Source organism: Liolophura sinensis, chromosome 11 (assembly GCF_032854445.1).
Source record: "Liolophura sinensis isolate JHLJ2023 chromosome 11, CUHK_Ljap_v2, whole genome shotgun sequence".
Lineage (NCBI taxonomy): Eukaryota > Metazoa > Mollusca > Polyplacophora > Chitonida > Chitonidae > Liolophura > Liolophura sinensis.
In genome coordinates, this window is record NC_088305.1 from 22,850,544 (window position 1) to 22,922,632 (window position 72,089).

The following is a 72,089-nucleotide window of genomic DNA, read 5'->3' on the forward strand; positions in this document are numbered from 1 at the left end:
TAAGCATATTCTTAACTTTTCTGTGTGGAATCCTTGTAAAAAGGTGCACATTCATCATCTCCACTGCACTGCCATCCGCGCCCAAGGACGGATAAAGTTAAATGTTAGAGGGAGATGTGGCACTGCAAAGTTTACGGACAAAATTTATTTCCCCTGAGCCAGTGTCACTGAAAGTAACAGTAAACAGACTTTACTTGAAGGTGATTGTCATGAAGATTATGCCACAACCGTTTTACTGTGTACACTGTAGTATTTAGGCACTGTGACATTGTGCACGTTTTGGAATGAACACTTGGGCTATTAGTGTTATTAGTATAACAGATATAGTCGATGGATGTAATACACGAACTATAATACGTGTAGACGGTCATATCGGCGATCATAATACTGTATCACATTGCGCCACTTAAAGTAATAAGATGCTTTTTTTTAAAATACAAAATTATCTATTTATATTTTCTTTAAACAAGACCTAATGGAAAAAATGGGTACTTTATCATTACATACAAAGCAGTTTTCATCTATCTGTAGGAATTTATTTTAACAATATAATGGCGATAATCCACTTAAGATACTCCTAAAATACTTCTGGTACATAATTATATGTAGAAATATATGGTATATTTGATTTATTTGTTTGATTGATGTTTCACGCCGTACTCAAGATTATTATACGCTGTAATATATTTGTGTGATCATGTATAGAACTACTCCATATGTACACCCGTACATCTAAAAGTGGATTATTTGTGTACTCTTGTAAATATAATAATTGTGCTGAACAAACTAATCATAATATGACTGTACGATTTATATACGGCATGACATCTGCTGTGAGTGATATTTGTTTGTTCATATATTTACTTATATGAGAATTAACGTATTATATAAGTGCACATGAGTCTGAGCTCGTGTGTAGTCTTGGGAAAAAACCGATCTCTCCAATTTCGCAGCGGCAATGTATATATACATGTGTGTTATATTTGTATTCTGTAATACATTGTACTATACACTTTTTTGTGTATTTATGCAGTACTTATTTGTTGCATTAAAAATCTTTTTGTGCCTGTATACACCATATGATAATATATAAACTGGCTGACATAAGACCCCTGTATAGCATTGCCTGGTTTATATCCTCAGACGAATAGAGCTAATACTGTTGAGTCCCGTGTCAGTACACTGGGACTCTTGAGTTGGCCGTTGTCTAATGGCTACAGGTGCTCGTTTTTCAACCGCTAGGGTACACGAGCTCCTTCAAATACACCTTTGGAAGGACTAGTGTCAACATATTCATCGTGTTGAGTTGGGTCGCCACATTGTATACTATGAACGGTTGTAATCAAAGTGCAACTTAGATACACAGATATTATCGACAACTGATATACTTGCATGGTTTAGGATTTGAATACTGATTTCACTCTTTAGCCTAGAACCTATCGTGCGCTTTTCTAACATCACTGAAAACTGTTGACTGCTTCTCTTTGCATGATAACGTCTTAATTCTCTACTTTACAAACTTCCATAAATCTTTGGTAGTTCGTGTTAAACGTCGTCTTTGGAACTGGGGTTGAGAATATTGACCTGGGACGTTCATACTGATTGACTGCAGATACACGAATGTCTGGCTTGACGCATATGTTTGTAGATTTCCTCGCTCACGCTGGGATTTTGGAAACATAGACTAACGACGACGCAACATGTAGTTTGGCTGATTACACAGTCAAACACTGCATTTTCTCTACTCTTGAAAAAAAACCTGCTCACTTAAGTGCAAATGTTTTGAGTACACATGTAGCATCAAAAAAGCTTCGTATAAATAAATTAATTAAGTAATTTTCTGTAACTGGATTGGACGCAGTGTCTGGTGCCATCTACATGGAGTTCCTGTGAGGCAGAACATTAAGGCCTTTCTCCAAGGAGGTAGCAAGTTCGAATCCATTTCTATTAAAGACTTGTCAGGTTCTTCGAACAAAATGGTGATTCATTCCGTCTCATCAATAAAGTTTAAGTCATGAAAGGAATATATCCTACAGTGTTGAAGGTTAAGAATTCAAATCGTCGCATTTAGAAAAAAATACAAGAGATATATATTTGGGTATTTTCGATGTATTTTATATTTCAAGAAGAGTGAGTGAGTGCTTGGGGTTTAACGTCGTACTCAACAATTTTTCAGTCATATGACCACGAAGGAATCATTAAGGTGCATGTATGTGTAATGTGCCTCCTTGTTGCAGGACGGATTTCCACCGCTTTATTTAGTGCTGCTTCACTGAGACGACTTACCGAAGGCAAGTAAGCCGCCCCATCCGAGCCATTATACTGATACGGGTCAACCAGTCGTTGCACTATCCCCTTTATGCTGAACGCCAAGCGAGGAAGTTACAATTTCCTCTTTTAAAGTCTTAGGTGTGACTCGATCAAGGATTGATCCTGGATCTACCGGTCCCGAAGCGGACGCTCTACCAACTGTGCTTTCCGTTCCGGTATTTCAAGAAGAAGTTTGTGATTTCTGTTAACAGAAAACGTAACACAGTAATGGCAACAAACAACGGAAGTGGTCCGGTATGCAGTACTTCTTTTTCGTTGAATAAGCTAGTCAATGAAAGTTCAGCTGACAAATCAAAAGTTCGAGTTATATATATATATATATATATATATATATATATATATATATATATATATATATATATATATTCCAACTCGTGGAATATTGAAAAGTTAGGTCGCTGTTGTTATATCACTGACACGGGCAAATTATGGGGCAGATATAACGTCACTTAATACATGTTCTAAATCGTGTACGTGTATTGTAATTTAGAAAGGAATATGTAGTGTTTTGGGTACGTTTGATAATTAACAGACATGCACACGCCCACAAACGTTCAGCTATAGTCGATGCATCACAAGATAAGGCACAGTTTAGACAGTTTCAACTACACTGTGTACTTCTTAACTACAAAGCAGAGTACGACTCCAGCCTACACTGTGTACTTCTTAACATTGCAAAGTGGAGTACGGCTCCCGCCTACACTGTGCACTTATTACACCACAAAGTAAAGTACAACTTCAGCCTAACTGTGTACTTCTCAACACTGGAAAGTAGAGTACGGCTCCCGCCTAACTGTGTACTTCTCAACATTGCAAAGTAGAGTACGGCTCCCGCCTACACAGTGTACTTCTTTACTCTACAAACTGGAGTACGGTTTCCGCCTACACTGTGCACTTATTACACCACAAAGTAAAGTACGACTGCCACCTACACTGTGTACTTCTCAACACTGGAAAGTAGAGTACGGCTCCCGCCTAACTGTGTACTTCTCAACATTGCAAAGTAGAGTACGGCTCCCGCCTACACTGTGCACTTATTGCACCACAAAGTAAAGTACGACTGCTGCCTACATTGTGTACTTCTCAGCATTGCAAAGTAGAGTACGGCTCCCGCCTACACAGTGTACTTCCTTACTCTACAAACTGGAGTACAGTTTCCCCCTACACTGTGCACTTATTACACCACAAAGTAAAGTACGACTCCCTCCCCGCCCCCCCCCCCCCCCCCCCACACACACACAGTGTATTTCTCTACACTATCAAGTAGAATACGACTGCCCCTTACAGACAGTACTTCTCTACACTATAAAGTAGAGTATGACTGCCGCCTACACTGTGTACTTCTCTACAATACAAAGTAGAGTACGGCTGCCGCCTACATTGTGTACTTCTCTACATCACACAGTAATTTACGACTGCCGCGCACTGTGTGCTTCTCTGCACTACAAAGTGCAGTACGGCTGCCGCCTACACTGTCCACTTCTCTGCACTACAAAGTAGAGTACGACTGCCGTCTACACTGCGTACTTCTCTACACCACAAAGTAGAGTGCCACTGCCGTCTACACTGTGCACTTCTCTGCACTGCAAAGTAGAGTACAACTGCCGCCTACACTTCATACTTCTCTACACTACAACGTAGAGTACGACTGTCTCCTACGCTGCGCACTTCTCTACAATACAAAGTAGAGTACGACTGCCGCCTACACTGTGCACTTCTCTACACTGCAAAGTGGACTACAACTGCCGCTTACACTGTGTACTTCTCTACACTACATGTTAGAGTACGACTGCCGCCTACCCTGTGTACTTCTCTACACTACAAAGTACAGTACGGCTGCTGAGTACACTGTGTACTTTTCTACACTACAAAGTAGAGTAGCCTACACTGTGTACTTCTCTCATTACATTTTAGTGTAAGTCTTACATTATTTTATCAGCTGTGAGGATGTCGCATAATATACAGTTGTTTTTAGTTCTGTCCACCCTTCGGTTATTTAACTATTTCACCACTGTGATCAAAAACACTGGACCCCGCAGCAAAATTTCCAGCTCGACAAAGTACGTATTAAGTTTGCTGAGTTTAAAAATAATATAGGATGACACCCAATAGACAAAATGTAGACAAAACATGCAATCGGGAGGTAAAATAATCGCGTTTATCGACGTTTTATAAACCCTATAAAAGGCATTTTACTAGGAATTAAAAATAAAAGTTGGTAAAACATGGTGGGAAGAATCTCAATGCATTTATTTATTTTTTTGAAAAGTATATTTACATGTACGGTCTTCTTCAATGATTACGACTATGGGTTGCACCAGGCACACGGTATATTTGCATGTACAGTCGACATCCATGACTACGACAATGAGTTGTACCAAGCACACGGTATATTTACATGTACAGTCGACATCCATGACTACGACTATGGGTTGTACCAAGCACATGGTACATTTACATGTACAGTCGACGTCCATGATTACGACTATGGGTTGTACCAAGCACACGGTATATTTACATGTACAGTCGACGTCCATGATTACGACTATGGGTTGTACCAAGCACACGGTATATTTACATGTACAGTCGACGTCCATGACTACGAAAATGGGTTGTACCAAGCCCACGATATATTGTTACGACCCAAACTGTCTGTATTATAAAGAGATGGCTTGTTCGAAATACACGACAGTTTAGCGGAAACAAAAAAGTAACCAAAATCAGCAGATTTTATTTTACAACAGTTTATTAGCTTAACAAGAACAGATAATAAAACTTATACAAATACTAAAGTACTTAAGTTTAACAAGAAAGGATAGCAGTATCTATACAAATACTAAAGTACTTACGGTGTCAAGTCCAAACAGACGCATATATTCCACAATATATATACCACACAGGCATAAATGCTCAGAGGCAAATTCACAAGAGGGAAAATCCACAGTATAACTGAGTGTATGACGAAATATACACAAAATTCTACACAGAGGGTCCGTGTACTAATAAGGACTGTGTACACAAGAGCACGAATCAAATATACAAGTTCAGACTGAACAAGTGCTCGGTGGTGATGTAACAAAGCCAGAGGCTATAAAGACGCCAAAATTCAGCACAAAAGGCCCACTAAAGTAATACACAGCGAAAGCATCCAAAACTCTCAATATTTCTCCGTTCTCTTTTCTCTGTTCTCTCCGTTTAACCTGCTTTCATAGGTCTTCTATAGCCTGGTAGAATTGTCTAGAATAAGAAAATTCCTGAACACTTGATGTAAATAAACAGGCATCGAACTGAGCACATTCTGGAATATTCTAAGGTAGAGGTAGACAGCAGGCGCTGAACTCAGCGTATGTAAACAGTGGCAAGCTAAATTTAGAAACTGACGGCAGTCGTGCACATAACAATATTTACATGTACAGTCGACGTCCGTGACTACGACTATGGGTTGTTCCAAGCACACAGTATATTTACATGTACAGTCGACGTCCATGATGACGACTATGGGTTGTTCCAAGCACACGGTATATTTACATGTACAGTCGACGTCCATGATGACGACTATGGGTTGTACCAAGCACACTTTATATTTATATGTACAGTCGACGTCCATGATGACGACTATGGGTTGTTCCAAGCACACAGTATATTTACATGTACAGTCGACGTCCATGATGACGACTATGGGTTGTTCCAAGCACACGGTATATTTACATGTACAGTCGACGTCCATGATGACGACTATGGGTTGTACCAAGCACACTTTATATTTATATGTACAGTCGACGTCCATGATGACGACTATGGGTTGTACCAAGCACACTTTATATTTATATGTACAGTCGACATCCATGATGACGACTATGGGTTGTACCAAGAACACGGTATATTTACATGTACAATCGACGTCCATAGCTACGACTATGGATTGTATAAAGCACACGGTATATTTGCATTTTAAAGCGACGTCTGTGACTACGACTATGGGTTGTACCAAACACATGGTATATTTACATGTTCAATGGACGTCCATGATCACGACTAAGGGTTGTACCAAGCACACTGTATATTTACATGTACTGGCGACCTCTATGGCCACGACTATGGGTTGTACCAAGCACATGGTATATTTACATATACAGTCGACGTCCATGATTACTACCATGGGTTGTACCAAGAACACGGTATATATACATGTACAGTCGACGTCCATGACTACGACTATGGGTTGTACCAAGCACACGGTATATTTACATGTACAGTCGACGTCCATGACTACGACTATGGGTTGTACCAAGCACACGGTATATTTACATGTACAGTCGACGTCCATGACTACGACTATGGGTTGTACCAAGCACACGGTATATTTACATGTACAGTCGACGTCCATGACTACAACTATGGGTTGTGCAAAGCGCACGGTATATTTACGTGTACAGTCGACTTCCATGAACACGACTACGGGTTGTTCCAAGCACACAGTATATTTAGCACTTGTTTTTGTATCTCATTAATTCATGTTGCCTTCTTTCTGTTGTTTCTACAACACATGGGGATGTGGTACGAAGTGCCATTTATACCCCGCAAACCTCTTCCCAAGGATTACGTTTACAACGATTTTATCCACACCTACTCTGACATGCCTAACATCACAGTGTCCATTCGTTTAGTTGGGAGGTGAGTTGTTAAATTATTTATAAATTTAATCAAATTTACAAAACATTAGTCAATTATGTCGTTGTTTTCGTTGAACCTTGAAAATGTGACGGCACTGTCGATGTCAGCGCGCTCTAATCGGATAGGACGTCACACATGGAGTCTACTACATGATGATTCAGTGAGGAAGCACAATAACTATGGTCGTCTTGACAATGTCGTTACTTAACACGAATGGTGTTTAAAATACTGAATAAAGCTATGGACACGATTAGGTGTCGAAATATGATACATTTGCTTGATATAGTACATGCATCTCCATATGAACACAATCTTCGGCTGAATTTATCACTTGAAAAAAGTGCTCTAGTCTCTTTACATAAACACATGGAGTAGATCTGTACAAATTCAAGTACGTGTTGTAAACTTTTACGGAATTGATTCACCATCGATTTGTGCACACTTATTTTAGCTGTAACTCTGCGTCATGTTGATGTATATTTGATGGGAATGTTTACCTTTACAGTAGTTTAGCTGCTACACTAATAAAAAGAATGTCTGTTGTCTGCGTGATGCTAGAGTGTATTGTTATTATAACAGAATATTCAGTCATATTCAGCATAACATCCTGTTGTTCTAATAGAATCTTTATGTTCAAGCAGTAGGATATGTATGCTATATTTAACAGAATAATGTGCTGCAATAACAGAACACATTCTAGCTTCACCGAGACAGCAGACTTTCTGGTAAACTTAACAGATTAACTTTTTGAGTGTGTAAAGCATTAAGCGATGCTGTTGTACTTTCATAGCGCCTTGTTTATGTAACTACGAAACTGGCTGGGAATTTACAGCCTCAAGAAGGGTTTATCTACAGCAAAGTGTACTGTTTAACATTATGGATTAGGAAAAAGTGTTCATTTCCTGTGCAAGATTATGATCTTCCAACATATCCACGTGTAGAGCTTGTGTTATGTGTCAAGTGCTGACAAAAGGCAATTTTGGTAGCGAGTATGATCGATTTTACAGATAGCTGAATATAGGCTGCTGGTTAAAGGAAATATAGAAGAATGATAACACGTGAACAAAGCTGTTTCCGCTGTCATCATGGGGACATGGTTATGCCTTTTAGCCATGTGATCGTGGTCTATGGGTGAAGCCACATCGTGTTTCCGGTTTCTGAAAATTCCAGATTATAAGTTGATTTATATAGTTCCCAAGCACGTCAGAAAACAGTCTGTATCCAGACCTCCTCCAAAAAAACTCAGGCTGTATTATATGCTGATTTTTGCTGTTAAATCTGTACATGTACATGTATGTCATGACATCAGTTCAGTGTTTCATTTCTACCTGTTGCAGTTGAATGGGCCTCCATGGCTCAGTTGGTTAACGCGCTAGCGCAACGTAATGACCAAGGAGCCTCTCACCATGCGGCCGCTGTGAGTTCAACTTAAGCTCATGCTGTCTTTCTCTCCGGCCGTACGTGGGAATGTCTGTCAGCACCCTGGGGATGGCAAATTTTACCAAAATTTTGCTTTCTGTTTAACAGTTCTAGCATACGACGGTCTCTATTTAACAAGTTTAAGCACCCAACGTTCTCTAAAAGTTTTTAGCACGCGATGCATTCTATTTAACAAGTTTTATCACACGACACTCTCTGTTTGACAGTTTCCTTAGCACCTTTGTTTGTTTTTGACTGTCAGGTATGCGTGAAGTACAACAAGGAAGATGTTTCTGCTACCAACTGGGGAACTATATGAGAATACCATGCAAGAACATAAACAAGGGAAGAAACTTTTATAACATAACTCGTAATCACCTCCCTTTATCCCTTTACCCTCGGAAATTTCACATAAAAAATTACAATATGAACTATTTTATTGAAAAATAAAACTGCTTTTGTTTTCCATAATATGCACATTTGTCTTTTCTTTTTTAACAGCAAACTTTAAATGTAACAATTTTATTGTTCCACATGGAAATAGAGTGTGTATAGTATTGTGTTTATGATTTTAATTCAAAGGATAGTACTTACAGGTGCTTGAGTACATACTTGCGACTAAAAAATGATATCTAGAAAACTTCGGTGTCAAATACCAGTAGGCAACCAAATGGACGTTCTGGATCAACAATCGCAAGACGAATGTCCAAAACACCATTCAAAAGGACTAAAGTATATAAAGTACGAAATTTGAACGGATTAGAGACTGTCAGCATTTTCCCGTTAATAGTGGACGGTACTGAGAACAAGTTATCCACAAACTGGTATATGTGCTTGCCTTTAATTGGTCGGTCACACGAGGCGCGGGTTTACACCTGGCCTTTAATAGAAAATTGACATATTCACTAGAACTTGGTGCCGAAAAGCAGCTGCTGGCATACGTTCGGACGATTGTGCAATCTCTTTGTTTTTGAAAACACAAATATTGTGTACATAACTCTACATAAACCGCGCGAAAGCTCGTCAGTTACTTGTCAAAGGCCGGTCGCTTTAAGCAACAATCAAGCGAAATCAAATAAATGAAGTATAGCCTTTGGTTTTCTGATTGGTACGTGTACAACTGTGATCTCCCTCAAAGTCAAAGAGTAGCTAACTGGTATGGGAACGGAAAGAAATGGGATAAAAGTTAGGAGAATGGGGTTACACCTGAATATTTACAGAGGTATGTCGAGAAGTGGCCAGCAATGCCCTTCTGAACAATTCAGGGGTATACTGCTATGACATTAAGGTTACCTGCGAGTCTGTGTTTGACTCCATTCTTCCTTTGTCCCTATTTGACACGGCTTAACAATCAATCCGTCACAATAATCCCCAGAACACATTGAATATACTAAACATATCGTGCCTAAACACTATTGGAATCATGTGTAACTGTGTTGTATTTTCCTGTAAGACAATTTATTTATTTATTTGATTGGTGTTTTACTCCGTACTCAAGAATATTTCACTTATACTACGGAGCTCAGCACTATGGTGGGAGGAAACCGGACAGAGCCCCTTCGGATGACACGGCTTGAAGTACTCATTGTATGCCTCGTTTGCATATGTAGCCCTTTTGGAAATGATTCTAGTCACATGTCAGCTGATTTAAAATAATGCCATGCATAAAACATAGATCATTCTATCTGCAAATTCTTCAGTTTATGGTATTCACCTTCGATTGTTCATATGTATAGTGCTGACTAGTTGTTACAAGTGTGTAGATGCGTTTGACAAAGTCGCATTCTCCTGTTTTATGAACAGCAGCCTCAGCAAATAATTGGCTGCTGGCTTTCCGTCCTTTTTTGCTGATCTCTGATTTATTTATTTATTTTATTGGCGTTTTACGCCGTACTCGAGAATACTTCACTTATACGACGGTGGTCAGCATTATGGTGGAAACCGAGCAGGGCCCGGGGGAAACCCCCGACCATCCGCAGGTTACTGGCAGAAATTCCCACGTACGACCCGAGAGGAAGCCAGTATAACCTGGACTTGAACTTACGGGGATCGCATGGTGGGAGCTCCCTGCGTCATTGCACCGCGCGGCGTGCTAACTGTTCACTTGGAAGGACTTTTTAAAATTTTGTTTCCTACCCCACACAGAGCAATAATCAACATTTTCTCATAGAGAAAAATGCCTCTGCCTGGTGTAAGTGCTTCATCAAACACACGAACACCCATGTTATATTTCAAATCTAAATGTGACTTTTACTTTCATTTACTTTTTCTTTCGTTGTACTTTCAAGATGTTCTGCTAAAAAGCTTCACTGCGTTTACGTCAACTATATTTCTAACCAAACAAATACTTAGTTGATTGTCAGGGTGAGAAAAGCTAAACAGTTTTTTTATGTATTTACCTAGCATCGAAATTCATTGCAGATAACGGCTCAGCTCCGTCTCATGAATGTAGTAGTGCCAGTGCAGATAACGGCTCATATCAGTCTCATGAATGTAGTGATGCCAGTGTAGATAACGGCTCAGATCAGTCTCATGAATGTAGTGGTGCCAGTGTAGATAACGGCTCACATCAGTCTCATGAATGCGGTAGTGCAGTGGGATGATCATGGCAGTGTATAGGCCTAAGACTGGGTGATTGGAGAAAGAGTCGCCAAGTATCAACTAAGGATTTATAACGTGTAATTAAGAAATCTCATCATCAAAATGGAATAAACACTAAAAGGTTTTACCGATAATGCATCAAACTTGTTCTGACATTTATTGGACAGTCTCAGTTAAAATTGTTGTAAATTTCACTCTCCACCAAAGTGTCTTCAAAAACAGAATAAGAGTTGTAGGACAGGTTTCTTCTTCTGCTACATAGTAATTTCCAAATCATCTTCACTGTGTGATGGACAAGAATCGGGAGGTCCAGACAAGGCTTTGGTTCAAAAACTGGTGTCAATCTGTGCCTCCACAGTTGAACTTTCGGTCTGTGCTCTGGTCGTGGTTTCAGTTTTCTGCAAAAGACTGTTTAAGTCCTGTATTGCCTCCTTTATGTTATCCGGTTTCGTTTCCTGGCGTCTGACCATTTCATGGCTCGCCTTTTCAAGGGGTTTCTTCTTCGCTTCAGCAGCTAAGTGTTGAGGTATAGCTACTGCGACTTTGACAAGATTTTCCCTTTGTTTTTACTATGAGACAGAACAATAAATCGATGATCCACGTCTTTTTAATGTTTGCATCGAACAGTAAAAAACAATTGTATAATAATAATAATAATAATAATAATAATAATACACGTCATAATTCATTATAATGAAGTACGTGGGAAGGTCTCCCAGCAACCTGCGGATGATCGTGGGTTTCCCCCGGGCTGCTGGCGCTGGCTGGCCGCTGTCATATAAGTAAAATATTCTTGTGTACGGCCTAAAACAACAATCAAATAAATAAATAAATCATTATAATGAAATTATTTCATTGGGGAAGTCTACTATTTATCTACATTATTAACCTTTTCAGACTGTTCGAACAGCAGGTGTACAAATTAAGAAGAGAGCATGGAGAGAAAAGTTATTGGGAATTTTAAAGATGAGGTTACTGCAGCGTGGAGGAGTGAGGTAAACTGAGTTTTCAGCACGAAACATATGTTGGAAATGGCGCAACAAGTGCACTGAACAACAAGAAAATAATGCGCTGGCACCTCAAACAAACACTATGTCATATATACGCCTTTACAGACATCATGATATTATCAAAATGGAAAGTATATATACTGGTAGAGCATATAACACAGCAAAGGCTGGATACCGTTAATATTGTTCTTGTGAATGTGGAAATGACAACCCGTGCAATACTGCATGTGTAATGGGCTATCTTTTTCTGCTCTTATTTAAGCAGTATTTATTGTATTCAACTATCACCATGCAATTTTTTCATGTCATAACAGTAATAAACACATGTAGAATACTACAAAAGATGGTTGAATACCATCAATATTGGTATTATGAAAAGCAGAAATAATCCACTGAGTCCGCTCAATGCTTTGCATCTTATATCATCTTACACCTCACAGGATAAAGCCGGGAACACACTAGGCGCTCTTTTTTTCGCTCGTACAGGCCTATTTTATAAATTTCTAAAATAATCCGCCAAGTGTGTCCGCGCCGATCTTGTCTACTCGAAATTCGCTTGTTTCAAACATATCAAATACCAACGAAGAAATACGCCGGCGATTCACTCCGCGAGGTGTGTCCGCTCCAGCGAATTTTAGCGATCGAGCTGGCCAATCAAACAAAACGGAATTGTGCTGAGGTATGACATGGTTTACTAGGTCACATGACATTACCTAATGACCACGATCAACGGAAAAATCCGCCTAGATTGTTAGCCTATTCATGTTCGCCCCAACAAGCGAAAGTCCGCCTAGTGTGTTCATGGCTTTAAAGGCATTCAGAATTCAAAGGTATTTATTCTCTGTGTAGTTATTAATTATAATAAAATACATGTATGGAATGAAAATGTACGAACATGTGTCAGTCGTAAAACGTTAATAATTATTGAAATACTCATTTATGGACAATATAGGTTATTAATTGTACCATACCCAAAGTAACGTACACTCTTTACGCACAGTTTATGTGTCATTATAAATTTAGGCGTTGGATCAATAAAGCTAAGACTCTGCGTGGCTATTGCAGACCCTAGCCAGACAATTTTAGAAAAAGGTTGGGTCATAAGGGATTTATATGTACATGAAAACCAACTTATGGAGTAGGGGTAACTAGCACGATCTATGCGTTTTATATATTTTTAAAATGAATATTAAATGCATTTTGCGACAGACAAAAAAGAAATTACTACCGGGTAAGTAGTGATGCTGTTTTTTTTTTGTATGTATGTGTGTACCGCTATACATCACATAGGACATCTCGCTGCCTCGCTACCTCGACCTTTCTAACACAGGACGAGGCATATGTCACCTCGCTTCGCTATCTGGTCACCTCCCTGTCTCACCATGTATTAGAAAGTTCGAGGCAGCGAGATGTCTTCTAGCGACTTCCATACATATATGTAGGTTACATGAAGTGTTTTCGGGTTAAACCTTAGCTAGAGTGCCTTGTTGACTAGAAATACGAAACACAGTGAAATGAGGTAATATGGGCTGGGCCGGGCCAGATCTGTGTATAAATGCGAAAATGCCGCTAGCTGTGATTTGCCATAGACATTCACATATGGCCGTTTGCCATGTTTAAAATGAAATGAGTTGATGTGGCTGTTTCAAATGATCGATAGTCGAATAGCCGAGACAGAGTTTAATCGGTGAAAAATCTTTGTATTTACTCAGATATACAAAGCTTTTGGACAAGTGTCAATAGCTGTATGGCGAGGGATATGGTTGTCTATACTGCGCATGTGCGAGAAGTTGCAGACGAGGTCACAATGAGGCCTTTCATTTTTATACAGAATAACTGGAGCTACATGTTTGTCATGACCAGAATGATGGCTGGTTTTAGTGAATTAGGAAGTGGCCAGAGGAAAAGATGGATCCCAAGGCTTCAGATATTGACGGTAGGCCTATGTTTATATCTCTAACCCTATCCACTTGCCGAATCGGATGTTCGGATCTTTAACAAACTGTTTAACTTTAACGAAAACAATTGTGTACGAGTGCTGTACACAATGTTGTGGCAAAAATGCATATTCACACAATTTATGTATCAGTGGAAGGCAATCTGTGTATTTTTAATGATGAAGGTACACAAATTATGTACCACTGATACACATATCATTCAATCTACACAGTCTTTTCAGTAGATAATGCTCAAAAAGGTCACGTAAGCCGCTTTCGTTCAACAGCCTGACCAGTGTGCACTGTAACCATATTCGCTTCTCAGAGGACGCGTGGCCAGTAAAGGTGGGCCATATTTACATTGTGTAATTGTTATTGTTTAGTTCAAATGCGCGAAGACTACAATTACATTCAATTTAATGCAGTCAAATTTGCTTCAATGCAAGGGTCGGATCTGACATTCATATACCACGAGGAAGCCATAAATGAGTGTCTTAAATCGGTGATTTCCAAATCTATGTCCAAAACAACCTAAAACACCAGTCCCCGAATGAACTTGTGAGAAATAATATATGAAGAATCAATAAAGCAGGTACACTGTTAGAAGTATCTGGTCAATTCGACAACACAGATTTTGGTACAGACGCGTCCGACCAAATAACGGAGCGACCAAACATTAACAATTCTGAGTTAAGAAATCGCGCAAGATAAAACCATAATTACTTCTGAGCAGGGGTGGAAATAGACGTATTTGTTGACAGACAATTTTTTTTGACATCCTTGGTGGGACTAACTCCGTAAATCAACATTTAATCAGGGATTCTTACGTGGTCGTAAGATACGTCATGTTAAAGCAATCTGAAACAGGATATCTCTTCAATCCTCCGTTGTTCAATGAAATTTTGGTCTAGAGAATTTTTTCATGTATTGTAAATCAGTAACGAGCCAAGGGCCGGTGGTTTACCCAGGAAAATGTCGCCATCGTATAAGTGGAAAATTCTTGAGTATGGTCTTAAATAGTAATTAAATTAACAAATAGAAGTTTTTAGTTTTGTTGTTGATTCTAAACACGTATGCCAATGATCACCACTGAAGTCAGATTTGGTACCAGAACTGTAGTCTACATGTGGTATAGAATGAATCCACAAACATATTTATAAAATACTTATCTTGTGGGTTTATTTAATACCTGAGATATATCAAATGCAGGTATAGTACATATATTAGGTCTAGGTTACCACCACCTGGAAAGATTGGTGGCCCCAACAATAGTTGGTATACATAGTTAGTACCCCCCCACGGCCGTTAGTTTTACAAATACTGAGGATTTATGGACATATGCTTTCTTTTAATAATATGTTTCCGTTTCACCTTCACTGAAAGGAATTTGTATTAATGAATTTTCGCTGTACAACAAACAATCTCACCTGTCTAACGTGTGTCATGCGTAACAATGGTAGCCCGCATTTCAAGTTGTTATCACAGAAACCACCAAAAGTAAACTACACTGAGAGAAAATTTTGGGTTAACTGACTCAAACATCTGAGGTAACAATTGAGCTAATTCAACTCAGAAAACTCAGTCAAATGTCCAGGTCAGCTGAACCTTGAAACTCATCTGGTTATATTGTTGACTCATTCGGAGAACCCACAGAAACCTTTCATGACTCAGTTTCTCAGTTGATTTAGCTCAATTCTTCGACAGTTGACCCAAATTTTTATCTCAGTGTAGACGCAGTCTCCAATCATTATGATGATTATTATTATTAAAATGATAATAATCTTAATAAAATCTTTGGCTCACTCTTAAATAACTTAGCTGAATTGAGGGGTTCTATTTAATGCCTTTTCTCTCATACACTGGAGCTACTAAAGAAGCTACATGAACATGGAATTGTAGTTCTAAACAAGTTACACACTCATCCTTACTGATTGTCATTCAGACAATTTTGTAGACGAATTGGGAATACAAGGTTTAAATTTCATGTTCAAAGAAATTTGCATGGAAAAAAAAAAGATGTACAGTCAAACCTTCCTTTCAACTGATGTGACATCTTACAAGCATGTAACAGCTAATCATTTTACGAAATTTTTGCAGATGTATAAATCAACAGTCCCTAGAAAAACTAAATGATATGACTTCTCAGTGGTATTTTAGATCCACGTCACATGCTCGTATTCAAGCACTTGAGCAAATAAAGTCAGTACCTGTGCCTTTTTTGTTCAAGAAAGGAAAATGTAGGCCAAAACTGAGTATAATTCAGCCGCCACTTAAGGTGCTCATGTCCAGTTATGATAAGAAGGATTACTTTGCTTTATGTAATGGTTTGTCTGATAAGAATTATTTGCTTCATCTTAAAATAACATACCCTTGTACTGTGGCGTGCACAAAATGTTTATGAGTGCTTGTATTTTGAACACTGATTTGAATATTTCCCTGTATATTTCCAAATGAGTTTCAAGTGTTGAACATTCTTAATTTATTAAATGAATAATGTGGCAAAATAGTGTAGAAGTAATTATAACTCATTTTAAGGAATGATTAAAACTGTTTTCATGTAATATAACTTTGAAATAATTTTAGTTGCCAAGCTAAGGCAAAATTTAATATTTATATTCATATACAAAGTGATAATTTCATTCATATATTTTCCAGATTTTTTGTCTGCTTGTATTGTACCAAACTAAACAGATGTAGAAAGACCCGTCTCCAAGCTTTCTAGACATACTATATTTGTGTCATTAACCATCGGTTATAGTGCTTTAAAGAAGAACCCAGAAGAGGGTCGACTATACTGAAATGCGATCACGGTCACCCAAGCTGGTTTAGGCAGGGAAGATAGCTGGTGTGACGATAACCAGTGTATGTCTCATATATTCAGCATACCCAGTCATGAGGGCCGTCCAAAATTTCTAAAATCGTAGTGTGTTTAAAATAAATGCCCAGCATGCTGTTGTCCGGGCTTACAAAAAGCCTTATGATCGAAAATATCTGTTGAACCAAAATACAATTAAATTTCGAAATAATACTTTTGCTATAAATAGTAAATTTTCTTAGCGGTATGTATTTAAAAATCTAAAAGACATACTAAATGATTCTCATAAACTATTTTCAGCAATTTTAGTTAATTGACTTAATGTTTTAATAAATTAAGCAAAACATTGCCATGAATGTTTTTCCAATACTTTATTGTACTATTACTGAATACAAGCTATTATATTTCATGACATTCAAAGGTATTACCATTTATTGGTAATTCACCTCGTGTAAAATATCTCTATTTCTATTTTAATCATGTACATCACGTATGAATACTATTAGATATCAATTATCTATAAGATTACCAGCATTAAACTGTAATGATTTTCTGACATGCGCAATGGTCGTTCCATTGGTGGTAACGTGTTATATCCTGGTTTACATTCTAAGCAACCCATTGTAAAGTGCCTTGCATGAAAAATCTAAGTGACATGTGCAAATATAAATTAAATTTACAGATCAAATTATTGCTATCAATAGTTAAAAAGAGGATCCAAATGTAATTAGATGAAGTACTTATTTGTTTTACAAAAAAATCGGTGAAATATCTTAAGTAATTTTCATAACCTATCTGGTAACAGATTTAAATCTATTTGTATTGAATTAAATTATATATATATATATATATATATATATATATATATATATATATATATATATATATATATATATATATATATATATAATATATATATATATATATATGATAAAAATATAATACAATTGATATATATATATATATATATTTTTTTTTTTTTCTCATGATTAATTTTGTGTAAATTGTATTATATTTTCATCATATGTATCTTTCACCACAGTAAGAAAGGACGACTGCACCAAAGCCATTGTCAAAGTCCCTACTTACAACCACGTACCGGTATGGAGGTTTCTGCATGATTAAGGGAACTGTAGAGTTCTAATACATGTATGTGGAAAGAGGAAGTTGTCGAGGGATTAAAGGATTCCACATTTTAAACATTTCAAAAACTTGCCTACATCTCAGTATACAGAAATAAATGCTCCTGAATACATGCCAATGAAAATGACAAGAAAAACTTATAACCATATGCCTCCCAACTTACTCATATTTGAAGTTTTGTATGGTTGGTTGTTCATTTTTAAATGCGGTCATGCATGATTTATTTTATTCATTTCTTTGTGTGTTCATGGCTTTTTGTCTTCAGGAATTAACCACTGCCAGTGTAAACGTTACAACTAAGTATGGAAGTCTCAACTGCTTTCATTATAAAATAGATCTATACTAAAGCAAAAGCCCAAAAATCGGATGTGGAAACCCCATAAAAGCTGTAAAACTGAACATAATTCTACGCCATATTATATCTGCTCTGATATACATGCAATCTCACCAGGATTCCGATATGCAGTGTTATGTGTTAGGATTTAGACTTGTACCCAAAGGCAGGAGAATTTCGTATTTCTAGTTAAACTATGTCATGTTTAAAATTATTACATTAATAACATCTTCACTTGTTAATATCACTGTAGAATGAAAATCCGTTTTTGACAGTTATGTTTGGGGATCTAGACAGAGTTGGCCTGTTTTTGAAGGGTGGGTGGAGGGGGGCGAATTTGTATTATTTCCCCTTGCTTATAGTGCATTTAAGTTAAGATTAAAAAATGCAAGATACAAAGCACATTGTGTTGGCCTGGAGAAAGTGTGAAATGTGTCATGTTCCGTTGTTTTAAAACCAATCAAAACAAAACATTGGTTGGCTGGCTTACCTCAACTCACAGTGCAAAAGAATCCCACCACCTGTGTTGTTGCCTCAGACTAAATTAGTACTTTCCACATAACTAACACCAAAGTGTGACACTGGCATCTACAAGAGATAAGTATAGGGGAGAAATATGAATTTGCCACTTACAAAAATAAAGCCACACAGTACATGCACATTGGTCATTCAGACAGTCAGCAAGGCAACCCTCCCAAGACATGTTGAAGGGACCCAAGAAGAGGGGAAAAGCTATACTTTTTAACCTGTAACAACACAGAAATCCTTAAATAATCAGTGAGAAATTACATCCGTATTCAGGTTCCACACTGGGTGTTCCTGGGTGGGCATGAGGAATGGACATTCAAACTGTCCGTACATATATGAGAAACCTGTGACGTTTCCCCGGTTGAGGGGGGGAGGGGTATGTGTCATGGTGTAGTACCGGACCAATGACGGGGATTCTAGGTCGGCCAAGGGAGTGGAAGACTGCATCCGAATGGTCAGGCCTTTGAGGAAGCTGAACGGCTAGCAGACCCCACTCACCTAGGTAGATCCCAGTTCAATATATGCATAAACCAGGCAAAGTTCACTGACGCCATGTTTGGGAGACAAGATCTAAAGAGGGAAACCAAGACAAAAGCTCAATAGGTATTAAACTAGGATGTGAAAGCCATATGTAGCTGTCTAATTTCTGACTTGTGTGTGAGGACATTGGAAACATAAAAAAAATCCCAGTTGCCCAGGGAGGTGGATGCCACACTGGGCCAGATACTAAAACAAAAACTCCTTGAGATGTCGCAGGAACAGCATACTATGTTCTGGTGGAAAAACAGACACCTGGTGGGGCAGAGACTCATTTTCACAAGGGCAATATTCCAACAGATCACACTCACATGTATGCTAGAAACTTGAAATTGATCATTTTTGTTCCAACGCCACACATACTGTGTGAGTGCACATGTAACTTGTCAGAGGAATGAATATACACATGCAATGAAAACTACATGCCTACAGTGGTTTATTTTTAAGTTTAAAGAGGAAAATTTACCTTGTCCACTTCAAGTCTATGCCCAAAACAGCAGACAGTGTTCCAGCAGAGATGCCTGTTTTTAATGTTTTGTGACCTGCAGGATGATTTGAAGCACATTTACCCAGTGTGTGGTGGCACACATGGGAGGAACCTGACTTGGTTTGTAAATTAAATGCACACTGGCCCTCTCTACTACTCTAGCCAAGTAAATTAATCTGCTGATGTGTTTTTATCCACCTGTGTGAGGCTGGGCCCTTATATGTGATGCAAGGACTTATTGACCATCCTTAATCACACCACCCTATCTATCAGCCACACATTCCAATTTCACTCGCAGCACTCAAATTTTGCATTATTTATCAAATGTCAGCCCCAAAAGAGACATTTTAAAAACCAGGAACAATGAAACATTGTCTGTGTTTGTTCCAGTCTGTTTATACTCCTGTACTACCCTTGACCACAGAGCGTTTTAGCCGATTTTTAGACAAAATGGATATGTGGGGAAAATATAGAATTAAAAAGCTTTAAAACTGCTCAATCAAGTTCCATGTCAATGCAAACCACATCGCAGATGTACCCACCAAATATTATCAGGCTGCTGCGAAATCTGAGCACACAGTGACATATTACATGTTTTGGCACAATTGGACAGATCAGGCCACAGACCCCCATTAGTTTTCCATAAGCGACAATGTTAACGTTTAGCGCTGTAGCTCAGTCCCAAACATTCCGAGGCCAATAAGCTTTGGTGCATACCTGGCCCAGCCTGAGAGAAAGAAGCTGTAAAAATCTTGACATAGGTTGACCGTCAAAATCTGGACCTTTACATGCCGGCAGCTGGGAGGGGTGCCTAGCAACGCCAAGGGGACGTCACTCGCAGCCTCATCACCACCTGTCTCCTTGTGTCCTCTCGCCGCCCAGAATTTCAAACTTTCACCATTAAAACTCATACCTGCCCAAAGCTTAGACAATTTCCATCATTTTGATACCAAGCATGCACTTGTACACCAAAAACAGCAGGCTGGCAGCAAAAAAAGACTTTACACCCTAAAATACACAGAACTACAATCGTCCCTACCGAAAAACGGAAGTTGTAATGGGGGTCTGTGTCCAGATACCAACGAACAAATACGCCGGCGATTCACTCCGCGAGGTGTTTCCGCTCCAGCGAATTTCAGCGATCGAGCTGGCCAATCAAACAACACGGAATTGTGCTGAGCTGTCACATGGTTTACTAGGTCACATGACATTACCTAATGACCACGATCAACGGAAAAATCCGCCTAGATTGTCAGCCTATTCATGTTCGCCCCAACAAGCCAAATTCCACCTGGTGTGTTCATCGCTTTAAATGCATTCAGAATTCAAAGGTGTTTATCCCCTGTGTATTTATTAATTATAATAAAATTACATGTATGGAATGAAAATGTACGAACATGTGTCAGTCGTAAAACGTTAATAATTATTGAAATACTCATTTATGGACAATATAGGTTATTAATTGTACCGTACCCAAAGTACCGTACACATTTTACGCACAGTTTATGTGTCATTATAAATGTAGCCGTTGGATCAATAAAGCTAACACTCTGCGTGGCTATTGCAGACCCTAGCCAAACAATTTTAGAAAAAGGTTGGGGCATGAGGGATTTATATGTACATGAAAACCAACTTATGGAGTAGGGGTAACTAGCACGACCTATGTGTTTTATATATTTTTGAAATGAATATTAAATGCATTTTGCGACAGACATAAAAGAAATTACTACCGGGTAAGTAGTGATGCTGTTTTCTTTTGTATGTATGTATGTACCGCTATACATCACATAGGACATCTCGCTGCCTCGCTACCTCGACCTTTCTAACACAGGACGAGACATATGTCACCTCGCTTCGCTATCTGGTCACCTCCCTGTCTCACCCTGTATTAGAAAGTTCGAGGCAGCGAGATATCTTCTAGCTACTTCCATACATATATGTAGGTTACATGAAGTGTTTTCGGTTTAAACCTTAGCTAGAGTGTCTTGTTGACTAGAGATACGAAACACAGTGAAATGAGGTAATATGGGCTGGGCCGGGCCAGATCTGTGTATAAATGCAAAAATGCCGCTAGCTGTGATTTGCCATAGACATTCACATATGGCCGTTTGCCATGTTTAAAATGAAATGAGTTGATGTGGCTGTTTCAAATGATCGATAGTCGAATAGCCGAGACAGAGTTTTATCGGTGAAAAATCTATTGATTTACTCAGATATACAAAGGTTTTGGACAAGTGTAAATTGCTGAATGGCGAGGGATATGCGTGTCTATACTGCGCATGTGCAAGAAGGTGCAGACGAGGTCACAATGAGACTTGTCATATTAACACAGAATAAGTGGAGCTACATGCTTGTCATGACCAGAATGATGGCTGGTTTAATTGAATTAGGAAGTGGCTAGAGGGAAAGATGGATTCCAAGGCTCCGGATATTGACGGTAGGCCTTTGTTAATATCTCCAACCCTATCCACTTGCCGAATCGGATGTTCGAATCTTTAACAAACTGTTTAACTTTAACGAAAACAATTGTGTTCGAGTGCTGTACACAATGTTGTGGCAAAAATGCATATTCACACAATTTATGTATCAGCGGAAGGCAATCTGTGTATTTTTAATGTTGAAGGTACACAAACTATGTACGACTGATACACATATCAGTCAATCTACACAGTTTTTTCCTGTAGATAATGCTCAAAAAGGCCACGAAAGCCGCTTTCGTTCAACAGCCTGACCAGTGTGCACTGTAACCATATTCGCTTCTCAGAGGACGCGTGGCCAGTAAAGGTCGGCCATATTTGCATTGTGTAATTGTTCTTGTTTAGTTCAAATGCGTGAAGACTACAATTACATTCAATTTAATGCAGTCAAATTTGCTTCAATGCAAGGGTCGGATCTGACATTCATATACCACGAGGAAGCCATAAATGAGTGTCTTAAATCGGTGATTTCCAAATCTATGTCCAAAACAACCTAAAACACCAGTCTCCGAATGAACTTGTGAGAAATAATATATGAAGAATCAATAAAGCAGGTACACTGTTAGAAGTATCTGGTCAATTCGACAACACAGATTTTGGTACAGACGCGTCCGACCAAATAACGGAGCGACCAAACATTAACAATTCTGAGTTAAGAAATCGCGCAAGATAAAACCATAATTACTTCTGAGCAGGGGTGGAAATAGACGTATTTGTTGACAGACAATTATTTTTGACATGCTTGGTGGGACTAACTCCGTAAATCAACTTTTAATTAGGGATTCTTACGTGGTCGTCAGATACGTCATGCTAAAGCAACCTGAAACAGGATCTCTCTTCAATCCTCCGTTGTTCAATGAAATTTTGGTCTAGAGAATTTTTTCATGTATTGTAAATCAGTAACGAGCCAAGGGCCGGTGGTTTACCCAGGAAAATGTCGCCATCGTATAAGTGGAAAATTCTTGAGTATGGTCTTAAATAGTAATTAAATTAACAAATAGAAGTTTTTAGTTTTGTTGTTGATTCTAAACACATATGCCAATGATCACCACTGAAGTCAGATTTGGTACCAGAACTGTAGTCTACATGTGGTAAAGAATGAATCCACAAACATATTTATAAAATACTTATCTTGTGGGTTTATTTAATACCTGAGATATATCAAATGCAGGTATAGTACATATATTAGGTCTAGGTTACCACCACCTGGAAAGATTGGTGGCCCCAACAATAGTTGGTATACATAGTTAGTACCCCCCACGGCCGTTAGTTTTACAAATACTGAGGATTTATGGACATATGCTTTCTTTTAATAATATGTTTCCGTTTCACCTTCACTGAAAGGAATTTGTATTAATGAATTTTCGCTGTACAACAAACAATCTCACCTGTCTAACGTGTGTCATGCGTAACAATGGTAGCCCACATTTCAAGTTGTTAACTTGAACCACCAAAAGTAAACTACACTGAGAGAAAATTTTGGGTTAACTGACTCAATCATCTGAGGTAACAATTGAGCTAATTCAACTCAGAAAACTCAGAGTCAAATGTCCAGGTCAGCTGAACCTTGAAACTCATCTGGTTATATTGTTGACTCATTCGGAGAACCTAGAGAAACCTTTCATGACCCAGTTTCTCAGTTGATTTAGCTCAATTCTTCGACAGTTGACCCAAATTTTTATCTCAGTGTAGACGCAGTCTCCAATCATTATGATGATTATTATTATTAAAATGATAATAATCATAATAAAATCTTTGGCTCACTCTTAAATAACTTAGCTGAATTGAGGGGTTCTATTTAATGCCTTTTCTCTCATACACTGGAGCTACTAAAGAAGCTACATGAACATGGAATTGTAGTTCTAAACAATTTACACACTCATCCTTACTGATTGTCATTCAGACAATTTTGTAGAAGAATTGGGAATACAAGGTTTAAATTTCATGTTCAAAGAAATTTGCATGGGAAGAAATGGAAATGACTGGCATTGGCTAAGGACAGAATTTCACAGTCTTCATTCAGTTAAAGGCTGGGTTTACAATTAAAGAAGTTGGCATATTTGAAACTAAGATTCGCAATAAGGTAAAGAAGTGCAGTCAAACCTTCCTTTCAACTGATGTGACATCTTTCAAGCATGTAACAGCTAATCATTTTACGAAATTTTTGCAGATGTATAAATCAACAGTCCCTAGAAAAACTAAATGATATGACTTCTCAGTGGTATTTTAGATCCACGTCACATTCTCGTATTCAAGCACTTGAGCAAATAAAGTCAGTATCTGTGCCTTTTTTGTTCAAGAAAGGAAAATGTAGGACAAAACTGAGTATATTTCAGCCGCCACTTAAGGTGCTCATGTCCAGTTATGATAAGAAGGATTACCTTGCTTTATGTAATGGTTTGTCTGATTAGAATTATTTGCTTTATCTTAAAATAACATACCCTTGTACTGTGGCGTGCACAAAATGTTTATGAGTGCTGGTATTTTGAACACTGATTTGAATATTTCCCGGTATATTTCCAAATGAGTTTCAAGTGTTGAACATTCTTAATTTATTAAATGAATAATGTGGCAAAATAATGTAGAAGTAATTATAACTCATTTTAAGGAATGATTAAAACTGTTTTCATGTAATATAACTTTGAAATAATTTTAGTTGCCAAGTTAAGGCAAAATTTAATAGTTAAATTCATATACAAAGTGATAATTTCTTTCATATATTTTCCAGATTTTTTGTCTGCTTGTATTGTACCAAACTAAACAGATGTAGAAAGACCCGTCTCTAAGCTTTCTAGACATACTATATTTGTGTCATTAACCATCGGTTATAGTGCTTTAAAGAAGAACCCAGAAGAGGGTCGACTATACTGAAATGCGATCACGGTCACCCAAGCTGGTTTAGGCAGGGGAGATACTTGGTGTGATGATAACCAGTGTATGTCTCATATATTCAACATACCCAGTCATGAGGGCGGTCCAAAATGTCTAAAATTGTAGTGTGTTTAAAATAAATGCCCAGCATGCTGTTGTCCGGGCTTACAAAAAGCCTTAAGATCGAAAATATCTGTTGAACCAAAATACAATTAAATTTCGAAAAAATACTATTAAATAATAGCATAAAACTGTAATGATTTTCTGACATGCGCAATGGTCGTTCCATTGGTGGTAACGTGTTATATCCTGGTTTACCTTCTAAGCAACCCATTGTAAATGCCTTGCTTGAAAAATCTAAGTGACATGTGCAAATATCAATTAAATTCACAGATTAAATTATTGATATCAGTAGTTAAAAAAAGGGCCCAAATGTAATTAGATGAAGTACTTATTTATTTTACAAAAAAATCGGTGAAATATCTTAAGTAATTTTCATAACCTATCTGGTAACAGATTTAAATCTATTTGTATTGAATTAAATTATATATATATATATATATATATATATATATATATATATATATATATATATATATAGATATATATAGATATATATAGATATATATATATATATATATAGATATATATAAATATATATATATATATATAATATATATATATTTTTTTCTCATGATTAATTTTGTGTAAATTGTATTATATATTTATCATATGTATCTTTCACCACAGTAAGAAAGGACGACTGCACCAAAGCCATTGTCAAAGTCCCTAATTACAACCACGTACCGGTATAGAGGTTTCTGCATGGTTAAGGGAACTGTAGAGTTCTAATACATGTATGTGGAAAGAGAAAGTTGTCGAGGGATTAAAGGATTCCACATTTTAAACATTTCAAAAACTTGCCTACATCTCAGTATACAGAAATAAATGCTCACGAATACATGCCAATGAAAATGACAAGAAAAACTTATAATCATATGCCTCCCAACTTACTCATATTTGAAGTTTTGTATGGTTGGTTGTTCATTTTTAAATGCGGTCATGCATGATTTATTTTATTCATTTCTTTGTGTGTTCATGGCTTTTTGTCTTCAGGAATTAACCACTGCCAGTGTAAACGTTACAACTAAGTATGGAAGTCTCAACTGCTTTCATTATAAAATAGATCTATACTAAGACAAAAGCCCAAAAATCGGATGTGGAAACCCCATAAAAGCTGTAAAACTGAACATAATTCTACGCCATATAATATCTGCTCTGATATACATGCAATCTCATCGGGATTCCGATATTCAGTGTTATGTGTTAGGATTTAGACTTGTACCCAAAGGCAGGAGAATTTCGTATTTCTAGTTAAACTATGTCGTGTTTAAAATTATTACATTAATAACATCTTCACTTGTTAATATCAGTGTAGAATGAAAATCCGTTTTTGACAGTTATGTTTGGGGATCTAGACAGAGTTGGCCTCTTTTTGAAGGGTGGGTGGAGGGGGGCGAATTTGTATTATTTCCCCTTGCTTATAGTGCATTTAAGTTAAGATTTAAAAATGCAAGGTACAAAGCACATTGTGTTGGCCTGGTGAAAGTGTGAAATGTGTCATGTTCCGTTGTTTTAAAACCAATCAAAACTGCCCCTCACTGGATGGAGGGGAAAGTGTTAATTAATGGTCAGGTATAACAGACAGGACTTCTTTTGTTGGAACTTCAAATACACTTCTTGTCAGTTTGTTGTATGTTTCCTCTTTGTCCATATCCTGGAATCAACAACTTAGCGTTGCCTTAAATACCCAAGGCTGCAACCAATTGACCATTGTAATTAATGACGGTATTAGTTCCCTATACCGAATCATCGCTACTGAATAAATAGAAGTTGTATTCGTTTTTTGATAATTGTATAAATGTGAGTAAAAAAAACAAAAAAAAAAAAGGCTGAAAGTGTTGTGATCGCTCTTAATTTCTGAAAAATATACCTTTTCGATGATATTAACAAATTTCTGATAACATACATATAATCTGTGACAAATTTTAAGCAGAAAGAGAAAAAATAATATTTTTCTCCTAAGTGTTTAAAACAAGTTTTTAATGGTTATATTGGGCGTAATCGAAAAAATCCAAAAGGATTTATGTGTAATTACAACACATCTTGCCAATAATGCCATTGGATCTCGCCTAGCAAAAAGGGTACAGTGTGCCACCACAGACTTGCACCAACTGTTGAAAAACTGTGATTAGATGTTACAGCGGAACGGAAGACAAGAATATCTGCATGGAACTGGTCATGACATCCGTTTATAGCCGCTCCAGCTGGAAAGCTTGAATACATGTATATATGCGCCTTATTTCGTGATAGTGCATGTATCGTTTCTTTTTTACATTTCTTGGGAGCAAATTTTCAACAAAGTAATACGTTTGCTTGCTTTCTTTGAAATTGTTTTTCTTTCGCTTTCAATATTACAGTATAGGCCATTTTTATATTCTAAAAGGCTAATTTATATTATAGAAAAAAATAATGTAAGATGATTTTTCTTAAATAAAATAATTTATGATTCTGTCATAAAAGAAAGACATCCAAAATTCAGCTAAGCTGGAGTAGCTATTACACATAGGTAGGTGTTTATCACAGGTGTAATAAAAAGATACTCTGAAAAAAACGAATAAACATTGTCAATATTGATGCTAAATTTACCTATACCGACTCTGTTTAGTCATTAATTTATTTATCAAGTTTAGACATCATCATATATCTCTCTAAAACAATTTTGGATGGACTTGATTATGGATGTCGGCGTTTTGTCCATTTTTTATGTAGTGGGTGGTTTTTTGGGCCTAGGGTATTTTGTCACTTATCCCAGTCACAGTAAAACCTTTAGGTTGGGGACGGGACGGGAATGAAAACCATCAATACAAGAAAACCCGGAACAGCAGTACCCAGGTATCTAAGCTTTCGAAACATACTGTATTACTGTTATTAACCATCAATTTCAGTACTTTAATCCTACCCGGAACGAAGTCGACCGTGGTGAAATGCGATCATGGTCGCCGAGGCTGGCATCGGCAAGGGAGATAAGTGGTGTGACGGTCACTAGTGTACGTTTCGATTAGCCCACACATCCACAAAGCATGTGGCCTGAGATCCCCATTAATTTTCCATCAGCGACAATGTGGCCAATAAGCTCTGGTGCATACCTGGCCCAGCATGTGAGAAACAAGCCATAAAAATCTTGACATAGGTTGACCGTCAAAATCTGGACCTTTCCTTGCCGGCAGCTGGGAGGCTTGCCTAGCAACGCCAAGGGGCAGCCTTATCAGCATCTCATACCTTGTGTCCTCTCACCCAGAATTTCAAACTTTCATCAATAAAGCTCATACCTCCTCAAAGTTTAGACAGTTTCCAGCATATTAATACCAAGCATGCACCTGTACACCAAAAATGGACGCCTGGGAGCAAAAAAATACTTTATACCCTAAAAGTCACAGAACTACCGATAAACGGAAGTTGTAATGGGGACCGTGTCCATGTACTGCGCCGAAATACAACTGAAGTTAGAGAATGCATTATTTTTATCAATAGTTAAGGAAAATGAGGAAAAGAAGGTTTTTATACAAGATGTTTATATATTTTTAAAAATCGGTAAAACATAATAAAAATTTATTATAGCCATTTTCATCAAAGAATTTTTTATAAAAATTTTTTTCAAAATACATTTTTATGTTTGCTGAACGTGTCCCAAATTGTGGGTGTGGCAGCCAACTATTCTGTAAATGTTTACCATAAAAATGTGTCCCATGTAATTACAATCCTGTCTGCATACAAGACAACCACACGGTTCTCCAGTGTCAACAAGAAGTCTGTAATCCCAGAAAGGCTGTCCAAATCTGTATTTTTACTGTCTTTATCCATGCACGAAAAGATAGTGAAAGAAGATTCTACTGGCCATAAAAAATTGAAATGTCACTTTCTTTGCTATTCCTCCCCATTACGCGAATGGGTTTTAAAATCCAGTAACAAATCAAGAGGGACTCTCTCTGTAGCTAGTCACATCTATGTATTGCTTTTGTCTTTTTGCCTGTAAAGATAAGGTGAAATGATAGCACAAATACAATTAAGTAAAGTAAATAAGATACGTTATATTGAATGTAAAGTAAAATATTGTTATAATACTTGCAATATGTATTTCAGGCGGGGATCTGTCATACCCAATCAAACACCCCCATCCCGTCCCCCATGCCACCCATCATCCAAAACCTCTCTCAAAGACTATTTGGATTTTCTTTTTTTTTGCAGATGTTACCAGACAAAGCTGTTAATCCTCCGCTGATGTGTTTAACCTCTGTTTGTTTGCAGGTCAAACGATTGATGTTCGTTTTCCTACTGGTAGATGTGATCTTTTTGAGATTTTACATCTCACAGGTTTCCTCAAGGCCACATTTGTCCGTTACGACTCGCCGCTCGCTTGTATTCCTGGAGCGCCCTCTACCGGTCAGTCAGGAAACAAATGCCAAGAAGCCCTATCTTGATGTGGTGTGTGTATTTCCCCTCATGGACACGGTTGAGTGGTCCAAGGCCAGGTACTCCCACGTGAACGGCACCGAGCTGATAAATCGGGAGAAGGAGTATATTGTCAGTCTAAAAAGAAACCTAAACCACTCATCCGTATTGTCCGTCCATTTGTTCAGCCACAAACCAGAACAGTTGTACGAGAAACTCACAGTACAGTATGGCGTCGACATGAAAAAGGTGGTCTTCTACAACTCCACGGAGAATCCAACCTACCAAGAAATGTTTGGTTACGTGTCTCGCTTTTTACAAGGACGTTTCATTATGATTCTCAACGCGGACAACTATATGGGAGACGGTTTTGTGGACTTGGATTTGGACTATCTGAGAAAGAATAAGGTGATGTACTCCTTGACACGGAGATTTCCTGTCCCGATGCCAACCGGATGTCGGGTAACTAACAAGGCGCACTGTGAACAGAACAGTGCCTATCTTGGTTCTCATGACTCGTTCCTGTTCTTTGTCGCCTCACAACTCCCGGGGAACTTCCTAGCTGAACTCAATTATCCAAGTCATGTTTACGGATCAGAAAACATAGCCATTTGGGCTTTCAAGCATATCCTTAAATTTTCTGTGTTGAATCCTTGCAAGAAGGTGCACATTCATCACCTCCACTGCACTGCCATCAGCGCCAAAGGACGGATAAGGCTAAATGTTAGAGGGAGATATGGCACTGCAAAGATTACCGACAATATTTATGTCCCCTGAGCCAGTGTCACCAAAAGTAACAGTAAGCAGACTTTACTTGAAGGTGATTGTTATGAAGATTAATTATTCCACAACCGTTTTACTGTGTCCACGGTAGTATATAGGCACTGTGACATTATGCACGTTTTGGAATGAACACTTGGGCTATAAGTGTTATTAGTATAACAGATATAGTCGATGGATGTAACACACAAACTATAATACCTGTAGACGGTCATATCGGCAATCATAATACTGTATCACATTGCGCCACTTAAAGTAATCAGATGTTTTTATTTAAAATACAAAATTATCTATTTATATTTTCTTTAAACAAGACCTAATGGAAAAAATGGATACCTTATCATTACATACAAATCATTCATACTAATCATCTGTAGACGGTCATATCGGCAATCATAATACTGTATCACATTGCGCCACATAAAGTAATCAGATGTTTTTATTTAAAATACAAAATTATCTATTTATATTTTCTTTAAACAAGACCTAATGGAAAAAATGGATACCTTATCATTACATACAAATCATTTCCTATTCGTCTGTTGTAATTCATTTTAGCGATAAAAGGGAGATAATCCACTACAAAAGTATCTATTTATACTTTCTTTAAACAGGCCTTAATGGAAGAAAGAATACCTTATTATTACATACAAAGCAGTTTCTATCTATCTGTAGGAATTTATTTTAACAATATAATGGCGATAATCCACTTAAGATGCTCCTAAAATACTTCCCGCTTATTTACGTTGTAAGATTAAATGCCAGAGGCCATAAGTGATGTATTTGTATACAAATATGTATGGAAAGGTGAGTAGGCCTATCTGTGTGTGAACCAAACATACATATACGTAAAAACAGCATATACACTCTACACTGGTACATAATTATATGTAGAAATATATGCTGTATTTGATTTATTTGTTTGATTGATGTTTTACGCTTTACTCAAGATTATTATACGCTGTAATATATTTGTGTGATCATGTATAGAACTACTCCATATGTACACCCGTACATCTAAAAGTGGATTATTTGTGTACATTTGTAAATATAATAGTTGTGCTGAACAAACTAATCATAATATGACTGTACGATTTATATACGGCATGACATCTGCTGTGAGTGATATTTGTTTGTTCATATATTTACTTATATGAGAATTAACGTAATATATAAGTGCACATGAGTCTGAGCTCGTGTGTAGTCTTGGGGAAAAACCGATCTCTCCAATTTCGCAGCGGCAATGTATATATACATGTATGTTATATTTGTATTCTGTAATACATCGTACTATATACTGTTTTGTGTATTTATGCAGTACATATCTCTTGCATTAAAAATCTTTTTGTGCCTGTATACACCATATGATAATATACACTGTTGACCATAAAGTTGGAATAAAATATTTTAGCCACAATCCCAGAAGTTTAATATTATTTTTCGCCTCAAAAAAAATATAAGCCGACACGAATTGATGCATAATCTCTCTCTACTACGTGTACAAAAATGTTTTATTCTATGCTAATATGAGAATTACATAAGAGGCTCTGATGGTAGTGATAAAAAGCCCTGTGCCTGGTGCTTCTCCAGTGATCTTCATTCAGAGAGAGGTCAAATTACCTCGCGCATAACGGAGTTCTCGGTTTCGCATGGAACAAAAAGTAGTGTAGCGGGGATTCCGGCTATGCCTCGTGCTACTCCAATGCCAATACGCCGGAGAGTGATTGCCCTCCATCAAGAAGGCTACAAACAGTCCGATGTTGCCGATTTTGTAGGCATATCGCAAAGTACAGTCAGCAAAATTATCAGACGTCATCGAGACGTGGGTCATTTGCGGCCACGTCAAACTCCAGGACGACCACGACTGACTACGAGACGGGATGACCGCCGACTGCTCAATCTCTCTCGCACAGACCGGAAAATGTCTGCGAACCATCTTCGCCGTTTGTGGCGGAGGCATTACGGAATCAATTTTTCCCGAACAACGGTGAATCGCAGATTACTTCAGCATGGTTATCGAGCAAGACGTATGACCAAATGTCCCCGCCTAACCGCCCAACATAGAGTCCAAAGGCTTCGCTGGGCTAGGGAGCACAGACAGTTGCAGTTAGGGCATTGGCGACATGTGCTCTTCACGGATGAGAGTCGCTTCTTCCTGAAACCTGTGGACGGAAGGCAAAGGGTTCGTCGTTTGCGAGGAGAAAGCCTTCGAGATAACTGTGTGCAGGAAAACAATCAAGGGGGTGGCGGTTCAGTAATGGTTTGGGCCGGTATTCACTATGGTGGAAAAACGCCGTTGGTGGTGCCCGACGAAAACGTCAACGCCGTCGTGTACATTGATATCCTTGAAAACCATTGCCTTCCATACGCACGAAGGGTTTATGGAGACAATTTTTGTTTGCAAGACGACAACGCTACACCACACAGGGCCGCTGCAACACGAGAATTTCTTCGGACACAAGGGGTGGAGCAGTTACCGTGGCCATCGTGTTCCCCTGATATGAACCCAATAGAACATGCCTGAGACAAGTTAGGGCGAGCCATCAATGCACGTGACAATATTGCTGAAAATCTGCAAGAACTGGCACAGGCTCTGATCAATGAGTGGAACGTTCTGCCCATTGAATTCATTAACAATCTGGTCGACGGCATGCAACGACGTCTTGACGCATTGATTCGTGTCAGGGGTGGTCATACGAGATATTAATGACTGTTTCTCTTACAAACTGTATTGTCTGTAACTTATAATACGAAGGGAACAAATACGTTTATGTTTGTGATATGGAGACATTGCAGTAAAGCCTTCAATCCTTTCGTCTTGAAATGCCAGTTTTTGTTTTTACGCCGTTCTACAGCCTATAATCGGTCCATTAAAGATTACAATAGGCTGATATGTGTAGAAAAGACCAACATTTGGTGTTATGCTGATATCTACGCCATAATCAAGCATTCAATACCGCGTACAATTAGAATAACTCCGAATTCAGTCGTCGAATTAATTTATTCCAACTTTATGGTCAACAGTGTCTATATATATATATATATATATATATATATATATATATATATATATATATATATATATATATATATATATATAGACACTGTTGACCATAAAATATATATATATATAAACTGGCTGACATAAGACCTCTGTATAACATTGCCTGGTTTATATCCTCAGGCGAATAGGTCTAATACTGGTGAGCCCGGTGCCAGTACACTGGGACTCTTGAGTTGGCCGTTGTCTAATGGCTACAGGTGCTCGTTTTTCAACCGCTAGGATACACGAGTTCCACGCGGATTCAAATACGCCTTTGGAGGGACTAGAGACAACATGTTCATCATGTTGAATGAGATCGCCACATTGGATAGTATAAACAGTTGCAATCAAAGCACAACTGCAAAAAGCTAATAGACAAGCAGTCTAACATTGACAAAACACAATACAAATTGTTTGGGTACATGTACAATGTATCTATTTTTTTAGTGCAGCTACCATGCTTGTGTTTTCTGCAGCTATCATACTTTGTTTTTACAATATGTACTTTATAATATACCATATACTGTTATGATTTAGATGTCTCTCCACATAACACGTGTACACACAATACCAATGTCTTCTCTACACTTCTCTTTACCTCTTGTATATAATCAGTATTTTTTGATTGTATCTTCACATGTTTGATAACGATGTTAGAATATACATCGATTGAGGGAGTGAGTTCTTCGGGTTTAACGTCGTGCTTAACGATTTTTCAGTCATATGGCGACGAAGGAATCCTTAATTTACATGTAATATCCCTCTTTGTTGCAGGACAGATTTCCACCGCTCTTTTATCTAGTGCAGCTTCGCTGAGACGCCTTACCGAAGGGAAGTAAGCTGCCCCGCCCGAGCCATTATACTGATACAGGTCCACCAGTCGTTGCATTATCCCCTTCATGCTGAACGCCAAACGAGGAAGTTACAACTTCCCCTTTTAAGGTCTTAGGTGTTTGATTTCTTTGTTTGTTTGATTGGTGTTTTACGCCGTACTCAAGAATATTTCACTTATACTACGGCGGCCAGCATTATGGTGGGTGGAAACCGGGCAGAGCCCGGGGGAAACCCACGGCCAATGTCTTAGGGGTGACTCGACCCAGAAATGACCCCGGATCTACCGCTCCCGTGATGTACATCGAAACGTCGGTAAAAATACATCAGGGGCTGTTATCCATGCGGAAACTTTATGATGTTACATTTATGTATTCCCCCCAGATTCTCACAGTGTCACGCGTTTACTGGTGAAAAGGTTAAGTTTAGTCGGAATGGTTAAAAAAAATAGAAAACTTTCTGACCAAGTGTAATTTGCGGTGTAATGAAGACGATACTTTTTTTTTAATAAATTAACGCAAATGTAACCGACATCCACTCGGACAGCATCAGAACTTCATACGCCGGCATTTTCGAATCGCGCTAGTCCTTTGCTAAGGTGAAATATAGGCGGCTCTCCCCAGAATTATGATCTACTTTTGTGTACAATAGTTCCTTGTAGTTCTTTCAGTTCATTGTTAATACACAAATTAATGTTAAGACTCCCAAACACGTGGTCAATCTTTTTAATTATGTATATTTTTTAGGATTCAATCCAAACATTCAACAAGTTTACCTTTTACCAGAGGCCTCCATGGCTCAAGTTGGTTAGTGCACTAGCCCATCGTAATGGCCTAGGAGCCTCTCACCTATGCGGTACATGTTTGTACATGTATTTTGCACAAAGGCAGATAAATAAATTAATAAAGTAGAGAAGAATATCCTACCAATTCAACAGATGACTAAACTACAAGTCCACGTGTACACTGGAAAAGGTATAGCTGGACATTTCAGCCGGTATCAGGTCTTTAAATACATGTTCTAAATTGTGTACAACTTGTAACAGATATCACTTCACTTCACATATGTTCTAAATTGTGTACAACTTGTAACAGATATCACTTCACTTCACATATGTTCTAAATTGTGTACAACTTGTAACTGATATCACTTCACTTCACATATGTTCTAAGTTGAGTACAACTTGTAACTGATATCACTTCACTCTTATACATGTTCTAATTTGTACACAAAATGTAACAGATATCACGTGACTTTATACATGTTTTAAATCGTGTACAATTTGTAATAGATATCACGTCATTTTACACATGTTCTAAATCGTGTACAAATTGGAATACATATCACGTCATTTTAGACGTGTTCTAAATCGTGTATAATTAGTAATACATATCACGTTATTTTACACATGTTCTAAATTATGTACAACTTCCAACAGGCATTACGTCACTTTAAACATGTTCTAAGGTATGTACAACAAATATCAGTTGTAACAAACAAACCTATCATTTTGGAACGTCAGGGATATTTGGTATAATATATTTTGGTTTTCAATAATAGCTCATTAACTTAAATACAAAATATCCCTCGTATAGGTTTAGAGTTAGAACACGCTAATATTACACGTTTTGTAAGGAGAAAATGTAAATTGAAAATAATATAAAAATGTATACATTTATAATCCTTTCACTTTGAGGTAAAGACTGGGAAAGTACATTTCTGCAAGACTTGTCTCTTTTTTATAATTACACACTTTCGTAAAAGACAAAAAATCAGTGCTGTGGTCATTGTTGTAGCTGTAATAATGGTAATAAAATCATGGAAATAAACATGTTCATTTGTTCATATCTTATTTGGTCTCTTACCTTACGTCAGAGTATGGGACCTGAGAACTGACCTTAAGTACACACAGCACTCAACATGAAATACACAAAATAACTTAACCGCACTGGCTTGCCATGAATTAGTTTCCCTGTCACATAAGTTTATCAACAAATCAGTTTTGACTTGCCATCACTTGTTTCCCATGTTACAGAAGTTTGTGAACACATCAGCACCGACTTGCCGTTACTTAATTCCAATAGTGCACAAATATGTAAACACATCAACATGGACTTGCAGTCACTCAGTTCCCTTCGTACATAAGATTCAGAACACATCAGCACTGACTTGCAATCACTCAGTTCCCCTGTTACAGAAGTTTGTCAACACATCAGCACTGACTTGCAATCACTCAGTTCTCCTGTTACACAGGTTTGTCAACACATCAGCACTGACGTGCAATCACTCAGTTCCCCTGTTACACAGGTTTGTCAACACATCAGCACAGACTTGCAATCACTCAGTTCCCCGGTTACACAGGTTTGTCAACACATCAGCACAGACTTGCAATCACTCAGTTCCCCGGTTACACAAGTTTGTCAACACATCAGCACTGACTTGCAATTACTCAGTTCCCCTGTTACACAGGTTTGTCAACACATCAGCACCGACTTGCAATTACTCAGTTCCACTGTTACAGAAGTTTGTCAACACATCAGCACTGACATGCAATTACTCAGTTCCCCTGTTACAGAAGTTTGTCAACACATCAGCACAGAGTTGCAATCACTCAGTTCCCCTGTTACAGAAGTTTGTCAACACATCAGCACAGACTTGCAATCACTCAGTTCTCCTGTTACACAAGTTTGTCAACACATCAGCACTGACCTGCAATCACTCAGTTCCACTGTTAGGGAAGTTTGTCAACACATCAGCACTGACATGCAATTACTCAGTTCCCCTGTTACAGAAGTTTGTCAACACATCAGCACAGAGTTGCAATCACTCAGTTCCCCTGTTACAGAAGTTTGTCAACACATCAGCACAGAGTTGCAATTACTCAGTTCCCCTGTTACACAAATTTGTCAACACATCAGCACAGAGTTGCAATCACTCAGTTCCCCTGTTACAGAAGTTTGTCAACACATCAGCACTGACTTGCAATTACTCAGTTCCCCTGTTACAGAAGTTTGTCAACACATCAGCACAGAGTTGCAATCACTCAGTTCCCCTGTTACAGAAGTTTGTCAACACATCAGCACAGAGTTGCAATTACTCAGTTCCCCTGTTACACAAGTTTGTCAACACATCAGCACAGAGTTGCAATCACTCAGTTCCCCTGTTACAGAAGTTTGTCAACACATCAGCACTGACCTGCAACCACTCAGTTCCCCTGTTACACAAGTTTGTCAACACATCAGCACAGACTTGCAATTACTCAGTTCCCCTGTTACACAAGTTTGTCAACACATCAGCACTGACTTGCAACCACTCAGTTCCACTGTTACACAGGTTTGTCAACACATCAGCACTGACTTGCAACCACTAAGATCCCCTCTTACACAAGTTTGTCAACACATCAGCACTGACTTGCAATCACTCAGTTCTCCTGTTACACAAGTTTGTCAACACATCAGCACTGACGTGCAATCACTCAGTTCTCCTGTTACACAAGTTTGTCAACACATCCGCACTGACAGGCAATCCCTTAGTTTCCCTGTGACACAAGTTTGTCAACACATCTGCACTGACAGGCAATCCCTTAGTTTCCCTGTGACACAAGTTTGTAAATGCATCGGTACTGTCTTGTACTCACTTATTTTTTCATTAGTCACATAAAATTGCAATTACATCATCATTGCACAATGATTTAATAATTCAGTTAAACATATTTACACGTCGTTATAAGCCTGAGTGGAACACCTCCATATATGGTTCTTTTGTTCGGATTCAATTCAGGGCCGACTATAGTTCCTGGAAAATTCTCTCCAGCAGATGTAGTTCAGACCATTAACGTTCAGAACTGTCTTGCTTTTTTGGCCTCTAATGAGGTGATTTAGCATCATTTTAATTCGCCAGTAGTGGCAGCGCCTTGGTGAGCTTATTGAGCATCGATTGTGTATTAGGAACGTAGATTTCGTTTGTAAAATTTGCTAGCGCACTTTTCCCATTGCGGTTCACACGAATCCGTCCATTTGCTCGGATGGCGGTGCAGTGGAGATGATGAATGTGCACTTTTTTGCAAGGATTCAACACAGAAAAGTTAAGGATGTGCTTGAAAGCCCAAATCACAACGTTTTCAGACCCAAATACATGACTTGGGAATTTCAGCTGGGCTAGAAAGTTCTGTGGTAGATGTGAACGGACAAAGAACAGGAACGAGTCATGAGAACCAGTATAAATGCTATTATTTTCACAGTGCGACTGGTGACTTAGGCCACATCCGGTGGGCATCGGGACAGGAAATCTCCGTGTCAAGGAGTACATCACCTTATTCTTTCTCAGATAGTCCAAATCCAAGTCCACAAAACCGTCTCCCATATAGTTGTCCGCGTTCAGGATCATAATGAAACGTCCTTGTAAAAAGCGAGACACGTAACCAAACATTTCTTGGTAGGTTGGATTCTCCGTTGAGTTGTAAAAGACCACCTTTTTCATGTCGACGCCATACTGCACTGTGAGTTTCTTGTACAACTGTTCCGGTTTATGACTGAACAAATGAACGGACGATACGGATGAGTGGTTTAAATTTCTTTTTAGACTTATAATATACTCCTTCTCCCGATTTATCAGCTCAGTGCCGTTCACGTGCGAGTACCTGGCTTTGGACCACTCAACAGTGTCCATGAGGGGAAATACACATACCACATCAAGATAGGGTTTCTTGGCATTTATTTCCTGACCGACCGGTAGAGGGCGCGTCAGGAAAGTCAGTGAGCGGCGAGTCGTGGTAGAGATATAAAGGCTTGAAAAAGCTGTGAGATGTAGAGAATACAGAATGGCCACACTCACGAACGGGAACACGTACAACAGCTTCCTGAAAGTTGCCTGAAAATAACGGAAAGGACATGTAAACAAGCAGGAAATTGCAGTATTACTTGGATGAGTGACCTATGACCAGATGTTTCCCCTTAACCACACCTCTTTTATAAACTGTAGCCACAAACCAGTAAACAATAAATTCCCGACACAGCTACAACATTCTTCTAATGCGTCATTTTCACACTAAATAATACAATAGGAGATATGGATAAATGTTCTTCACATTAGCTGAAGCAGCAGTTGTAAGCGGACATCACAAAAACTTATTTATCGGTTTTAGTATTTTTTTCAGTGTAAACACCATGCTAGTTAATTATGGATGGTTTTTGTTAATGCTCGACATTCAAAAGAGCATAAATCGCGCATAAATAATGTTCATCCCAAGGGTCTGGTCAGTTGTTGCACGGGAACTGAGGCGCAGCCCAGAATAACATCGCTAACCTACACACATGTTGTTAAAAAAGGCTGTGGTCTTGCTGGCATCCCTCCGCCTGTTTGTCCATCTGCCAGATTTAGACAAAATTTAGTGCACATATTGGCCTTGGACCAAGAACCATTCCATTTAATTTTGGTATTGATCCAAATTTACTTTCGGATGTAGTAGACTCTTAATCGATTCTTCACCATGATAAAATGCTTTTCTGCATCATTTCGGATAAATTGATGAAAAATTTTTGACACAATCTGTCCTCTAGACTTTACCACAATCACCAATCCCCGATAGTCATCTAGTTATATTTTTCACAACTTACGCCCTTAAATCTCTAACATAATTTTATTATAATTTGGTGCTGACCCAAATATGGAGACACGTCTTTCTAGCTATAGTTCTACAGTTCTAGTTCGTTTAGATATTCTGATCGCTGTTTTGCTCAAAGATAAACGACGTCAATCCTGAAATACTTGTGTACACACAGCAGGATAAAGCTGCATATTGCGAAGGGGTAGGTGCAGAATCCCCTTGTAAAGTACATTAGTGGAGCATTCTTTTGAACAAGAATCGACTTCAATGTCAATGGACTTTGCAGAAAGAGACATTTGTTCCAGACTCGTGTTATCCCATCAATACATGATGACCACTGAAAGACGACATGATCGTCAGTTCGATTGAACGCCAATACAAACTAACAGTGCTTAGTTGTAAACAGGAAAGGTTCAGTCGACTGTTAACAGAGCCCATTGCACTGTCCATTCGGTAAGACTGACGTGCATCTATAGTACAGCGGTTCATTCCAGACGACAAAAGGCCAATATACCCCAATATCTTAATAGATTCGCTAGGATTTTCCCCAAACCCGTTTCCCAGAGTCAGGATATCGAAGAGTTTCCTAACAGTTCTGTTTGCGAATGACAGCCCATTGCTTCATTCATCAATCTGTCCTGTTGGCACATAATTTATTTATTTTTTTAGTTGATTGTTGTCAATGATGTGTTCATTGACATCAATAATTTTTTAGTTGATTGATGTCAATGATGTGCTCATTGACATCAAACATTTTCATATTTATATTTATATGACCTCAGGCTTCATTTACAGGGCGATTTGGATCTATGTTACGTTTTAACATTCTGCTATAAATACATAAAATTTTAAATGGCCAACACTTGTGTACTTTTTCTCGTAATTTGTTATGTTGACACTTCTGTCTTTTTTTTCTTTTCAGTCAACTTTACTGCTATCATTTTTCGTTGGAAATTGAACCCGGTGCTTGAGACCTCCTTTTCACCCATAATGCATCAATTTTGGAAGTGCCGTCATTATGCAAAATAAATGTGCAAAAAATTCCAAAACAGCAAGGGCGAAAAGAATGATATATACTGGGATAAATCGACACTCACGTAATTATTTGTTTATTTATTTGTTTGGGGTTTTTTTCGCCGTACTCAAGAATGTTTCACGTATACGACGGCGGCTAGCATTATGTTGGGAGGAAACCAGACACAGCCCAATGGAAACCCACCACCATCCGCAGATCGCTGCAGACATTCCCACGTACGGCTAGAGAGGAAACCAGCATGCTCGCGAAATTAAGAAATCTCCATTGCAATATATAACTAACTAAATTAAATTGTTGTTAAAACCAAAAACGTAAGTGATGTGTAACGTTTGTCGAAGGCAACTTATGTTCCACCAAGTAAATATGGTGTGCATATCTGAAGGTGACATGTGGTTTACGCACTCATGCTACCTACAACCACAAATGTCTCCGCCATTGTAAAGGAGAACAACCAGCAACAACAATAAATAAATAAATAAATAAATAGCTTACGAGCAATTTAAGCTGTAAATACAAGGTGAATTAAACAATTTTAGAAGCTTTGTATTTATAGGACTTCGAATGGGATATTATTTAAATCTATCTTCAGTCGTGGAAGCCGAATAGATGAAGCAAATATGTATAGATAGATGTGGACTACCGCAGTGTAACACAAAAAATCAATATATCTTAGCAGCTTCGCGTGAAACTCATAATAGAGACGTTATGGTTCGATGAGGAGAAAGAAATAAAACAACAACACTGGAACAGACGGAAATATTCACTTACCCATCTCAAGTGTCGAAACAATGACATGTTGAAATCTCACAACCAGGAAACCTTAACTTTACCACCGCTGGATTATATTATTTCTGGGGATGAGTATATAGGTATATTAACATCACCCGGTCCGTCGTGTAACAGGCGCAGTCAACTGAGAAGGAGTATTGAGGTCTATAAATATATCCTCAAAAACAGACTGTTAGTCACCTCGCTATTCTCCGTACATCGTTAACTAAGATTTTACAAGGGTCACTTGTAAGTCGGTCGAACTGACCAACCGTCAAGCTACTTGTACTACACACAATTTTATGTCAGATCACTTAGCGAAACGAGACTTTGCCTGTTCAGACCCAACCGTCTTTGTTTACACCTCTCCCCCCAACAACGCCCATATTTTCCACACCACTCCCCTTCCTCTGTGACGACAATTATTCAGGCTTGGCTATTATTCTTTCACGTTATTTAATAATTTTGCATAATAAATACCGAGTGATTTTATTCTGTTTTGAAAGCCTACTCACCCTCACTACGAAAATTGAAAACATACATGTGAAATGTACTTTTGAAATAATAAAAAAATTAATTATAGAATTTATAATTGTTTTTTTTTTATTTTACTCAACTCACGGTTTCGAGTAGCTATGCAGGTCTGACACATGACAGAGCATGATCGACATGTCTCTGAAATGAGACATTCTTGTATGTGATATAAATTTCAATCAGAACTGAAATTTGCAGTCATACACAAGCATTTTGCTTCATATGCGAAGTGAACAGAATGGACCGAATCCTCTTTAGGCCGTGCCGAGTTGTTTGCAGCTGGAGGCTTCTATTTATCTTTCTATTTATTTATTTGATTGGTGCTGTACGTCGTTCTCAAGAATATTTCACTCATACGACGGCGGCCAGCATTATTGTGGGGAGAGACCGGACAGAGCCAGGGGGAATGGAAGCCTCTAGCTTACGGGTAATGTATTATGGCTTAACCCCACTTCGGCAATGTTGTGGCTATCTCGTGGCGACTTAAGCTTACCACACCTGGATTGTGTTATTACCGGCAGTGAGAGTACATGCGCATGCATGTACACAGTTGGTCAAGTCATTTTGTTTATTTGCCTTGTTCCGTTTATGGCTACAAAGGTGTCAGCATTGACTGAGTACATTAACGTGACAAAAGCAGTCCCGTGTAGAATTCAGACGGCCCAAATACGACAGTATTATCTCGGTACATGTACAACCAGAGCTGGATAAAGACTAGAGTCTTTGGTACCTCGTATCATACAAGCGACCAGTTCGGCGATCTGTCTTATATTGTTATTAATAATGACATGAATGATGACGATTAATGCATATCCGAAATATTTCGATTGGAAATTGATTTTTGCAAGGCTTCTTTATGATAAATTCCTATTTATCTGGTTAAGAATGGGCATGTGTCAACATTGAGTAGACTGACCGGTAACTAACATAATGACCAACCTGTGTTGGAATCGCGTGGGGGGGTGGGGGTGGGGTGGGGGGGGGGGGGGGGGCAGATGATTGGCTGATTAATTACAGCATTTATGATGGATCTCATGGACACAGGCTTAATCTGCGTCAAAAAGGATTAACTGCACAAAATCCCATGAACATGTTACAACTTATCACTATCATCGCTCAGGTGTAACGAGTAAGTTTCAATGCATGTCTATAAACTGTTTTACGTCAACTGAATGAACAATAAAGTTGAAGTGTTAGGTTTCTTAAATCGCTTTCACCCATTCACGCAACAATATTAGCTAACAGTCATTATGACAACATATTTCTACACATATCTGTTCAAGCGTGATTGATTTTGTCTTCACTGACCATAAATGTATTTTTTTATTTTATTGGTGTTTTACGCCGTACTCCAGAAAATCATTGACCACCTGAATTATAGCCTGAGCGAATAAAGAGAATGGAATTGAATGTTAAGTAATTGTTTCGCATTGACAAACGACAAACAAAAGACTTAGTAGTCAGATGATGATTTACACATATCAGCAGATTCTTGAAGAATTGGGATTCAAAGGACAGCTTTTCAATTAAAAGATCTTTGGAAGTAATAATACAGAATGGAATCCTCATCCTTAGGGGTCTCCGTGACCGAGAGAGGTTGGCATGCCAGGACGGCGCAATGACCCGAGAGCCTCTCATAAATGGGGTCGCTGTGAGTTCAAGTCCATCTCATGCTGGCTTCCTCTCCGGCCGTGTGTGGGAAGGTCTGCCAGCAAGCTGGGGAAGGTCGTGAGTCGTCATCGTGCCATTCTGATTTTACCTCAGATAGGCGAATACGTCATACACCTGGGCTGAACTAGCTTTGCTATCCAGGACCCGGGATCAATATTTTCCCTAACCTGCGCTGATAATGCTTACGTTCCTTTGCTCAGCGTCTCAGGTAAATACAAGCACAATCTCTACGTCGATCACATTGCCATGGAAATGTTTGTTGTACATGGATAGTTATTTAGTCAAACAGGGGATTTGACTGCGTTCTTTGTTATCAGTGCAGGATGCAGGCTATAACCGACGTGCTCACACAGGGTCTCTTACTGAGAGTGGAATACCCTGGGTACTGCTGTGTCATGCGGATATACCGCTGTTTTCACTGCAGCTTATGGGATTATTACGAGTTCAAACCCAGTTCTCGCTAGTTCAAGTTAAGGCCAGGAAGACTGACGGGTACAAGGGTTTATTCTGTGCACTCCGACTTTCTTCCCTTACACACCTGGTTGCAGCTACACATGTAAGTTAAGGCAAAATGATGTCAAAAACCCATGAAATAGAGAAATAATTTTTCTCGGATATCTGCATTTAAACAAACCAAAATATAAGAGATATGTGTTTACGTATTGTAGATGTGGATCATGGTAAATAGTAACGTGAGGATTAATTCTATCTGTCCATGTATATGCTCAGAACAGTAGCAATTGACACGCCCATAGCACCATAGTTTATGATGTAAATTTATTGAAAAATGTAGCGATTTAATTTGCAACGTATTAGACGTCGTTTGTTTAGAATAACTCAAAATACTGATCTGGTTATCCAATTTAATATACACTGTACAAACTCATACAACCATTGAAAAGGGACCATGCTGTCGGATGCTTAATCCACCAGCAGAATCCTGAATGATGCGTGTAAGCGATACAAAAGACGATGACATGGAGTGTAAGACTAGAGCATCAGTATAATACAGGTGTAGTTGGTGCATGGTAACACGTATATCTAATGGGTCTGACCGAAGAAATCAGGCCTCAATTCGAATCACCTCACTTAGACTTTGATTTTAAGTCATGTAAATGTTTTAAAAGTGGCATATTGCACGCTCCCATGCTCTAAATTCTGTGTTGTCACCACACTAACATTTTTATAGTAACAGTACCCAAGTTCAAGCCTCAGGGACTCAAGGGCCAAGAACAGAATCCTGGTTTTACATGGGCAAAATTAGCTTATCTTGCAACTGGCAAAAACCACATCGACCACATTTGTGTTGTTCAAAGCATTGTCATTAATCAGAACAAGATTTGTTTATTTATTAGGTGTCTGCCTGTGTATACATACCACCTGATGTCACCCCTCCAGACGCTGACCAACTAGAGAAATCTGTGGAATTAGTAAGTTCATGAGAGACAATGACAATTCTTATTTGTGGTGATTTTTAGCCTGCGTGAAATTACATGGGATTCAATGAATATGCCCAACAAATTTGATCCACTGCACACGTCTGGTCGCCCTCAACTATGCCAACCTTTCTTGGACTTATTGTTCCTGTACCACCTAAATCAATGCAACTCGAGTAAAAAGTGCAAGGACAAGGTGATTGATTCCGCGCTAGCTCGGGGCTGTAGCATTCTTGTGCGTGATACTGAAAATTCGATGCAATCAACTCACGGGGCTGTCGTGGACCACATAGATATTCAGCTGACACGACAGACTGCACGGCGGATCGACGAGACAGTGTTGAACTGCAAGAAAGCGGACTCTCCTCCTCATGAACGCACTCCTGTCATGTCTGGACGGGTCTGTTGTTGACTCTTTTCACTCAGTTGATGAAGCATTTGATTACTTCTATGATATTTTATTCTGTATTATAAAAGAATGTATTCCTAAAACGTATTTACGAAATCGCTCATTTTCGATACGGTATGACGCTGGTAAAAGAAAAGGAGTATGCCTTTAAAGAATACAAGAAAATTTGGCAATAAAAAAATTATCGACGAACTCTTCCGCTTTAGTAAACTGAGAAAAGAATTGAAAAAAGCACAAAAAGTTAAATTTAAAGAACATATGGAATCAATTGAGCAAAATGTAAAGTATATTCCTAAGCGCGTTTTAAGTTTCGTAAAAGAAAGAAAGCGTCGAACTTCTTTTCTTAGTCATGTTTTGCTGAAGGTAATAACTCCAGAAATTTTTCTGATATTGCTGGCTTAATAATCAAGTATTTTATGTCAGTTTTTAAAACAGTGATCTGTTGAAATTTCCAGAAGTGCACTGTATCTCAAAAGAGACATCGTGTAACATCAAATTGTCCTTTGAAGAGATATATGAAGTTCTGTTGAATCAAGCGGTTACGGTGGCATTACAGGCAATACTGCAGATGAACTAGCTACAACATTGTATCGACTTTTCTTTAAAGCAAGGTGTGTTCTCAAAAATTTTAAAATTCGCAAACGTTTTGCCTTGTATTCAAAATTGGAGGCAAGAAAAACTACAGACTTGTCTTTACTACCTCTAATTGGTAAAGCTTTTGAAAAGATAGTCAATGTTTACTTTAAACAGTTTTGTGAACCAATATTTTGTAGTGAAGGGGATGACTTTAGGGAAAATCTGTCTACGGTAACAAGTTTGATATGTTTTACCAACTATGTGTCATCTGCACTGAATAGCATTTTTCAAGCACATGCAATCTATACAGATTTTTCAAAAGCGTTTGACTGTGTCAATCATCGCTTAATCGCAAGTTAATATGTATAGAGATTTCTAATAATGTGTTAAAATTCGTCTTCATATAACCGGACGCAGCGAGTTGTGGTGAACGGTGCAGTGTCAGATTAAACTACTGTGTCTTTAGGTTTCTCCGAAAGGCTTCATTTTGGGACCTTACACTTTTTTTAACTTGTATGTAAACGACGTGCCGCTCTCAATCTAAACGTCTACTTTTTTCCGATGACCTCAACATTTTCAAAACTGCTTCTGATTTTAATGATTTTTCTCATCTACAGTCTGATGTGGACAAATTTTTAAACTGGCGCCAAGACTGGGAACTGAAACCGAATGCTTCTTAATGTTTTTAATTACTTTCACTCTCAAAAAGGAGGTCCAGCTATTTCAGTATAGTCTAGGACCAGACACACTATCCACAGTACATGAAGTCAAAGATCTTGATAAGTATGTATAGAAACTAAACTTCTCGACACGTGTTAAAATATTGCAGCTTTCGATTTTTAAAACGCAATTGAAAATATTTTGAAATCTAGAAGCCATTAATTAGACTCCACTCAAAACTGCTTAGCAGAAAGAATTGAAAATGTACAGAAGAAATTCGTTAGGTATTTGTGTTATAAGTCATCGATTGGATGTTACAGATTTTAGTATTCACAATTATACAAACGGTTTAATCTTCCGGTGCTTGAGACCACACGCAAATGTTTTGACATGTTTTTACGTGCGAAAATAGCGCTTTCAGTTGTATATATTGAACTATTTATAGAGCACCTGTCCGGACATCCTGCTCAAAATCTCTGCTTTACTCTCCATCTAGTCCTTTATTGTTACGGAAGAACCGTGTTTTAGTAAGACCAAAGGACCTTTTTTGACTATTCTCCAGATCGGACATTGATATTTTTACCGGTTTACAACATTTCAAAACCAAATGTAGAGGCTTGCTCTATTAACATGTCTTTATTCAGCTTTTTAAATGTTTTGGCGCTCACATATTTGGTTATTAATCTGTACAGTGTCGTTATCTGGTCTGTTTTACACACACCGTCAGTTGTTTTCTAGCCAATCATATCCATTACCATCTATTTTGCTCTCATGTCTGCTGTCTGTATGAGAATGAGTAAATAAACTAAAATTATGTTTCACGACATTCTGGGGGAACGTCTTTCGAAATTGTTGAAATTCTTATTATTAGGGGTTTAAGCCGCCCTGATGGGGCTTCCGACATAGTTATGTTATTAGGAGTATTTTGAGGGTTCACACTAGCTGTATCTGGGGAACACTTATTGAAACCCTAAGAAAAGTCTCAGAGACCCACGCTGTCCTAGAGGGACATTTCTTACCATGGATAGGATTATCAGGGGTTCACGCCGTCCTGGTGGGACATTTCTTACCATCGATAGGATTATCAGGGGTTCACGCCGTCCTGGCGGGACATTTCTTACCATGGATAGGATTATCAGATGTCCACGCCCTCCTGGCGAGACATTTCTTACCATCGATAGGATTATCAGATGTCCACGCCCTCCTGGTGGGAGATTCCTTACCATGGATAGGATTATCAGGGGTCCACGCCCTCCTGGCGGCACATTTGTTACCACCGATAGGGTTATCAGGGGTCCACGCCGTCCTGGCGGGAGATTTCTTACCATGGATAGGATTGTCAGGGGTCCACGCTCTCCTGGCGGGACATTTCTTACCATGGATAGGATTATCAGGGGCCCACACCGTCCTGGCGGGACATTTCTTACCATCGATAGGATTATCAGGGGTCCACGCCGTCCTGGCGGGACATTTGTTACCATCGATAGAATTATCAGGGGTTCAGACCGTTCTGGCGGGACATTTCTTCCCATCGATAGGATTATCAGGGGTCCACGCCGTCATGGCGGGACATTTCTTACCATCGATAGGATTATCAGGGGTCCACGCCGTCCTGGCGGGACATTTCTTACCACGGATAGGATTATCAGGGGCCCACGCCGTCCTGGCGGGACATTGATTGAAATCGTTAGGATCATTAATCTTTGTGGATTTATAGAAGCTAATATCTCCAAAAATGTATAGAAAACCCATCACACTGAACATTTTCTTTAACTTTTGCAACTGATTGATACTTCACTTGTCACATGGTTTGGCGGTTATTTTGAATTTTACCTAAGACCTATAAAATTTTCCCATAAACCAAAGAGCTGGTCAGTCTGCAACTTGGTATACAGTTACCAAATGAGTAGGCTTACTAAAATTCCAACAGGTGCTGACTTTTGTATGCAAATTTGGATTATGTATTTTTAAAATATCCTGTGTCATTTTTTCAGCTAAAAATCCCAGCAATGTGCTATGTACCGCTGAAATAAATAATTTTTGCAGATATATGAAACAACTCATTTGGAAGCTTTAATAGATATTTTCTGATTATTGCGAATAACCAATTGGCTTGAAAAATAAATCCGGTAGCTCGTGAAATTTAATCCGCTGTACTGAAAATGGAAACATGATTATCTTCAGTTGTTCTAGATAGTTGGGCCAAAGGACGTTATACTCGACGCGCTCTTGTTGTAGTTTGAAAGTGTCAGTATGGAGAAAATATAATACAATGGTATGATGATGGCCTTACCCGGCTTCCATAGAAGGTTGAAAAACCCGCGGCAAGCCACAGTGCAAATTCAAATTAAATTATACGATGGAAATCAAAGTAACCGGGATAAACCACCCAATATTGACAAGTTACCGACGAACTTTTGCACAACAAGAAAAAATAATCAAGCAGTAATAAAAGTAAAGAAATACACTATCTTGAATGTTTTTTACTGTCGTACAATCTATTTACAATCGTTTAAAATATGTTTCTATCCAGAAATAATTATTTATCTCCAACTAAACAAATAACAAATTAAATATAAAATGTGTACAATACGTAACGGAGATCACATCGTATTCTAAAATGTGTACAATATATGTTACAAATACAATCTTTAAAACAAGTTTAAAACATTTTACACGTGTTCTGAAATGTGTACAGTATCATCTTACAGATGTATCATCATTTTGAACATGTTTTCCATGTAACGTGCACAATTTGTTGCAGATATCACGCGATTTTATATTTGCTGTAAAATGCCAAAAATTTGGAACCTATATAGAGAAACCATCGAAGGAATACCTCCTCCAGAGCAATAGCGACTTGGTCACAAGCTCGATTGGTCATTTTTCTCGTGTAATACATTAGTACTATGTCATGAGTATGCTCACAAAACGTCATCGCATAGACAGGAATGAACAACAGACTACACAGCTTGGACCCGAATTATTACTACAGGAGGGAAAGTTCCCTATTACATCTTGGCTTAAAAGCTGATCTTGGACGGATTTGCATATTTGGTATATAAATTATGTTTGGTAAAACTAGAGATAATGCTATTTCAAAAATATCAACAAAAAATATTCGGCAAATATTTACAGTATTCCGTAGTTACATACCCTAATGGAATGAGAATGAGGTCTACAATATTTGGTTACCATTGACATTTAGTATGGAAATAGAGAGGCGTGGTGTAGAGTTGAGAGGTGCGGTGTGGCGGACTTCGGCGGGGTGGAGAGGGGTGCAGTTGAGCGGAATTGATTGGGGGTGTAGTTGAGCAGGGTGAATTTGTGTGGGTTTTATACAACATGTAGGCATTCATTAAGTTTTTTCTGGAACTCTTCCTATTAATTGATTACAAAGTCCATGAGTTCGTCACAGTACCTTGTTTACTTCTATATTTCTAAAACAAACTCTCGTTAAAAAACATTTATCTTCTAGAAGGCTGTATTACGGCAAACTATATATATGAGGCACCGGTGTTAGATATTGGATATAAACATCTAAATTACATCTTAAATCATACAATCGTCATCTGGCGGACCGTGCAATTAAAAACATAACAATCTGGAAGAATTGCTTTACTTATTAGTCCACATACATTAATAAAAATGCTTTTAATGACTCCTCCTGTTTAGTTGTGTATATCAGTTTCTGCTCCAGATTTCTGGATTTGATATTTGGTCTACAGACAACACCCTTATATAAGTATAAGCGTCAAGTCCGACATTCATATGCCATTCGTAGTCCGTAAAAGGCGTTCTGAGTCGATAATCGCAAGATCCATTTCCAAAACAACGTTTAACACTAACTCACAAAGACAAAGGTATGTAAGAAATTATACAAATAGAAATAAAACCGGTAACACACAAGAGAGAAGCGGTCATCAGTTTTCAATGATGCCGGAACAGACAATGAATATTCCAGGCATGAATTCCATGTCACAGTTCAAATTCGTAGTCCGTGAATGAGTGGCATGTCAAATAACACTTAAACAAGTATCTCAGTCGCGCTTTAATTGCAACTGTTCATAAAGGGTATCATGCTGATGTAATGAGCATGGCTACCTTTACGGCCCCTAGCCCCAGGTTAAGCGGTATTAGATACAGTTTGGAAATGACGAGCGTTACAGACCCTAACCGATCAGAATGTGATTCAAAAGTAACGGACGATTATGTGTTTCCAGTTAATATGTAAAGATCTTATGCTACAAGAGGCACCATCTATGATGTTACACATGACATACAAAATAGACGGTTACACTGGGCAACCAGTGCCATCTATGTTGTTAAATACCATGTACGTGATAGATATGTACATAGAGATAACAGCGCCGTCTATGTGGTTGATCACAATGCAGATCGACAATGCAGATGGAGTATGCTTGGCAAACTAGTTTTTGAACTAGCAACTTGTGACGCAGATTAAAGTCATCACAATTAATGCAAGAAGCTACAAGGCGAGATATGTATAGGCCATATGCAGGACCCTTTGGTATATTGCTATCTAAATAAGGATAATTTACAATATCAAAATTGAAATTATCCCTTTTGTCGTAAAGGAGGCGTGAAAGGAGGCCTTGTTCGTATTTGTACAGATATAGATCCAAATAAGATGTACCATCAGGACTATCTGTTGTCTTCTTTAAATCCAATGAAGGTGGATAGATTTCCTTCACCCCTTCAGCAATATGGGGATTTTTTAACGCCAGTAGATCATCAATATACCGCTTGGTAAATGAAAAGGATCGAGCTTTAAAGATATTACTTTTAAGTAATTTCTGCACATAGTCTTATTCATATGAAAACAGGTATAGGTAAACTTTCCCCAGTGTATTGTTTACACCAATAATAACAGCTTATAGCTGAAAGTCGACCAAAACATTTAAGACATTTCTTATCTAGTTAATCTTATATTCCATAGAGATAATTACCAAGAGATATTGACTGACGCAGATTTAACGGTCTGAAGTTAACAAGGCGCATAATTCAATGGGTTGTTTAGTTCACTAAAATGACTGAAATTTTCTCAGTTATGCCAACGAATGGAAACAAGCAATTTGGCAAAGATTCTTTGCTCTTTTACTCTGTTTTACTCTGTCAGATTCCATCGATTTTCCCACTGCATCGTAGTGCTGCCTTTGAAAAATATGATACTGAGGACGACAAACATGCCACGCACTGATTTCACCGAGAACATCAATTCAACAATTCAGCAGAAGGCAGGATTCAACCATAATTTTAAGTGTTAGTCAAATACCTTCTGACATGGTACATGTGATCGCATCTGGTTCACCACCAGATAGATTGTGGAGAATTCTCCACAACAGGCACTGTTCGTATGATCTCAGTTCAAGATTTTCTGTCCTGTCGGTGTCTAGCAACATGACTAAGCACCAATTTTTATTAGCAATCGTAGAGACCAACCTGTTTTTCTGAGTCCGTTTTCGGTTATTGCGCATCAATTGTATTTTAGGAACGTAGATTTTGTTCGTAAAATTTGCTAGAGCACTTTTCCCATTGCGGTTCACACGAATCCGTCCATTTGCTCGGATGGCAGTGCAGTGGAGATGATGAATGTGCACTTTTTTGCAAGGATTCAACACAGAGAAGTTAAGATATGCTTGAAAGCCCAAATCACCACGTTTTCAGACCCAAATACATGACTTGGAAATTTCAGCTGGGCTAGAAAATTCTGTGGTAGATGTGAGCCAACAAAAAACAGGAACGAGTCATGAGAACCAACATACGCACTGTTCTGTTCACAGTGCGAATAGTTGGTTATCCCACATCCGTTGGGCATCGGGACAGGAAATCTTCGCGTCAAGGAGTACATCACCTTATTCTTTCTCAGATAGTCCAAATCCAAGTCCACAAAACCGGCTCCCATATAGTTGTCAGCGTTCAGGATCATAATGAAACGCCCTTGTAAAAATCGAGACACGTAACCAAACATTTCTTGGTAGGTTGGATTCTCCGTGGAGTTGTAAAAGACCACCTTGCTCATGTCGACGCCATATTGCAGTGTGAGTTTCTTGTACAACTGTTTTGGTTTATGACTGAACAAATGAACGGACGATACGGCTGAGTGGTTTAAATTTCTTTTCAGACTTATAATATACTCCTTCTCCCGATTTATCAGCTCAGTGCCGTTTACGTGGGAGTACCTGGCCTTTGACCACTCAACCGTGTCCATGAGGGGAAATACACACACCAGATCAAGATAGGGCTTCTTGGCACTTGTTTCATGACTGGCCGGTAGAGGACGCGTCAGAAACGCAGGAGCACGGCGAGTCGTGGTGGAGATGTAAAGGCTAGAGAATGCTGAGAGATGTCGAGAATACAGAATGACCACACTCACGAGCAGGAACACGTACAGCAGCCATTTGAAGGAGACCTACAAATAAACCGAAAGTAAACATGTATACAAACTTGGGTACAAAATACATTGTTGTATAAACAGAAAGTCAGCAGATATAGTTTTGGTAGAAATGGCAGTATTACACAATGGTCTTCAGTTTACACCGATGACACAATCTTGTTAGTTGGTGTTTTTACCCTCTAAAATCATCAACCCTAATCATCACGGGTCAGGTTAAATCGAGCCAATTCTAACTCGGCCAAGTCCTTCCCAACTTCTGTCACATCATACCCAGCTTCAACTAAGCCATTTCCATCTTCAGTAAGGCTGCTCCAAACTTCAGTCAGGTCGTACCCAACTTCAGTCATGTCGTTCCCATTTTCAGTCAAGTCGTATCCAACTGACACCAAGTGGTATCCAACTGCAGCCAAGTGGTATCCAACTTCAGTCAGGTCGTATCCAATATCAGTCAAGTCGTTTCAACGTTAGTCAAGTACCCAATTTAGCACGTCATTCCCATCTTCAGGCCGTTCCAAACTTCAGTGAGGTCGTACCTAACTTCAGCCAACTGGTACCCAACCTCAGCCAACTGGTACCCAACCTCAGCCAACTGGTACCCAACTTCAGCCAACTGGTACCCAACTTCAGCCAACTGGTACCCAACTTCAGCCAACTGGTACCCAACTTCAGCCAACTGGTACCCAACTTCAGCCAACTGGTACCCAACTTCAGCCAACTGGTACCCAACTTCAGCCAACTGGTACCCATTGTCTTTGATGAGGGTGATTAGCGGTATAGATTTCATTTTCCTGTTTCAAAATCCGCAAGTCAAAAGAATGGCTATCGATTTTACGATTATAGATTAGCCGCCCTAGATACACTCCTTTAGATGAATATGAACCAATTTAAGCTAAAAATAATAGGTTCAGGCCACGATTAATTGACGTCACTTTATTTAATGAATAGACATTTAAATCTTCTGATTTAACCTAGACTTAGGGTGTACCTTAATACAGGAACAGGGCTGAACTTTGCTGATCAAGTGTCACAACACTGTCATGTCATAAACTGCCCTGCACCGAAATATACCCCAACAAAAAAAACATTCCTGAAGACTGCTTGGAATTGACGACACTGTACGCTGTTTAAGGTTTACCCAATTAGGTACTGAATTAGAGATTCCCAAGATGTTCAAATAAATAGAATAAAATGACTTAACGTTACATTCACTGCAACATCAGTGATGTAAACACATCCATTCGAAATGTTTGAAATCAGCGCTTTTTTATGTAGACACCTGAGCACATCCTTTATCTTTCCAATATAAAACACTGTCCAATGCAGTGACCCAATTGTTACTTTATTTGGTGTTTACTCCGCACTCAGTGACATTTGTCTAGTACAACGACTTTTGGGATTATATATGGAATAAACCCCCAATCACACTGTCCACGACTATCTGTCGTTTGGCACCAGTAAGGCCCTTGACTGAACTGAACAGAGTAGGAAATCCGACCCAGGTAAGCATTGGTTTTTAACTCGGCTATCCAATGAGATTTCTCGGCACATATCTTCAGTCACTTGTTCGTAGAGAAATCCAAGACGGGTGGATTGGATAACCTCAAGTCTACGGCCCACCCTTGAAAAGAGATTCTCAGACTTGTGAAAGCAGCTCTTTCGCTCTAGCACTTTGTAATGCATTAGCCCAAACATCCTGCTTATCATGAATTGCCCACCAAAGATGCCAAAGTCAACCCTGAAGTTATGAAGGGACATGTGCTCTAGCATTGCAAGAATGAGGACACCAGCCAAATCTGGGCATCAGGTACAGCTGACAAATCCTCTAGCCGAAGACGGTTTATTGGCAAGAGCGGGATTGGAATTCCCAACCTTTTAGACCACGTGCTGGTATTAGAAACTTCTTTAAATAGTGCCTGATCAATAAAAAAAAGTATTGTTATTATTTATTTGACGTAAAACCTCATGTACACTTATTTACATCCGCTTAACGTTTTTTGTTTTTTTTTTTTTGGGGGGGGGGGGGGGTCACAAGTGTTGTTTATTGAGTCACATCAACTGGCCAGCCGCTTGCGGCGAATGCCACTCAAGAAGCTGTCAGTCAAAGCTATAAACCATTTTATTCCTCAGTGTGGACAGGTTTTGCTTTACCGTGGAGCTTACAAGAACTTACAAGAAACCCAGTGTCACTATGTACTGAAGAATCACCACCAGGTTCCCATGGTTACCAATCCGCTCCGATGGTTACATATGCATTAACTACGGATAATAGGCATGACAGGTGTTCCGTGAGATATTCATGAACACTCGCTGTGTCCTTTCCACAAGTAACTATGGGTGTCTAATTACATATTTATTTGATTAGTAAATTAGAAGCTTAACGTCTCGCCTTGACCATACAGGTTTATCACAGCACTCGTGAAAAATGTAACATACCCGTTGGAATGTTATTTGCGCTATGCCGTGGTCAGATCTATTGCATGCTTCTATATACATGCATTTAGTTGGTTTGTGACTTAAAGCTTGGAGTCTCTACAAACAAAAGGTTGGGGCAATATAAACTATTGTCCTCGTCAGGGTTACAGTATCAACTTTGCATTTGACCCCTGCCAAAACTTTTTAAAAGTATCTAATGACTGCGAGAGAAAACATGTCTAATAAAAATACCAAAGTAGAGAAAAAGGCCATCAAATCTTGTGACACCTACGGTCGATTCACACATACAAGGTCAGTCCAATTGGAATCCAAAACAACTGGATCCGATAAGACATCGACAGTCATAATTTACATTAGAAAAATAACTCTTGTGTTTTAACAATGAATAGTTAGAATAAGACCTTGACTGAGATGAATTGACACGAGGCCGTGTTTAACGGTTACGTGTGACCATTTGCCACCTATCACACTGTCGTGGCTGCTCTAGTTTCATTCTCTATGCTGTAAGTCTTTAATTGTGTACTAACTTTATTTCTTGAAAATTAAATTTTATGTTTTAAGATTTTGTATTGCTTATGCTATTTAATTCTGTGTAAACCCAGAGCTTTGGCAGCGGTGTGATGATTTGCAAGTTATCTCGCATAATTGATGAAATAGGGCCTTTTGTCAACTTTGCTCAGTTAAGGTTTTATTCCAGCTGTGGAAGTAAACGCTTAAAACAGTATCAACTTACAAGTCCCTACCATGATGGCATATACCGAATTCCCTAAGAAAAGATGCTGTCAAATTCATCTCAATTTACTAGAGGTCACGTGTTGCTTTATCGTCACATGTAACATACAGTAACAAACAAAGACACAATCAGACACATGTAATAATCGCTAATTGCACACATGTAATATTAGGCAGGCACACGTAATAGCTGTAACTGGAGTTGAATACGACTCGATTGGGGTTGGGTAGGGAATAGACTTGGTCAAGGTACGAGTTTACAGGTGTATCTGCCCTGTACACTTCGCTAATTCCCTTTTGGACTTGAGTAAATTGGGTAAAACTAATCTTAGCATACTTGTGTACACAGGATGATGCCCCAAACTGTAGGTTGATATTAAATGCATTGGTGATATTTGCCATTTAACATATACAGAACCTATGTCAATCAATCAATCCATGTTGGCCCATGAGTACAGAAATGAGTGAAGGTTCTACTACTAATGCAGTCTTTAGGCTACCAACGTTTGCTTATATATGCATGTAAATTATTAGGTTAACTCGTACCTACACAAACTCGTACTTTGACAAACGTCTGACCCAACATTAGTCCAATCCTACGTAGTTATGGCTTAAATGACAACACGTTGCCATATGTTATTTGATTGCTGTGCTGTTCATTGTGCTCAGTGATGTTTCACTTAGAGCCTGCTTTGATAATGACGATGTTAAATGACTGGGTTAGATTCTTTAGCCTATTATCAAACGTGCACATCAGAAGAAATAATATAGACAGGACTGACTGATGTTAGTGTTTGTGTTTGTAAGAGTACGAGTTGCCCTGTAGACTAAAAAACCATGTCTTCACATCAATCGATCTGATGAATTAAATACAGAGCATGGTTCACAAGAGGAATCATCCAAGATAACTGGCTCAAAACTGTTGGCCATATAGTCCAAGATATGCAGTCGAGTTGAACTGTATTCTCGCTTCAATATTTCTATAGAGCGGGTTTTTATAAAACACAGAGAAAAATTGTTGATCAACCTACATGCGTTCACGTACATGTCATATATCGATATGTTCTGGATTACCCAAAACATTAAGGTTACCGATAGAGCATTACCATACATGTGTTTAACAATTTCCATCGCGGGTCCGTACTGACTAAATATGTGCTCTTATTCAATACATTTTTTTTTTAAAACAAAAAAAATTGTTAATGTCGTTTCTTTCGCAGGTAAATTAAAGATAGACTAACGAGTACGGTATTTTCGTGTGCACTGATGGCCGAACAGCACCGTAATCTATCTTCCCTAATCAATGAATGGATTCCCACAAGCTTTGGACCAAGGCGATCATATCTGATGTTTCATGGTAAGATGCAGACAATGGAATATGAGAACACAGGAAATTAAACTTACCCATCTAGTGAGACGAAATGATGTCATGCTGAGACGTCCTCAAGACCGCAATCATGTGGTTCCCGGCAGCTGGATTGTATTATAGTGGAAGTCCGTGGACAGGCACATGGGTACACATCACATGACCCTGGCAGGGACAATCTGTTGGCCGCTTTGCTTCTTTTCTAACATGTCCAGAAACACGCGTTACCTTGGATATATCGAGCGGTCGCCCGTCTGTCCACTAGTTAAGCTATATTCCAATACACACACAGCAGAATGACCAAACGCGCGGCCTCTTACTTTATTACTCCATTTTGACGACAACTGTACGTATGCTCACGTGGCGCTAATTCTTTTCATCTGTCGACTTTTTAAATGAAACCCAAGACCTACTCAACTTTAGTTTTGATTATTGACAACTGGGAAAAAATTCTCAGATGAAAACCGGTTATCAGAGAGTGTCATCCAGACACCTGCGGTCAGCACAGGTGGTCATGAACCACTAACCACGGGGTAAGCGTATGTCAGTGCCGTAGGAAGTATGACGAGAGGCGTACTTCAAAACAGGCTAGGATGGGGAACATATGCTATATGCTACACTCCTTATAGGCCAGATTTTCAACCAAACCAAGTTAAAATGATATAAATGTCATCATACAGTATATTTAATGCTCGTCTCACTGCCATGGAATTCATCTGAATCCTCTGTCAAAACATGTCGTGGAATTTGCTCCAACAGATCAACAAACTGCGATTTGCAATATTATTGGTGAGATATTTAAAATGTCATTAAAAGCGAATCTGTCAAAATTTCTATTCAAATTTGGTATCAGAAATTTATAATTTCGTTTCATGTAGGCCTTATTCAGCATTTAATGCGGTGGGAATCTTGCAAAAAGCCTTTAAAAGACAAAGCCAACAGATTTCTAGATCCTTTTTCACAATCATAACCCCGACTTAAATCAGTTTTGATATAAGCGATTAATTAACATATTTCTAAAACGCAAGAGAGAGAAACGTTAACATAACACAAACGTATACACTCTCTGTCGAAGAAGCAGAGATGTGATACAGCTATATATGCACCTGTGAATTCATATGTGTACCACTATATCATTTTTTTATAAGAAAGCGGTGACAGTGCCTTGACTTTTTTAGTCCGTTTTAGGTTAGTGATCTTCGCTTGCTTCTTAGGAACGTAGATTTTGTCTGTAAAATTTGCCAGCTCACTTTTCCCTTTGCGGTTCACACGAATCCGTCCGCTGGAGCGAGTGGCGGTGCAGTGGAGATGATGAATGTGCACTTTCTTGCAAGGATTCAACACAGAGAATTTAAGAATGTTCTTGAAAGCCCAAATCACCACGTTTTCAGACCCTAATACATGACTTGGAAATTTCAGCTGAGCTAGAAAGTTCTGTGGTAGATGTGAACGGACAAAGAACAGGAACGAGTCATGAGAACCAGCATAAACGCTGTTCTTTTCACAGTGCGACGCGTTACGTATGCGACAACCAGTGGGCATCGGGACAGGAAATCTCCGTGTCAAGGAGTACATTACCTTATTCTTTCTCATATAGTTCAAATCCAAGTCCACAAAACCATCCCCCATATAGTTGTCCGCGTTCAGGATCATAATGAAACGTCCTTGTAAAAAGCGAGACACGTAACCAAACATTTCTTGGTAGGTTGGATTCTCCGTGGAGTTGTAAAAGACCACCTTGCTCATGTTGACGCCATATTGCAGTGTGAGTTTCTTGTACAACTGTTTTGGTTTGTGGCTGAACAAATGGACGGATGATACGGCTGAGTGGTTTAAATTTCGTTTTAGACTGACAATATACTCCTTCTCCCGATTTATCAGCTCAGTGCCGTTCACGTGCGAGTATCTGGCCTTTGACCACTCAACCGTGTCCATGAGGGGAAATACACACACCACATCAAGATAGGGCTTCTTGGCGTCTGTTTCCTGACTGACCGGTAGAGGGCGCTCCAGGAGCACAGGTGCGCCGCGATGCGTAATGACAAACCGAAAGCTTGAGAGAACCGAGAGGTAGAGAGAATACAGAAGGGCTACACTCGCGAGTAGGAGCACATACACCAACCATTTCAATGACGCCTGCAAATAAACGGAAAGTAAGAAGTATGTTAACTATATATATATATATATATATATATATATATATATATATATATATATATGAGAAAGATCCCCTGGTGAGGAGAATTTACATAGGAAAAAAAATAATAAAAACGCCTTCAACTTTCTACTGCAATTTCAAACTTCATGTTATTTTCAAGGAATGTGACTATGAATGTCCACAGAGGTCTTTATACAGGATTTGTGTTACCAGTAACTAAGGAATATGTTACATACATGTCAAAACAGCCAGTGGTTTCGTTACATGGCATAATACCAGGATAAATTGTTGCCGAGAATAAGGTTGTACATGTATAAAGCTGTTAAATAGCGAACAATAGAAAAATCTGTACCTAAGAGTGTCTATCCACAGGGCGACTAGTGATGATGCGTCTTTATTAGCATCGAACGAACGGGGATAATCTGTGACATAATATTTGTACGTATACAATGAGTGATATATACAATGAGTAATAAAAATGAACTGGTTTGACAAAATTAATAAACATAAATTATACAAGCATGTGGTACATCATGATATTATGAGATATCCGATTTGAAATTTAGACCAATTATAACTGGTCCTTGCTCTCTTACACAAAGGCTTAGCCGCATTGGCTCCTTTTGATGTGAACAGTTTATATAGCAAACATTCCGCACGAGCTAGGAATAGAAGCAATACAATAATGGTTAAATCAACATCCCGAATCACTGGACAAACGTTTCAAAAACGAATTTCTAACACACTGTATAAAATTTATCTTAAACAATAACTCCTTCTGTTTTAACGATTGTCATTATGTACAAATTCTTGGGACAGCAATGGGAACAAAGATGGTCCCGGTTTATGCAACATTAGTAATCGGCTGTTTAAAAATATCTCTTTACAAAAAAATAGAAATCATGTTTGGACATGTTTGGAAAAGATACCTGGATGACTGTTTTATTTTCTGGCCAAAGGGAGCCGGGCCGATTGATCTTTTTGATAGCCTCAATAACCTTCATCCCCAAATATCCTTCACAATGGAAGTAAATTCTAAGTCAATATCCTTTTTAGACATACTTGTCTTGAAAGAGGGGACTTCTATATCAACTGATATTTATCGAAAACCTACGGACACACAACTCTATCTTCATTTTAGTACTAGTCACCCGCGTCATACTCGAGAAAATATCCCATATTCCCTTGCCAGAAGAATCTGTACAATAGTAAAGGTAAAATCGAACAAAATGAGAGATTAATAGAACTTAAATCATGTCTACGCAACAGGGGCTATCCAGAAGGATTAATTGACAAAGGAATTAGGACCGTTGTGAATACCTTACCATTTCTAAAAAACAGTGACAGGGTGACAAATATTCTAGCCAAATCTAAGGTCAATAATTGCAAACGACAGGCCCTAAGCCTCAAAAAAATGTTAACTCGCGCTCACTTTCAGAAAAAAAACTCCAGCAGTTTCTAAATGCAATAAACCTAGATGTGGAGCAAGTATACACATGTCAGAAGGATCAAGCTTTTAGTTTGAGAGAGAAATTTCTTTGTTTAATGTAAAATTTGACATGTGCTGCACTGTAAAAAATGTTGTATATGCACTTGTTTGCATGGGATGTGACAAACAATATATTGGCCAGACCTCAGATCTCCGCTCCAGATTGACGCTGCATCGACAACATATCAACAACGAGGAATGTTGTCATCTTCCAATCAGCAAGCACATACGCTCATGCACATTGTCATTGACTCCCTCGCTTAAAGTCTTTCCATTTTATAAAGTATTAGATGGAAATCAAGCCACCTTATATGTAAAAGAAACTTTCTTCATAAATAAATACAACCCATGTCTCAATGGTAGTCATCGGAGCTAACATCGTATCTCATATGATCAGGTACCACATGCTTGTATAATTTATGTTGGTTAATTTTGTCAAATCAGTTCATTTTTATTACTCATTGTATATATTATACATTGTATATGTACAAATATTATGTCACAGATTATCCGCCGGGTCATCTGTTCGATGCTAGTAAAGACGCATCATCACAAGTCGTCCTGCGGATAGACACCCATAGGTACTGATTTTTCTATTGTTCGCTACTTAACAGTTTTATACATGTCGACCTGGTTCCCAGCAACAATTAATCTATGTATTATGCCATGTAACTAAAACACTGCTTGTTTTGATATATACGCAACATTTTCCTTAGTTACTGGTAACACATATCCTATATAAAGACCTCTATTCATATTCCTTGAAAATAACATGAAGTTTAAAACTGAAGTTGGAATATAGCAGAATGTAGAAAGTTAAGAAGTCTACATTTCGTGGACGTGTGGTACGTGTAACAGGTCATTTAATCTTGGTCAACGGGGGGCATATCCCGCCTATAAGAAATTGTTCCAGATGGGCCAATATTTTATTGTTGTCTGTAACAAATCAGTGTTGCTGCGTAAAACGTGTAGTCTACAGACCACAGAGATAGTCTACAGACCACAGAGATAGTCTACAGACCACAGAGATAGTCTACAGACCACAGAGATAGTCTACAGACCACAGAGATAGTCTACAGACCACAGAGATAGTCTACAGACCACAGAGATAGTCTACAGACCACAGAGATAGTCTACAGACCACAGAGATAGTCTACAGACCACAGAGATAGTCTACAGACCACAGAGATAGTCTACAGACCACAGAGATAGTCTACAGACCACAGAGATAGTCTACAAACCACAGAGATAGTCTACAAACCACAGAGATAGTCTACAAACCACAGAGATAGTCTACAAACCACAGAGATAGTCTACAAACCACAGAGATAGTCTACAAACCACAGAGATAGTCTACAAACCACAGAGATACTCTACAAACCACAGAGATACTCTACAAACCACAGAGATACTCTACAAACCACAGAGATACTCTACAAACCACAGAGATACTCTACAAACCACAGAGATAGTCTACAAACCACAGAGATAGTCTACAAACCACAGAGATAGTCTACAAACCACAGAGATAGTCTACAAACCACAGAGATAGTCTACAAACCACAGAGATAGTCTACAAACCAGCTGTGCTGGCTTCCTCTCCGGCAGTACGTGGAAAGGCCAGGCAGCAATCTGCCCGGTTTCCTCCCACCATTATGCTGGTCGCCGTCGTGTAAATGAAATATTCTTGAGTTTGAATACGGCGTAAAACGCCAATTAAATCAATAAATAAACAAATAGTTTACAAACACTGCTGCGTAAGAACAAAGAATTAGGTGTTTTGTACAGCCTAGAACCGATTTGTTTAGTCGATGAATGTTTCTCCTGATCAGAGCTTAATGCCTTGTTCGCGTTCAAGCAGAATCCTGCAAAGCTTGAAATAGGTGGTGAAATAGATAAATAAACAAATTTAGAGGGAAATGCACCACGATGATGTAACATACCAAATGGATATGTGTTCACGTCATGACTGGATAAAATTAATTAAGGCCATACATTTGACGCGTTACGGTAAGTAGCTTATCCAACCCACATGGCCAGGTCCCACCTTCATCTGAGGTCACCGGCCCGGATAGCACAGTTGGTAGAGCGTCCGCTTCGGGACCGGTAGATCAAGGATCCTTGATCGAGTCACACCTAAGACTTTAAAAGAGGAAGTTGTAACTTCCTCGCTTGGCGTTCAGTATGAAGGGGATAATGCAACGACTGGTTGACCCGTATCAGTATAATGGCTCGGGCGGGGCAGCTAACTTGCCTTCGGTAAGTCGTCTCAGTGAAGCGGCCCTAATTAAAAGAGCGGTGGAAATCTGTCCTGCAACAAGGAGGTACATTACACGTACATGCACCTTAATGATTCCTTCGTCGTCCGACGTTAAACCCCAAGCACTCACTCACTCACTCATCTGAGGTCAGCTGCCAAAAACTTGAATACGACTCGATTGGGGTTGGGTAGGGAATAGACTTGGTCAAGGTACGAGTTTACAGGTGTATCTGCCCTGTACACTTCGCTAATTCCCTTTTGGACTTGAGTAAATTGGGTAAAACTAATCTTAGCATACTTGTGTACACAGGATGATGCCCCAAACTGTAGGTTGATATTAAATGCATTGGTGATATTTGCCATTTAACATATACAGAACCTATGTCAATCAATCAATCCATGTTGGCCCATGAGTACAGAAATGAGTGAAGGTTCTACTACTAATGCAGTCTTTAGGCTACCAACGTTTGCTTATATATGCATGTAAATTATTAGGTTAACTCGTACCTACACAAACTCGTACTTTGACAAACGTCTGACCCAACATTAGTCCAATCCTACGTAGTTATGGCTTAAATGACAACACGTTGCCATATGTTATTTGATTGCTGTGCTGTTCATTGTGCTCAGTGATGTTTCACTTAGAGCCTGCTTTGATAATGACGATGTTAAATGACTGGGTTAGATTCTTTAGCCTATTATCAAACGTGCACATCAGAAGAAATAATATAGACAGGACTGACTGATGTTAGTGTTTGTGTTTGTAAGAGTACGAGTTGCCCTGTAGACTAAAAAACCATGTCTTCACATCAATCGATCTGATGAATTAAATACAGAGCATGGTTCACAAGAGGAATCATCCAAGATAACTGGCTCAAAACTGTTGGCCATATAGTCCAAGATATGCAGTCGAGTTGAACTGTATTCTCGCTTCAATATTTCTATAGAGCGGGTTTTTATAAAACACAGAGAAAAATTGTTGATCAACCTACATGCGTTCACGTACATGTCATATATCGATATGTTCTGGATTACCCAAAACATTAAGGTTACCGATAGAGCATTACCATACATGTGTTTAACAATTTCCATCGCGGGTCCGTACTGACTAAATATGTGCTCTTATTCAATACATTTTTTTTGAAACAAAAAAAATTGTTAATGTCGTTTCTTTCGCAGGTAAATTAAAGATAGACTAACGAGTACGGTATTTTCGTGTGCACTGATGGCCGAACAGCACCGTAATCTATCTTCCCTAATCAATGAATGGATTCCCACAAGCTTTGGACCAAGGCGATCATATCTGATGTTTCATGGTAAGATGCAGACAATGGAATATGAGAACACAGGAAATTAAACTTACCCATCTAGTGAGACGAAATGATGTCATGCTGAGACGTCCTCAAGACCGCAATCATGTGGTTCCCGGCAGCTGGATTGTATTATAGTGGAAGTCCGTGGACAGGCACATGGGTACACATCACATGACCCTGACAGGGACAATCTGTTGGCCGCTTTGCTTCTTTTCTAACATGTCCAGAAACACGCGTTACCTTGGATATATCGAGCGGTCGCCCGTCTGTCCACTAGTTAAGCTATATTCCAATACACACACAGCAGAATGACCAAACGCGCGGCCTCTTACTTTATTACTCCATTTTGACGACAACTGTACGTATGCTCACGTGGCGCTAATTCTTTTCATCTGTCGACTTTTTAAATGAAACCCAAGACCTACTCAACTTTAGTTTTGATTATTGACAACTGGGAAAAAATTCTCAGATGAAAACCGGTTATCAGAGAGTGTCGTCCAGACACCTGCGGTCAGCACAGGTGGTCATGAACCACTAACCACGGGGTAAGCGTATGTCAGTGCCGTAGGAAGTATGACGAGAGGCGTACTTCAAAACAGGCTAGGATAGGGAACATATGCTATATGCTACACTCCTTATAGGCCAGATTTTCAACCAAACCAAGTTAAAATGATATAAATGTCATCATACAGTATATTTAATGCTCGTCTCACTGCCATGGAATTCATCTGAATCCTCTGTCAAAACATGTCGTGGAATTTGCTCCAACAGATCAACAAACTGCGATTTGCAATATTATTGGTGAGATATTTAAAATGTCATTAAAAGCGAATCTGTCAAAATTTCTATTCAAATTTGGTATCAGAAATTTATAATTTCGTTTCATGTAGGCCTTATTCAGCATTTAATGCGGTGGGAATCTTGCAAAAAGCCTTTAAAAGACAAAGCCAACAGATTTCTAGATCCTTTTTCACAATCATAACCCCGACTTAAATCAGTTTTGATATAAGCGATTAATTAACATATTTCTAAAACGCAAGAGAGAGAAACGTTAACATAACACAAACGTATACACTCTCTGTCGAAGAAGCAGAGATGTGATACAGCTATATATGCACCTGTGAATTCATATGTGTACCACTATATCATTTTTTTATAAGAAAGCGGTGACAGTGCCTTGACTTTTTTAGTCCGTTTTAGGTTAGTGATCTTCGCTTGCTTCTTAGGAACGTAGATTTTGTCTGTAAAATTTGCCAGCTCACTTTTCCCTTTGCGGTTCACACGAATCCGTCCGCTGGAGCGAGTGGCGGTGCAGTGGAGATGATGAATGTGCACTTTCTTGCAAGGATTCAACACAGAGAATTTAAGAATGTTCTTGAAAGCCCAAATCACCACGTTTTCAGACCCTAATACATGACTTGGAAATTTCAGCTGAGCTAGAAAGTTCTGTGGTAGATGTGAACGGACAAAGAACAGGAACGAGTCATGAGAACCAGCATAAACGCTGTTCTTTTCACAGTGCGACGCGTTACGTATGCGACAACCAGTGGGCATCGGGACAGGAAATCTCCGTGTCAAGGAGTACATTACCTTATTCTTTCTCATATAGTTCAAATCCAAGTCCACAAAACCATCCCCCATATAGTTGTCCGCGTTCAGGATCATAATGAAACGTCCTTGTAAAAAGCGAGACACGTAACCAAACATTTCTTGGTAGGTTGGATTCTCCGTGGAGTTGTAAAAGACCACCTTGCTCATGTTGACGCCATATTGCAGTGTGAGTTTCTTGTACAACTGTTTTGGTTTGTGGCTGAACAAATGGACGGATGATACGGCTGAGTGGTTTAAATTTCGTTTTAGACTGACAATATACTCCTTCTCCCGATTTATCAGCTCAGTGCCGTTCACGTGCGAGTATCTGGCCTTTGACCACTCAACCGTGTCCATGAGGGGAAATACACACACCACATCAAGATAGGGCTTCTTGGCGTCTGTTTCCTGACTGACCGGTAGAGGGCGCTCCAGGAGCACAGGTGCGCCGCGATGCGTAATGACAAACCGAAAGCTTGAGAGAACCGAGAGGTAGAGAGAATACAGAAGGGCTACACTCGCGAGTAGGAGCACATACACCAACCATTTCAATGACGCCTGCAAATAAACGGAAAGTAAGAAGTATGTTAACTATATATATATATATATATATATATATATATATATATATATATATATATGAGAAAGATCCCCTGGTGAGGAGAATTTACATAGGAAAAAAAATAATAAAAACGCCTTCAACTTTCTACTGCAATTTCAAACTTCATGTTATTTTCAAGGAATGTGACTATGAATGTCCACAGAGGTCTTTATACAGGATTTGTGTTACCAGTAACTAAGGAATATGTTACATACATGTCAAAACAGCCAGTGGTTTCGTTACATGGCATAATACCAGGATAAATTGTTGCCGAGAATAAGGTTGTACATGTATAAAGCTGTTAAATAGCGAACAATAGAAAAATCTGTACCTAAGAGTGTCTATCCACAGGGCGACTAGTGATGATGCGTCTTTATTAGCATCGAACGAACGGGGATAATCTGTGACATAATATTTGTACGTATACAATGAGTGATATATACAATGAGTAATAAAAATGAACTGGTTTGACAAAATTAATAAACATAAATTATACAAGCATGTGGTACATCATGATATTATGAGATATCCGATTTGAAATTTAGACCAATTATAACTGGTCCTTGCTCTCTTACACAAAGGCTTAGCCGCATTGGCTCCTTTTGATGTGAACAGTTTATATAGCAAACATTCCGCACGAGCTAGGAATAGAAGCAATACAATAATGGTTAAATCAACATCCCGAATCACTGGACAAACGTTTCAAAAACGAATTTCTAACACACTGTATAAAATTTATCTTAAACAATAACTCCTTCTGTTTTAACGATTGTCATTATGTACAAATTCTTGGGACAGCAATGGGAACAAAGATGGTCCCGGTTTATGCAACATTAGTAATCGGCTGTTTAAAAATATCTCTTTACAAAAAAATAGAAATCATGTTTGGACATGTTTGGAAAAGATACCTGGATGACTGTTTTATTTTCTGGCCAAAGGGAGCCGGGCCGATTGATCTTTTTGATAGCCTCAATAACCTTCATCCCCAAATATCCTTCACAATGGAAGTAAATTCTAAGTCAATATCCTTTTTAGACATACTTGTCTTGAAAGAGGGGACTTCTATATCAACTGATATTTATCGAAAACCTACGGACACACAACTCTATCTTCATTTTAGTACTAGTCACCCGCGTCATACTCGAGAAAATATCCCATATTCCCTTGCCAGAAGAATCTGTACAATAGTAAAGGTAAAATCGAACAAAATGAGAGATTAATAGAACTTAAATCATGTCTACGCAACAGGGGCTATCCAGAAGGATTAATTGACAAAGGAATTAGGACCGTTGTGAATACCTTACCATTTCTAAAAAACAGTGACAGGGTGACAAATATTCTAGCCAAATCTAAGGTCAATAATTGCAAACGACAGGCCCTAAGCCTCAAAAAAATGTTAACTCGCGCTCACTTTCAGAAAAAAAACTCCAGCAGTTTCTAAATGCAATAAACCTAGATGTGGAGCAAGTATACACATGTCAGAAGGATCAAGCTTTTAGTTTGAGAGAGAAATTTCTTTGTTTAATGTAAAATTTGACATGTGCTGCACTGTAAAAAATGTTGTATATGCACTTGTTTGCATGGGATGTGACAAACAATATATTGGCCAGACCTCAGATCTCCGCTCCAGATTGACGCTGCATCGACAACATATCAACAACGAGGAATGTTGTCATCTTCCAATCAGCAAGCACATACGCTCATGCACATTGTCATTGACTCCCTCGCTTAAAGTCTTTCCATTTTATAAAGTATTAGATGGAAATCAAGCCACCTTATATGTAAAAGAAACTTTCTTCATAAATAAATACAACCCATGTCTCAATGGTAGTCATCGGAGCTAACATCGTATCTCATATGATCAGGTACCACATGCTTGTATAATTTATGTTGGTTAATTTTGTCAAATCAGTTCATTTTTATTACTCATTGTATATATTATACATTGTATATGTACAAATATTATGTCACAGATTATCCGCCGGGTCATCTGTTCGATGCTAGTAAAGACGCATCATCACAAGTCGTCCTGCGGATAGACACCCATAGGTACTGATTTTTCTATTGTTCGCTACTTAACAGTTTTATACATGTCGACCTGGTTCCCAGCAACAATTAATCTATGTATTATGCCATGTAACTAAAACACTGCTTGTTTTGATATATACGCAACATTTTCCTTAGTTACTGGTAACACATATCCTATATAAAGACCTCTATTCATATTCCTTGAAAATAACATGAAGTTTAAAACTGAAGTTGGAATATAGCAGAATGTAGAAAGTTAAGAAGTCTACATTTCGTGGACGTGTGGTACGTGTAACAGGTCATTTAATCTTGGTCAACGGGGGGCATATCCCGCCTATAAGAAATTGTTCCAGATGGGCCAATATTTTATTGTTGTCTGTAACAAATCAGTGTTGCTGCGTAAAACGTGTAGTCTACAGACCACAGAGATAGTCTACAGACCACAGAGATAGTCTACAGACCACAGAGATAGTCTACAGACCACAGAGATAGTCTACAGACCACAGAGATAGTCTACAGACCACAGAGATAGTCTACAGACCACAGAGATAGTCTACAGACCACAGAGATAGTCTACAGACCACAGAGATAGTCTACAGACCACAGAGATAGTCTACAAACCACAGAGATAGTCTACAAACCACAGAGATAGTCTACAAACCACAGAGATAGTCTACAAACCACAGAGATAGTCTACAAACCACAGAGATAGTCTACAAACCACAGAGATAGTCTACAAACCACAGAGATAGTCTACAAACCACAGAGATACTCTACAAACCACAGAGATACTCTACAAACCACAGAGATAGTCTACAAACCACAGAGATAGTCTACAAACCACAGAGATAGTCTACAAACCACAGAGATAGTCTACAAACCACAGAGATAGTCTACAAACCACAGAGATAGTCTACAAACCACAGAGATAGTCTACAAACCACAGAGATAGTCTACAAACCACAGAGATAGTCTACAAACCACAGAGATAGTCTACAAACCAGCTGTGCTGGCTTCCTCTCCGGCAGTACGTGGAAAGGCCAGGCAGCAATCTGCCCGGTTTCCTCCCACCATTATGCTGGTCGCCGTCGTGTAAATGAAATATTCTTGAGTTTGAATACGGCGTAAAACGCCAATTAAATCAATAAATAAACAAATAGTTTACAAACACTGCTGCGTAAGAACAAAGAATTAGGTGTTTTGTACAGCCTAGAACCGATTTGTTTAGTCGATGAATGTTTCTCCTGATCAGAGCTTAATGCCTTGTTCGCGTTCAAGCAGAATCCTGCAAAGCTTGAAATAGGTGGTGAAATAGATAAATAAACAAATTTAGAGGGAAATGCACCACGATGATGTAACATACCAAATGGATATGTGTTCACGTCATGACTGGATAAAATTAATTAAGGCCATACATTTGACGCGTTACGGTAAGTAGCTTATCCAACCCACATGGCCAGGTCCCACCTTCATCTGAGGTCACCGGCCCGGATAGCACAGTTGGTAGAGCGTCCGCTTCGGGACCGGTAGATCAAGGATCCTTGATCGAGTCACACCTAAGACTTTAAAAGAGGAAGTTGTAACTTCCTCGCTTGGCGTTCAGTATGAAGGGGATAATGCAACGACTGGTTGACCCGTATCAGTATAATGGCTCGGGCGGGGCAGCTAACTTGCCTTCGGTAAGTCGTCTCAGTGAAGCGGCCCTAATTAAAAGAGCGGTGGAAATCTGTCCTGCAACAAGGAGGTACATTACACGTACATGCACCTTAATGATTCCTTCGTCGTCCGACGTTAAACCCCAAGCACTCACTCACTCACTCATCTGAGGTCAGCTGCCAAAGACTATCTGTATCCGACCACGTGATCTTTTTCTTTGGAATCGCTGGTTATGCAATACCTTTCAGCCAGATAAACACTCTCAAACCCATCCCAAATTATAGCTTATTTCTCTCAACGAACATCGCTATTATGATTCCGAACAGAATTATGTAACGTGCTGCAAGAACAACGTCAATCTGATCTGATTTTTTCTGACGATTTAATTTGAAAACAATTCCCAAGTTATATCATGCAGGCCCAATCACATTAAGAAAAATAATTTTCTATATTCTTAGCCACTTTCTCAGAAAAGTACTTGCTTCACAAAAGGCTGTTTTTTTGTAGTTAGATCCTACATAAAGGTACTCGCGTTGTGTGAGAAGCAAAACATTTGTGTTTCCAATACGGCGGCACGTTTCCACGAGGCAAGACGCGAGAGCCTCGCTTTTCTATCCTCGATTTCCCAAATATGACAGGAGGCTAGTGCACAGAAAAAGAGGAGATTTGACAAAGTTTAACCAAAATTTATGGTTACGGAAAGACAATCTAAAGTGAAATGAACTGTTAGTTACGTGGTAAATGCACTATTCTACATATGCAGATTATTGGCTTTTAATTTTGCCCAGGCTTTTGCCACAAATGTACATCATACAGTAAGGTATAGAAAAAGAATGACCACTTACCCGCCTTGATAGACTAAACACATTCATGTTGTAATGCGGTTATTCCAAAGTTAAAACCAGCTGTACACCAGAGTTGTGTTATAACTTTGAAGTGCATGTGCACATATAAAACATCACAAGCTCCTGACAGGTACAATATATTGGTAGCTTTACGTTTCTTCCACTCTGCATTCGT

At 38.7% G+C, this 72,089-nt stretch overlaps 1 protein-coding gene across 1 annotated transcript; it reads left to right on the forward strand.

Moving 5' to 3' along the window:
- The first annotated feature begins 13,524 nt into the window (after positions 1 to 13,524).
- LOC135477951 (uncharacterized) lies at positions 13,525 to 30,612 on the forward strand. Its single transcript, XM_064758187.1, has 2 exons — positions 13,525 to 13,971; positions 29,533 to 30,612. The coding sequence occupies exons 1-2, from the start codon at positions 13,783 to 13,785 to the stop codon at positions 30,451 to 30,453; spliced, it is 1,110 nt and encodes a 369-aa protein (XP_064614257.1). The 5' UTR covers positions 13,525 to 13,782; the 3' UTR covers positions 30,454 to 30,612.
- Positions 30,613 to 72,089: the final 41,477 nt, after the last annotated feature.

Bases quoted from the DNA above. Each gene is read 5' to 3' on its own strand.
- LOC135477951 (XM_064758187.1), top strand. From the start codon at position 13,783: ATGGCGAGGGATATGGTTGTCTATACTGCGCATGTGCGAGAAGTTGCA. The intron at 13,972-29,532 runs GTAGGCCTATGT...GTTTGTTTGCAG, and splicing joins CAAGGCTTCAGATATTGACG to GTCAAACGATTGATGTTCGT.